General features: G+C 43.1%; 6 protein-coding genes and 1 long non-coding RNA gene across 25 annotated transcripts; 2 read left to right on the top strand and 5 right to left on the bottom strand.

Moving 5' to 3' along the window:
• Positions 1 to 10,602: 10,602 nt before the first annotated feature.
• Positions 10,603 to 12,223, bottom strand: LOC133890081 (cytosolic sulfotransferase 5-like). Its single transcript, XM_062330528.1, has one exon. The coding sequence runs from the start codon at positions 11,826 to 11,828 to the stop codon at positions 10,815 to 10,817; it is 1,014 nt and encodes a 337-aa protein (XP_062186512.1). The 5' UTR covers positions 11,829 to 12,223; the 3' UTR covers positions 10,603 to 10,814.
• A 1,057-nt stretch (positions 12,224 to 13,280) lies between these two features.
• LOC133891780 (cytosolic sulfotransferase 5-like) lies at positions 13,281 to 14,609 on the bottom strand. The gene has a single exon (XM_062332528.1). It carries the CDS (start codon positions 14,513 to 14,515, stop codon positions 13,496 to 13,498), a length of 1,020 nt encoding a protein of 339 aa, XP_062188512.1. The 5' UTR covers positions 14,516 to 14,609; the 3' UTR covers positions 13,281 to 13,495.
• A 7,881-nt stretch (positions 14,610 to 22,490) lies between these two features.
• LOC133890373 (uncharacterized) lies at positions 22,491 to 23,396 on the top strand. Its single transcript, XM_062330766.1, has 3 exons — positions 22,491 to 22,709; positions 22,831 to 22,944; positions 23,310 to 23,396. The coding sequence occupies exons 1-3, from the start codon at positions 22,548 to 22,550 to the stop codon at positions 23,394 to 23,396; spliced, it is 363 nt and encodes a 120-aa protein (XP_062186750.1). The 5' UTR covers positions 22,491 to 22,547.
• Positions 23,397 to 24,779: 1,383 nt separating this feature from the next.
• LOC133890374 (uncharacterized) lies at positions 24,780 to 27,440 on the bottom strand. The gene is made up of 4 exons (XM_062330767.1): positions 27,302 to 27,440; positions 25,478 to 25,751; positions 25,287 to 25,383; positions 24,780 to 24,783 (listed from the first exon to the last, which is right to left on the bottom strand). Exons 1-4 carry the CDS (start codon positions 27,416 to 27,418, stop codon positions 24,780 to 24,782), a joined length of 492 nt encoding a protein of 163 aa, XP_062186751.1. The 5' UTR covers positions 27,419 to 27,440.
• Positions 27,441 to 27,540: 100 nt separating this feature from the next.
• On the bottom strand, positions 27,541 to 28,298 carry LOC133890526 (uncharacterized). The gene is made up of 3 exons (XR_009904053.1): positions 28,077 to 28,298; positions 27,839 to 27,905; positions 27,541 to 27,642 (listed from the first exon to the last, which is right to left on the bottom strand). It is a non-coding gene; the product is annotated as an uncharacterized LOC133890526 (long non-coding RNA).
• A 1,282-nt stretch (positions 28,299 to 29,580) lies between these two features.
• On the bottom strand, positions 29,581 to 42,613 carry LOC133891004 (uncharacterized). Of its 15 annotated transcripts, none has more exons than XM_062331684.1 (12): positions 42,060 to 42,613; positions 40,557 to 40,717; positions 39,362 to 39,423; positions 39,022 to 39,252; positions 37,980 to 38,926; positions 37,808 to 37,879; positions 37,649 to 37,717; positions 30,950 to 37,567; positions 30,569 to 30,637; positions 30,399 to 30,485; positions 30,101 to 30,308; positions 29,581 to 30,003 (listed from the first exon to the last, which is right to left on the bottom strand). In XM_062331684.1, exons 5-8 carry the CDS (start codon positions 38,170 to 38,172, stop codon positions 36,948 to 36,950), a joined length of 954 nt encoding a protein of 317 aa, XP_062187668.1. In that variant the 5' UTR covers positions 38,173 to 38,926; positions 39,022 to 39,252; positions 39,362 to 39,423; positions 40,557 to 40,717; positions 42,060 to 42,613; the 3' UTR covers positions 29,581 to 30,003; positions 30,101 to 30,308; positions 30,399 to 30,485; positions 30,569 to 30,637; positions 30,950 to 36,947. The 15 variants fall into 15 exon arrangements, 12 of the variants coding, with proteins under 12 accessions (XP_062187668.1, XP_062187669.1, XP_062187660.1 ...); XM_062331685.1 differs by having other exon boundaries at positions 30,809 to 37,567; XM_062331676.1 differs by having other exon boundaries at positions 29,584 to 30,003; positions 30,569 to 37,567; positions 37,980 to 38,726; positions 38,822 to 38,926.
• A 139-nt stretch (positions 42,614 to 42,752) lies between these two features.
• Positions 42,753 to 52,230, top strand: LOC133890681 (uncharacterized). Of its 5 annotated transcripts, none has more exons than XM_062331173.1 (23): positions 42,754 to 43,104; positions 43,286 to 43,753; positions 43,952 to 44,020; positions 44,102 to 44,224; positions 44,310 to 44,459; positions 44,538 to 44,669; positions 44,756 to 44,835; positions 45,082 to 45,176; positions 45,445 to 45,512; positions 45,834 to 45,976; positions 46,748 to 46,855; positions 46,961 to 47,036; positions 49,338 to 49,474; positions 49,552 to 49,711; positions 49,809 to 49,988; positions 50,061 to 50,177; positions 50,443 to 50,598; positions 50,770 to 50,940; positions 51,028 to 51,094; positions 51,366 to 51,499; positions 51,697 to 51,792; positions 51,860 to 51,922; positions 51,994 to 52,230. In XM_062331173.1, exons 1-23 carry the CDS (start codon positions 42,946 to 42,948, stop codon positions 52,060 to 52,062), a joined length of 3,021 nt encoding a protein of 1,006 aa, XP_062187157.1. In that variant the 5' UTR covers positions 42,754 to 42,945; the 3' UTR covers positions 52,063 to 52,230. The 5 variants fall into 5 exon arrangements, 4 of the variants coding, with proteins under 4 accessions (XP_062187159.1, XP_062187157.1, XP_062187156.1 ...); XM_062331172.1 differs by having other exon boundaries at positions 42,755 to 43,104; positions 51,028 to 51,140; positions 51,376 to 51,499; XM_062331176.1 differs by lacking the exon at positions 42,754 to 43,104 and having other exon boundaries at positions 43,577 to 43,709; positions 51,028 to 51,140; positions 51,376 to 51,499.
• Positions 52,231 to 56,708: the final 4,478 nt, after the last annotated feature.

The raw sequence follows: 56,708 nt of genomic DNA on the forward strand, positions 1-56,708 counted from the left end.
GGCAACTTTTTTTTTGTCTGGAATACGTATTACTGCCAGTTGGAATCCCAAACCGGCACTAATGCTAATTTTCAGTACCAGTTCTATACCCAGCACTGATAGTTTGTGATTATCAGTGTCAGGTTTAAAACTGACACTTATAAAAATTTTGAACCGACATTGTTCTGTTTTGCAGTAGTAACGCATATCTCCATTTCGTTTCTCGGTGGCAAGCCAGGAAGCAAATGTTGTACTCCTGGCCATAATATGGTCAGGTATTCTACACAGTGCTCTGCAGAACACGCTAGAAAATGTGCTACCATGCACACTTGGTCGATTCAGCAACATGAGATGTGCAGCAGCGAGTCTTCTCACTGCCTTCTTTTACGGTATTGCTATATTTTACTCGGGTATTTTGAAGAATCTTGAAGAATCCCCTCACCAGAATTTCTGGCCGAAGGTTAGGGTTCCCCAACTTCTTTTAACTCTTGGTCTAAAAAAAATCTTTTAACTTCGTATAGATTCATTGGAAAAATGTTGAGTACAATGTTTTAGACATTAATTAGTTAAATACATATGATAAAAGATGGATATGGTAAGGAATTACAGGATGAGAGAGAAATACAGTGTCTTCCATAAGACATTAAGTTGACATGAAATCCAACACATATATAACACAAAGTTACATTGGAGTTTCATCATATAATTAAAAAAAATAAGACATAAGTAAAACAATGCCTTAGAGTAAAGGAGAGTGTCTATAATCTATATCTATATTTATTCATTTTGAACACCACTATTAGACATTATGTATGGTCCATAATATATATGTGTGTGTAAGTGTTGTAAAAGAGATGATAGATATAAACCATACTGTAGTTTTTTGTTCCCGGGCCGTTTCGTTTCCCGACGCGCGGCTTTCACGCCTCGTCTTCCCGAGAGACGGGAACAAATGCGCATGCAATGCAGCCATCTAGCTCTAAGCCTCCTCGAGTTCCCGAGCTGTTTCGTTTCCCGACGCGCGGCTTTGACGCCTCGTCTTCCCAAAAGACGGGAACCTGCATCTAGCTCTATACTATAAATCCCCCTCTCCTCGAACGCCATGCGTTGTCCACACCCTCCCCTCACCAGCAGTTCCATCGCTCTCCAAGAACCAACAGCTCCGCGCTCGATCTCCTGACGCTCAAGCTGGCTAGGCCATGGGCGCCGTCATCTCCATCATCACGACAGCGATCATGAAGGTGGCGTTGGCGACCCCGGCGTCGGCGGTCGTGATGATGAAGGCGCCCGGCGCCGGCGGGCTGCTCATCCCCCGCGCCGCGTTCCAGGCGAATCCGAAGCTGTACTACGCCATCCTCCGCACGGCCGGCCAGGCTGCCGCCGTCGCCAAGTTCGCTCCCTAGTAGTGAAATAGAAAATAAATAAAAGATATAGCGAGTGGCGCGGCCGACGGTACTCTCGTGCGTTTCGTTGTCGCTTGCAAGTGCAGCAGCTGCGAATTCACATCTAGCTCTATGTACGCGGACAACATCGACCGGTCTACATACTGGTTTTGTCACTAGCTGTTTGCTGCATTCTACCTAATTATCGGCCTACTACTACTAGTCTACTAGTACAATCTTCTCGTGTGTTTTATCCTCTTATGCTTATGTGTGTTCATCGATCTTGCTTCAGTGACCGATCTGGCCAGTTTTGAATTTGTTAGAGCTTCGAGACTGGTACGTTGTTGCATGCATGCGCACCGAACGGCCAGGGCGTACCCAGCATGGATGCAGGATATGCGGCTATATGATATACAGGGTTGGTCCGGACGAGGTGGAGTGGTGCGACCGAGTCCTAAAATTCGAAGATCTCATATGTATATGTATACTGTGTATATCGGTTTAAAAATAAACTGAAAAAATTTGATTTAAACTATTTATATTTAATAATAGAACTTTATTTTTAATCTCGTCTTGGACTATTAAAATGTCAGGACCGAACCTGGTGATATACATAGTTGACATGTGTGTAAATGCACAACAAATTGGGCTAAAATTATTTAACATGTTAGGAGTGATTTCATTGTACCGGTGATTTGTAGTTTTCTTAATTATTTGAGTTAGTATCTAGTATAAATAATTTCAATTATATTATGGATTCCGCATTTACGAACCTAGACTTTCCATCAAACATTTTGTGTTATCTCCTATTCCCCGCATAAAAATCCTAGATCCACCACTTCTGAACAGCACAGATCCTAAATCCCTCACTGTCGGACGGTGTGTTGACTTAGTTGGTTGAACGGTGTAGAGAGCATGGGCTAGCTACATTACATTTTATGTAGGAGCTGATTGGATAGATGATAGATCACATTGTGACGTGAAACACGATTCTTTTTCTACTTTTTCCCCAAAAAAAGTTATACGTACGGTTTTTCCCGATTGACCTTAACGTTTCTCGATTGGGTGACACAAGTAGCCAGCGTACAGGGAAATTTAGCTCTGACGATGGACACTTGGACAGTCTCGTTTACATGCTCATGTCCTATAAATTGGGCGCCCCAATCGGACCCCTGGTCTCGCGGGCGGCCTCCCTGGCCATCCCGTAGCTATACTTCCATCTGCTCCGCACGAAGGGGGTCCAGGCTGCGGTTGCCGCGTTTGCTGCTTCATCGACCACGCTGTGTGCCGATCAAAGTTTGGCCGCAGACATACGTACGTGCGGCGTTCGGGTCGGCTCTTGCATGCTAGAAGTAGCCAGGACCCAGGAGTAAGCGTGTGACTGTATGTAGTGTTAAGTGTCTGAACTACCACGTAGTTTATTTCTTAAGTATTCCACTAACGACTCTCGAAGTGTGTTGTTTGAGTTAGGCGCAGTCAATATATTTAATTTTTTACCCTTAATATTTTTTAATATTTTAATTGAGATGTGGTATAGCTAGATTTGTCATAAAATATAGTTTTAAAATATTTCAACTTTGTTAGATTTGTATATATTTTGTACTTAGTAACAATTATTAATAATTTATTAGTCATAATATTCCTAAAATCTTCAGATTTTTTTGCACCGCATCTGACACATGAAACTTAATTTAAGGTCCTCTTCCCTTAAAATTTATAATACGTCAACCAATTTCTTGAACACAATCAAGAACATACATGTGATTCTGTTTGACGTTTTTACGGATCATTTAGGTACTTGTAGATTGATGCATCTAAAAATAATACAATATGGGTTCCTTATACATAAGACACACATTTATGCCAAACTCATTGCTCAAATTATCAAAAATAGAGCAAATAATCCTTGGACGTAGGATCAAATCCACTCAAATGGATAATGTGGTTCCTTAACGTGCATTCAATTATTGTTTGATTTTGGGTACTACTACATTAAGTACCATATGTGCACATTCTAAATGGTCTAGCTAAATCTTTTCATCAAAAAATTCATATCATTTGCATGACCAACCATAGAATTGAAATTTATTAACATCTTGTTGGCGACATGCGGCTGTACACACCGCATCATTACACCAAATTCATCCAACTGCAATCATATTGCTCCCTCCATTGCAGTTACAATGTGAAAATTTGGCCTCAATCAAGGATTTCCCATCTGCGAATCGGTTACGTTCTGCACGTATCGATATCACCACCACAACATACATCAAAGGGCTTTGAGGATCTATATGAAATATAATTATCCATCAATCATATAATATCTCGAGTCCCTCACACGGGACATATTCGTTGTCTGTATGCTTATAACATTTTGAGGATAATTCCGGCATTAGGGAGAGATTAATATCACAAACAATGCTAAAAATCATAAGAGAATGTCACACACATTCATATTTAGTCCTCATATCCACATGCCCGAAAATCTGAATTCAAGTTCAGAGGATTATAAATTTGCAACATATTACAAATAATCTGCCAGATGCATTTACTGACAATAAAGGTGTCACCAAATCCTACATTTCTACTAAGAATGTGCTGAAAAGAGTGGAGACACCAAATAAAATTACTCAACTCTCAAATTATAATAAGAGGGAGAGAAGTACGATCACGAAAGATAAAGCTTCTTGCAAGCTACTACGGAAGCAGAGGAATCTCTCCTCCACAACAGTAGACGCAAATCAACATCAAGTTGATAGACAACTTATGAATATTCATTATCGAAACGCCTATGGATGTTCAGCATCCAAATTCCTAACATAAATGTGTACACAAATTCAGACGCTGGATCATGAAAACACCTTAATTCCATTGTTTTGGGAAATACACGGAGTTAAACAGGATAAAAAAAATATTTCCACAAAGTATATTGATTCTATAGAATCAATCAATACCAAAGAGTACAAATTGTCGATATATACTTCTCCTCAAAATGGTCATACACCTTCAATTGGATTCAGACTAAAAGTCTTAGGCAAAGTGCTTCAGCACTCAACATGGTCAAACCAAATGTGATAATTAAGGAGAATCTCTTTTGCTCAACACAATATCTTTCCTATGGAAGTAAAATGGATTTTATTCCATAAGGTGGTGAAATAGTAATGCTTATAGCACAAGGGTTCACACAGAGATCCATCATCAATTACGATACTACATATCTCATGATATGTGTGAAAAATATATTCTTATATTCAATATCATTGGTAGATCAAATGAATTGGATAGATTTGGACATATAAGTCCCTAATGGACTTTATATTCTGAATATAAATACAAATCGCACTATATATTATGTACAGTTTCATGTTACTCCATGCCTTTAAGTAGTTAAATTGATTATGGTACAACTGATTAAATGAGTTTCTTCCATAGAAGGTTACCCCAACTACAAAGATTGCATATGTGTGTTCATAATGAAATCCCAAATGGATTTTGTATCATCTCCAAATCACATACAACAAAGTATGTAATCATCTTAAGACAGAATTTGAGATGAATGATTTAGGTAAAACCAAATTTCGCTTAAGTCTACAACTTGAGCATATTCATTCAGTAATATTTATCCATCACTCCACCAATATCTAAATGGTATTGAAAAATCATATCTATCAAACATTTATGGTCATTCAATCCCTAAATATGAATCAAGATCTATTTATACCTTGGGTTGATGATGAAAAGATATTAAACCTAAAGTTATATATCTTAGTGCCATCAAAACACTCATATATCTTGCAAATCGCAGCAAGCCTGATGTTGCATTTGCAGATAACTTGCTAGCTTAAATAGCACAGCTCTAATAACGTCATTAGACGGGAGTCAAAGAGGATATCCATAGATATCTTTATATCACCAAAGATCTATGTTTTTCTCTCAGAAAAGTCAAGATATGATTATAGTGGGATATTTAGACATTGGCTATATAACTGATCCCCATAATACCAGATTACAAACTAATATTATGGTGATATAGCCTTCTTATAGGAGTCATCAAAATATATTCCAGTGACTACTTTCACCTATCATTCTGAAACATCATATATATGTGTATAACTTCGCAGAATGATAAACCACATACAACTATCAAGTGGTATTGATTCTATTGGATCACCCACCATTATCTACAAAGATAATGCTGCTTGTGTTGCTCAGATGCAAACATAGTACATAAAGAGCAATATCACTAAGCATATTGCTCCTAAATTGTTATATCCACATAATAGGGAGATAAAAAATTTGCAAACTAAATCATGTGATAATCTTGCTGATTTATTCACTAAATCCTTACCAACTTTCACATTCCAATATTCACAGAATTGGTATGTGATGACTCCGAAATTTGCAAGGTTCAGGGGGAATTTATCCCTAAATAATAATATGTTCATAATTATATTACACTTTTTTCCTTTATGAGTTTTTCCTATACGATTTCTCATATAAGGTTTTGATGACAACATCTTTTTCATAAGGGGTGATGTAAAAAGCGTCCAAGCCTTAAAGGAAGTGTTGCAAGAGTATAGCGACGATTCAGGCCAACGCATTAATCATCAGAAATCAGCGCTTTTCTTTCCTAATCAGTGCCTTGAACAAATCAAGCAGAGAGTAAAAGAGGGGCTGAATGTTCACAAAAAAATGCACCAATTGTCATATCTTGGTATGCCATCATGGGTGGGAAGGTCGATATCAAGCACATTTAACTTCCTACCATATCAAATATGGAAAGTGGTGAGAGGGTAGAGTGATTGCTCACTTTCAAAAGCTGGCAAAGAGGTGATGCTAAAATCTGTGGCTCAAGCTATTCCAACATATGTGATGAGTTGCTTTTGTATCCCAGCTGGAATATGTGACAAGATGAGATCAACGATCTCTAACTATTGGTGCGGCATTGAGAATGGCAAGAGGAAAATGCATTGGCGTTCTTGGGAGTGGCTAACTACACCAAAAGCAATGTGTGGATTGGATTTAAATATATGGAGCTTTTCAACCAAGCGATGTTAGGCAGGCAATGTTGGAGAATGCTTACTGTACCTAACTCTCTCTGTGCTAAGGTGCTCAAAGGGAGGTACTATCGAGCAGCTTGGGTTTACAACGGAGTTCTATCAAGCAGCTTGGCCTATCATCGGAAGGGACGTCGCCATTGCCTTATGTGCTTTCGGTCTTGGGGATCGGAGAGGGCCCAATAGCCTGAATGGTGCTCTCATCACTTTGCTCCCAAAGAAGGATGTGCCACCTGCACTATCTGAGTATCGCCCAATAAGTCTCATCCACATCATTGGGAAGCTGATCACAAAGGTGTTAGCACGACGGTTGGCTTCGTGACTTGGTTCTCTCATCTCTAGTAGCCAAAGTGCGTTCGTTGATGGCCAGTCTATACACGATAACTTCAAGGTTGTACACTCCACTGCCAAGTTACTAAAGAAGACAAGGCGGCCAAAGATTTTTTTAAAATTTGACATTTCAAAATTGTTCAACTCCGTGAACTGGCCTTTCTTCCTGGAGATCCGAGTGGCTTGGGGTTTTGGTCCTTAGTGGTGTGGCTGGATTGAGGCAGTACTCGGTTCCACCACTACCCGAATCTTGCTGAATTCTATCCCAGGGCCACCTCTCATCCATGCTAGGGGGCTTTGGCAACGGGATTCTCTTTCCCCTTTCTTATATGTGCTGGTAATGGATATTCCGACGCGACTCCTCACTTTGGCGGGTGCGAAGGGTGTTACAGACTATACTGACCATGGCTCCATTCTTCACCGTTGTTCCCTCTACGCTGATGATGTTGTGCTCTTCATGTCGCTGACTCCTCAGGACATCCAGGGTCACCTACATATAATCCAGTTCTTCGGTCTGGCTTCTAGACTTGGCACCAATTTGGACAAATGCGCAGCTGTCCCCATCTGTTGCTCTGAGGAGCATATCGCCATTATCAATGATAATCTTCCTTGCAGAACTTTTTCCTTTCCTATACAATATTTGGGAGTTCCTCTCTCGGTCACCAAGCTCCGCAGAAGTCAGTTGCAACCTTTGGTTGACAAAGTGGCTGCCAAGCTTCCTTCTTGGCTAGGGAAGTTGATCACCAAGGCTGGGCATGCGACCTTAGTGAGATCGGTTCTCTCCTCCACCCCACTGCACACACTGATCTCGATCACGGTGCCTCCCTGGGTCATCAAGAATATAGACAAGATTAGGAAGGCTTTTCTGTGGTGTGGTGATAGGGCGTTGACAGAGGTCCAGCACCATCTCTTGGCCTCGCGTGTGCCGACCGCTTGAGTATGGCGGTTTGAGTATCCCTGATCTTCGTTTGGCCGGAATTGCCCTACGCATGCGTTGGCTTTGGTGGCAACATTGTGATCCATCCAAGCCTTGGGCCAGTGTCCCCTTGCATCACGAGCCGAAGGTTGCCTCTCTTTTCATAGCTTCCACCAGTTTGAAGTTGGCAATGGCAGCCAGACCTGTGAGGATTTCCCTGCATGGTCATATACTAGAAATGGTATATATTCAGTCAGATCTGCGTATAATTTCGCAAGAATGGAAAGATTTCATAATGACTTAAGTGCAAATGGCAAAGGTGAATGTTCAGACCCGACAGAAGTTAAGAAGATGCGACAACAACTCTGGACAATCAAGGCTCATGCAAAGATGAAAATTGTTCTTTGGAGAATGGCTCATGATTGCTTACCATCGGGTATGCGGCTTAAGAAGAGGAATATTCCAGCCTCTGATACTTGTTGTTTTTGTAATCGGGAGGAAACTATTGAACACGCATTATTAATGTACCAATTCAGTACTGAGGTTTGCAGGAAGTGAAGAAAGAATACGGATTTAAACGAAATCTTAAGTCATTTACTTCCATCAAGCAATGGCTCTTTGATTTTCTGGTAGTAGCCTCAGATGAGGGTAAGACAATCTTCACTGTAACTATTTGGCACATTTGGGAAGCACGGAATGCTGTCCGAAATGGAGAAGGCTCGATACATCCCAATTGCATAGCTGAGAAGGTAAAAGCTTATGTGCAAATGGTGTTTCTGCATTCTTTTAAACCATCTACATCTCATAGGTGTGAACTTGATTCCTCTATTGCCAAATGAGTTCCACCTCCGGATGGATGGATAATGATAAATATTGATGCAGCTATTTTCAGTAATCCAGTGCGAGTTGGTATTGGTATGGTGATAAGGGGTCATTATGGATATTTTATAGCAGCTCGCTGTCAAAGAATCCATAGAGTGGCTGATGCAGAATTGGCTGAGGCTCTAGCAGTTTGGCATGCCGTTTGCTTCGCACAACAGCAAAATATTCAGCAAGCGATTGTGGCATCTGACTGCTTAAGTCTGGTGCAGAAGATACAATCTCCGCTCAGGGATAGATCCCATGTGGGAGTTATTATTAGTGACATAAAAAATCTGGTTTCTGGGACTTCTATCTCTTTTGTTCACATACGTAGATGGTGTAATCAGGCAGCACATGTAATTGCTAGAGTAGCCGATCAATGTAACCATCTAGTTTGGTTTGATGAACCTCCGAAGCCGATCCGGGCTATCCTTTGTAATGATCGGTTAAATTAATACAATGCTGTCTTTTATAAAAAAAAACACTTATTGATACCATCTTGACATGAACGTATCACCTGAACCTGCATTGGAGTTGAAGGAAAATGAAAATTATAGCAGTATGCTATCTTCAAACAACACTCATTGCTACTATTTACTCAATACTTACAATTTCTGGCAGGTCCATTTCTGGTATAGCAGCTGCAGCTGCAGGAGAGCTAATTTTCACATTTGACTGGTTGATTCTCTCAGGACTTGTAGATGAACTGTCAATGACAGGTACATCAACAACTGCACTTCATGGACAGATGCGCATCGAAAGAACTTGCAGGCAAAGTTGCTCAATCTTTGCCAGTCCCTTGAGGTCTCCAGCAGTCAATAATTCAGCTTTTTGCTGGCGTAGTAGAAATCTGAATTCTGCAGCTTCTGTGCACTGGCCGGTTGGTGAGCTACTGGCTTCCTCATCCTTGTCGTCCAATAGGCTTTCAATCTGTATCCCCAGCAGGAATGAGACTCCACCGCCTCCCCGAGAGTCATCAAGCTCGGCGGGAACACCATCGCGGGGCTCAACCTTGAGGAGGCAAGTGGCCTGGTGGACCATCTCCAGAATCCCGTGGGAAATTTCTAATTAAAAATGGGATTTTGAAAACATGGTTGGAAAAATAGTAAAATTGTTTTTGGCCCGGATTTTGAATTAAGCTTCCTGTTTTCGTCCTGTTTCCGTGTAAGTCCCAAAAATCTGAAAATAGACAGGAGAAATGTAGAAAACGGGACATGGCAGGACGGGATTTCTTCCGCCCGTCATGTGAATATGTCAGACGTCATGTGATGCTGCTAATAACGTAATAGATATCATTCAAATTCATTTTTTGCATTATCGGTAGTTGTAAGCTCGTTACAGCTCTCTACAACGTTCTGACAATTATTGAAAGTCTCATATCATTTTCATTACTATTGAAATAGTACAATATCATGCATTAGGTTACACGTCCTTGAGCCACGGTCAAGCCACACTCTGCAAATCGAAGCCCTGCCGAACGAATCAAGTTCGTCAAAACTCTATGTACTTTTGCCTTATTAATATATAATCAGTAGAGGATGATCCCTATTGTTCATAAAAAATCAAGTTCGTCGTCACTTGGACCAGCACATAGAACAAAGGTTGCGATCGACCAAAAAAATAAGGTTTAACATGTGTCGTACGTGCTGTACCATTGGCTAATTTCATGGAGGTCTGCCAGAGCTCAGGAATCATGGAAGAGACGCAAGTGAATGGGCAGGAGGGGAAGAAAGAAGACACTCAAGAATCATGGAGGAGACACCGGGATAGAGCTTGAATCGATGCCGAGCGAATCGCTGCCCAAATTGATGTCTTTGCCATCGGGATCAAGCGAATTGATGCGGAGATTGAGCTCCTCACCACGAGATCATCAACCTAGAATATACAGCTAGAGATATATTTTTGCGCCTCTTTAAACCAACTTTAGCACTGGCTATGCTCTTCATATTATGAGCACTAATCTAAAGTCTATGTTGGTTTGATTGAATTGAAGAAGTTTATATAAAAAAAACAAAATTACGTTTGGCCGTGTCAGTTGTGCGGGTCACTTTACTAGTTCTTACAATGATTTTAAAGGTTAAGGAAATCAAATTCATTTCTTTATTTGATACATGTACACATTGCTTTGTGTCTGCCACGCTTTGAAATCGAATAAAATACAAGTGTGCCAAACTTATTCCGTAATGTGGCACGGAAGCATCCATCCCGTGCAGGTACAGTTATTAAAGCACATAGCAAAAGGAGAGAATCATAAAGATTCGCTCCACAAATGTCGGCATCACGAGATGATTATGTGAAGGTGAGCCCTGTTCCACTAAACTTCTCACGCACGATCTCGTCCAGCCGCGTCGCCATCGCCGGAGTCATGTGGTTCGCCCAGTCTCCGGCGACCCCCTTCCTGAATAAGGCGTCGCGCGGCATGCCCAAGTATGCCCCCATGGTGCCAGCCTTGTTCACCTCCAACCCCTTCATCTTGTCGAAGCTGCACAGCTCCACGATGCTTGCGACGGCGCCGGCGCCCTCTTCGGCGGCCGAGAACGGCTGTCCCATAAACTTGGCCAGCCTCCGCACGTTCGCGCCCGTGTCTCGCAGCATGTCCTCGTACTTCAGGAAGAGCACTCTGTCCTGGTGCGTAACACTCGCGCGCCAGTAAGAGAGGACGTGGTCCCAGACCGGACCGACCAACACCGTGCCGTCGCAGACGGACTCGAACGTGTCGGTGAACGAGAGGTCCGGCTGGGCACGCCGAAAGAAGTGCCACAGCGAGACGACCATGTCCTTGGGGTCCCTGCAGATGTATACGAGCTTGCAGCCACCGGCAGTGACCGGCTCGGGGAGCAGGGTGTACGGCAGGTGAGTGTTCATGAGGCGCGGCGACGGGAGCATGTCAAGCTTGGTCTCCTCCCCGGCAGTAAAGATCTCGTCGATTAATGGGATGCAGTCGTGCGGGTTGAGCCGGCGGAGAGGGTGCTCTTCGCTGGCGGGCGGGTACGTGCCGCGCGCCGCGGCGGCGAAGGCCAGCGCCTTGAGCCACGTGGTGCCGCATTTGGGATAGCTGGCGAGGACCACGTCGTCGGGGCGCGGTGCAAAGCGGCGCTGAAAGACGACGATGCCAGGCACCCGGTGCGCCAGTAGCCAGAAGCCTTGGTAAAGGCGCAGCTGAAGGATGGACTGCTGCCTGCGCGGCAGCGCCGAGACGAGGTCGCCGAACTCCTCCTTGGGAGTGTGCTTCGGGACTGAGCCGTCGTCGACGTCTTTGAACGGGACAGGGCCAGACTGACCCGGCGTGGCGGAGGTGGCCATGGAATAACGAAGCACAGAGCGCGCGAGCAGAGAAGTGATCAGGGGTGTGAAGCGGTCGGTCACCGACTGTCAGTGTGATTTCCCGGCGCACGCGCGTATATATATACAGAGTTACAGACAGGCTTTGGAGGGTGTATTAAATTTGGACTAGGGTGCTGACCGTGTGGACGTGTGGTTGATAATTTTTCCTTGTTGAACAATGAGCTGCTGGCATGTGACATCTGACTTGCTGAGTGCTACATGGCTCTGGTCGTCCACGAGATCATATTCCTTGTCGTCCAATAGGCTTTCAATCTGTATCCCCAGCAGGAATGAGATTCCACCGCCTCCCCGAAAGTCCTCAAGCTCGGCGGGAACACCATCGCGGGGCTCACCCTTGAGGAGGCAAGTGGCCTGGTGGACCATTCCTGATTAAAAATGAGATTTTAAAAATATGGTTGGAAAAATAGCAAAACTGTTTTTGCCTGTTTTCGAATTAAGCTCCCTGTTTTCGTCCTGTTTTCGCGTAAGCCCCAAAAATCCGAAACTAGGGAGGAGAAACGTAGAAAACGGGATAAGGCGGGACGGGATTTCTCCCACCCGTTTTCATCTCTAGCTGTGAATATGTCAGACGTCATGTGGCTAATAGTGTAATAGATATCATTCAAGTTCATTGTTTGCGTTATTAGTAGTTGTAAGCTCGTTACAGCTTTTTAGTGTTGGAACGTTCTAACAATGATCTGAATTCTCATATCATTTTCATTCATATTGAAATAGTACAACGTCATGCATTAGGTTACACGTCCTTAGCCACGGTCAAGCCACACTACGCAAATCGAAGCTCTACCGAACAAATCAAGTTTGTCAAACCTAAATGTACTTTTGCCTTATTTTATTAATATATAATCAGTAGAGGATGATCCCTATTGTTCATAAAAAATCAAGTTCGTCGTTGTCATTTGGACCAGCACATAGAATGGAGGTTGTGATCGACAAAAAAAAATGGTTTAACATGAGTCGTATGTAATGTACCATTGGCTAATTTCATGGAGGTCTGTCGAAGCTCGGGAATTATGGAAGAGACACACGTGAATGGGCAGGAGGGGAAGAAAGAAGACACTCAAGAATCATGGAGGAGACACCGGGATAGAGCTTGAATCGATGTATTCCCGGAGGCATCGAGCAAATCGCTGCCCAAATTGATGTCTTTGCCGTCGGGATCAAGCGAATCGATGCGGAGATTGAGCTCCTCACCACGAGATCATCAACCTAGAATATACAGCTAGAGATATATTTTTGCGCCTCTTTAAACCAACTTTAGCATTGGCTATGCTCTTCATATTATGAGCACTAATCTATCAAGTCTATGTTGGTTTGATTGAATTGAAGGAGTTTACATAAAAAAAACAAAATTATGTTTCCCTGTATCAATTGTGCGGGTCACTTTACTAGTTCTTACCATGATTTTAAAGGTTAAGAAAATCAAATTCATTTCTTTATTTGATACATACAGACACATTTGCTTTGTGTCTGTCACGCTTTGAAATCGAATAAAATACAAGTGTGCAAACTTATCCCGTAACGTGGCACGGAAGCATACCATCCCGTGCAGGTACAATTATTAAAGCACATACTAAAAGGAGAGAATCATAAAGATTCGCTCCACAAACGTCGGTATCACGAGATGATTATGTGAAGGTGAGCCCTGTTCCACGAAACTTCTCACGCACGATCTCATCCAGCCGCGTCGCCATGGCCGGAGTCATGTGGTTCGCCCAGTCTCCGGCGACCCCCTTCCTGAAGAAGGCGTCGCGCGGCATGGCGCAGTATGCCCCCGCGGTGCCAGCCTTGTTCACCTCCAGCCCCTTCATCTTGTCGAAGCTGCACAGCTCCACGATGCTCGCGACGGCGCCGGCGCCCTCTTCGGCGGCCGAGAACGGCTGTCCCATAAACTTGGCCAGCCTCCGCACGTTCGCGCCCGTGTCTCGCAGCATGTCCTCGTACTTCAGGAAGAGCACTCTGTCCTGGTGCGTAACACTCGCGCGCCAGTAAGAGAGGACGTGGTCCCAGACTGGGCCGACCATCACCGTGCCGTCGCAGACGGACTCGAACGTGTCGGCGAACGAGAGGTCCGGCTGGGCACGCCGAAGGAAGTGCCACAGCGAGACGACCATGTCCTTGGGGTCCCTGCAGATGTATACGACCTTGCAGCCACCGGCAGTGACCGGCTCGGGGAGCAGGGTGTACGGCAGGTGAGTGTTCATGAGGCGCGGCGACGGGAGCATGTCAAGCTTGGTCTCCTCCCCGGCGGCAAAGATCTCGTCGATGAACGGGATGCAGTCGTGCGGGTTGAGCCGGCGGAGCGGGTGCTCTGCGCTGGCGGGCGGGTACGCGCCGCGCGCCGCGGCGGCGAAGGCCAGCGCCTTGAGCCACGTGGTGCCGCATTTGGGGTAGCTGGCGAGGACCACGTCGTCGGGGCGCGGTGCAAAGCGGCGCTGGAAGACGACGGTGCCGGGTACCCAGTGCGCCGGCAGCCAGAAGCCTTGGTAAAGGCGCAGCTGAAGGATGGACTGCTGCCTGCGCGGCAGTGCGGAGACGAGGTCGCCGAACTCCTCCTTCGGAGTGTGCTTCGAGACTGAGCCGTCATCGATGTCCTTGAACGGGACAGGGCCGGACTGACCCGGCGTGGCGGCGGCGGCAGCGGCCATGGAATAACGAAGCAGAGAGCGCGCGCGAGCAGAGAAGTGATCAGCGGTGTCAAGTGGTCGGTCACTGACTGTCAATGTGATTTCCGGCGCACGCGTGTATATATACATAATACACACACAGGCTTTGGAGGGTGTATCAAATTTGGACTTGGGTGCTGACCTGTGGCCATGTGGTTGGTAATTTTTCCTGGTTGAACAATGGAGCTGATGGCATGTGACATCTGACTTGCTGCGTGCTACCTTGGCGTGCCCGCCAAGGATCAGAGCTCCACGCCTCCCACGCTTTGAAAATGAACTGCCCAAGATATGACTTGATTCAGACCCGGTGTACGGTAAATGTGTACTCCTCGGTTTACCTGTCCCTATTTTTGCCGTAGCAAATTTAACTGTGTATTTTTTTTTTAAGGACACGACTAAATACTGGCTATGCATGCTATAAGAGGATAGCATGCACACTCTTAATTAAGAAAATATTTAATTAATTGTTTTTCTAATTAAGGAAAATTAGCATGACACACGCAGAGCACGCCCGTGATAATACCTGGGAAAAAACGAATTTGTCTATCCACAGTCAAAAATCATATGTATTGAAAAAAGTATTTTATATATTATGAAATATCATTTCAAATGCTGTGAAAAAGCATTTCATCTAACCATCTTTTCTATTTTTAGTAATCCTAACAAAGACTAACATGGCATAGCAGCAAAGAAGAGAGGCGCACCCAAGCAGTTCAGAAAATCCAGAAAGCAAATTGTTTCAATTTGAAAAACTCAAATCCGTGTAAACTCATAAAAAACATATTAGTTCCAAATTACAAGCAATTCATGTGAACCAGAAAAGCATATTACGTGAATTTGAAAAGCAAAATTAGCATAACTGGGTACAGATTTGAGAAAAATATTTTGACAAATAAGCAAGTTTTTGTATAGTCATGATAAAGTTTTCAAAAATCATAAGCAAATTATAATGCACACAGAAGCACTTTTTTTTATATGAAGTTGATGTTGGAAAAAAATATCATCAAAATATACTCAACTGGGGTCTAGTTTTGAAGCTCTTATCGTACAAAACACAATGGTGTGATCGAATTTTAATTTAGATGCTCGGTTTGAAAACTATAGTTTTTTAAAGTTTTGAAATGAATTTGCATGTGAATGACGTCAGCAATTTTGTCATATTTCTCTTCTCCATGCATGCAGCCAATGACATCCGATACTAAACGAACGGCTCATCTGAGAGTGCATGCTGCATGACGAGAGCATGCACGCTTGGAATTTAGTCTTTGGGTTTTTTTAAAGATCTATAGGTATTTAAAATTTTATATTATTAGATTTATTGTGAATTTTTTTTTGCTTGTATGGTATATTTTTAAGTACCTATAAATCCTTTTCAGAAAAAATAAATTGATAAATTTATTATAGTAAAAGGTAGTAACAAATAAACGAAAACGGATGTAATAGTATCCTACTATCAAGTTGTTGTGTGCTAATTCGCCGGGTACATGTTATTTTCTGGATGAACTTGCTTCCGCAGACGATTTAGCAACCTCATTCGCAAGCGATTTCATTTGTATCGCAAATCAAAGCAGAACAACGTACCACTAAAATAGGCTTTCAAAAAATGAAGTCACTAAAATAGTAACATCACTTGATCATTTTTTTTATTAGTTGAGTGTCCGTTCGTTGCAATAGAAATTAAAATTAAACAAGATGACCTTAAATTTATATAGGATTATCTTAGGTACGTAGTCTTATGACAAATAACAAAATCGCTTTCAGATAGAGCTTGCAACTTGAATTTCAAATACACCTGTGAATTAACTTTGAATACAAATAAATAAGTTCATAGGAATAGATTTATTTCTACAACTATCTCTTTCAAATCGTCTTGCCCACGATACGGCTAAGATATTCTCGTACACCTGCAGGTATTACATATCGACACGAATTCCTATCATACGTCAATAGGCTAATCAAAAAGTGTCTCTTTAGTACTTGGTTATCCTGCACATGCATCATATATATATAAATGTAAATATATCTCATATGTAATGTATAGTATTTTAATTTGAAAAGTACATACGACGGTGCGACAAAGTAATATGCTCACCGTGTAGATTGGCGTGTGTAGCTTTTTACCATTCCATGCGCACATGAATTGCAAAACGAAATAACCAGATAATAAATACCTACGTAGAATGAAATGTAAACTCTGTGTTAGATAAATATATTTATTGGTTATTGTTTTCAGTGACGTTCAAAACAAGTTACCCGTATATATCCGTTGGAGTATCAACTGGGAGTGTATGCTGCCATCTATAAACATCGTCGTTCCACCTAGGGCGTGCTACTCTCATAGCAAGCATATAGTACTTGGCAATATGAATAATTTTATGTGCGTACTGCTTGTATAGCATATCTTTACACCAATCTGGAATAAGATTGGAGTCAAGTACAGTCATAGTTCTGTCCTCCTGGTCGAACACAAAAAGCAAGAACATGCCATGTTGTACAAATGGCATAAGAATCTGCAAAAATGTAGGTATTAGGATGGCAAAGACAACAGCACCAATGGACAAAGGGAAGCAGCCTTACAAATTTGCAACGTGAAACATCATAGTTCATAAAGGGCTAGCTTTCTAACGATTTGGCCAACTCTCGAACATCGAGCTCTTTTCTATACTTTGGGTCTCGTCCAAAATCAGTCAACGTCTGGGAGAAAACAAAGATTTTTAAAATATGGGCAAAGAGTGCTTACGAGAATATAAAAACTCACGCAGAATTGTAGGTCCATATAGTGCTTTGAAACCATTTTCTTGGAACTTTTCAATATCTTGTATTCTGTGTATGCGAGAATCCGAACACCCATATTGAAACAAACATTGGACATGGGTTGATCCATCTTTAATGATGCTTGGAGTTGCTTGACACTTAAGGAAATCAGGTAAGGCTTCAAACTTTGTACCCATTGTGTCCTGTAAAAAGATCAATTGCGACTAAGAATATGAGCATCAAAATAAAGTATATTATATTATTAATAAAAGGAGCATAAGAAGCTTACTCCAATGTCTCAGCATCATCAATTTACATGATATAGTTGCATACGACGTCTGTCAATTCTTCTTTGCCCATCGGCATGTCCACCATGGAAAGGGCACATAATGAATACTGGTCTCTAGATTCATCGGCAAACTCATTTGCATTCATGACTTTAGACTGAATGGATTGGTGTGACCTTTTGTATAGATTAGGAGGACTTTCTAGCATCACAACATCATCTGGACTTCCACTTTCTTCATCGTTCTCTTCGACTAACGGATGTCCTTTCCTCTTATTTAGTTCTGATGATAACAAAATAGCAGCTAATTTTGTCCTAAATTGTATCATATCATCCTGCACAATAGTAATATCATTAAATTTTTTTCAGAATATATGATTAAACAGGTAGCAAACTATCATGACCCTGTATAATATACCTGAGTTACATTGTCAGACAGCACATCCCCTGTCCAGTATTCCATGTAGTTTAACATGAAAAGACCGCATGAACAGCTACAGTATCAAAATAGAATGTCATGCACATATTCATTTCAACAGTGGAAGGAAAATTTGGGTAAACAAATTTTTTGAGATGTACCCGTCTGTCTTCATCATCTTTTCGAATTGTATCTGTCTAACCGGCCATGAAGCAACCTGAAGGTTCCACCACTTGTGGTTTTTAAGCTCCTTCAGCTGTGATACAAGGTCTATTTGCCTCTGCAATCCCTTCAGCTATTTATATATATATATATATATATATATATATATATTAGCAGAGATCTGTATAGGAGCTCATGAGCTCTCATGTGCAGACAGCTAGAGTATCCGTATTGGAGTTCTCGTGTTTCTCTGTGTGACCCCTAGACAAAAATATGCTCGCACTTACGTTTATGTTCGAGACCGATTTGTATGTTTATGTTCGAGACCGCTTGGAATTTAGATGCGTCCATATAAATATTAACAGAGAAATATTACTTTAGTAACAAATACTCACAGTAGTACTGAGGTCTTCACGGTCATATACAAGACCTATCGAATCGAGCACCTGTATCTCACACTTTCTGGCGTCAATCACAGCAAGATACCAGTGGATTCCCTCGATGTTTATTGGAATAAATACCTAAATAATTTTTACACATGTAGTATTAGGCACATATATATGTTAACAAGAAAAATCGTAAATTAGAAGTTAATTTTTACCATGTCATAGTCCAAGTATCTTTCCACCCTTCGTTCGATGGTGCTATTTTCAATGGTGTCATATGCAGCATATAGATCCTCCATTTTAATGTCATTATCACCATCCCGCTTCAGAAGGGTGGAGACATAAGTAGTCTCCAGGTAGACCGTACCACCGAACCTACACTGCAGATGCTCTTGAGTCCTTAATAAGCAAATGTGCGCATTTATGACCTGTACTTGCAAGTTAACAACAACGATTAGATAACAGAAGTAAATATTTGTACATATATTTGCTTTTAATAGATGTACTTATTACCTCGTCATTCAAGAATGCACTCGGCTGAAAAAGGCATTCCAAATGCCTCCTGTCTACGAGAGCATCATCGATGAGCACAAGTACTTCTTTTCCAGGTAAAGAATGCGTGTTTTTAATGGGTAGAATAATGTCAAGATCATTTTGGGTGCAAATATAATCTGCAAAAAATCAAATGCATAAGGGACTAATGTAGCAAATAAAAAAGGACACAAAATATAGTGGAAATAAGTACCCTGCGGGATAATTCCAGTCGATAGAGCCTTCTTGGGTTTGTTATGCAGCGACATAACTCTAGTTACAGTCCCGTTTCCTGTACAAGCCCTTGACGATGAAATGCATGAAAAGACATAAGATGAGAGTTATATAGGAGAATGTCTGCATGTGACTCTCAAGTCTCAACACCTCTACAAGAAGTAAGCTAACAGAAAGTTCAGAGATAACTTCAATTTGAAAATTAGCGAGCGAAAATAGTTAACATCAAACAATAATACTATCTAAGAACAATGCACCAAACAATAGCTAACATCTATGAAAAATATACTAAAAGATAGTACACGCCGCCATGAACGCAAAAATCGCTTAAATCGGAGCTAGAACGAGAAAGTTACGCTAAAAGCAAGTTCAGGGTTAAATTTGAAAAAGAAAAATGACATAGTTTGATTAAAACAGCAAGGACAGGGTTTTTTTTCAAAAACATAGGGATCTATTTGTAAATAAACAAAAGTATAAGGGTTCAACTGTAAGAAGATAGGGACTTTTTTGTAAATACATGAAAGATCAGGGGCTAAAGTGCAAAAATACCAATTTTCCCGATTTAAAATAAATCTGAATTGACTAGGTAAAAACTCTGCTGACATGGTGTGACACGTCGACATTGTGGCTGATGTGGCGATGGTGTGGACGATGACGTGACGCTGGGTGGCGGCTGACTGGATTATGAATCCACGTGTCATATCGTGATTGGGTGGCGAAGGGGTAGTTAGATCTAATCTCGGCCACGGGTTTTAGATCCAACGGCCGGGAGAGAGAGGGCGGCCAGAGAAGGAGATGACCGGCGGCAGAGTGCTCGGGCACGACGGCGCATGGTCGAAGGCTCGGCGGATCGCCGCTCCGTCTTGCCGGCGACGACGGGAAGCGGCAGAAAAGCATCACGGAGGGGCGGCAGACCACCTAGGGCGTCGGCGACTTCGGGAAGGCGGCGGAACGTGCTGGCGATGGAAGTGGCGGCGGTGGCTTTCAGTTCCTCATCGGCAGCAGTGCTCCGGTGGCCGAGATGCGAAGAAGAGCGCACCAACGTGCTCGGAGCGTGATGGAGAAGCTCAAGGACGGCACGGCGATGGAAAAAGGTGGCTGCTTCGGCACGGCGTCGAAGCTCGGCCGAGCAACAATTGCGGCGGCTCGGTCTGGGGCGAAACAGATCGAGGGGAGGGGGCCCGGACCTATATAGGCGGGGATATCTCGTGGGGAGTTGGGATTAGGTCGGTTTTGTTAGGATTTGGGCTCGGGGAGGACGGCAATGTTCGTGGCCGGCTCGGACTCGAGGCGGCGCGGCATGCTCGGGTTGGAGATGGAGGAAGAGGACGGGCCCCACACGGCAATGACGCGCGACGCGAAGGCGGAGGGAGCTCGGGCGCCTTTGGAGTGGGCTGGCAGAGGCGGCAGCAGGCACTCGCGCGGGAGCTGGGCCTGGCCTTCGGCCGGCCCAGTCGGGGAGGTGGGATGAGAAGGGAGGAGGGAGCGAGCTCGGCCCAAGAGGAGAAAAGAAACGGGCCGTAAGGAAAAGGAAGAAAAAAAGGAAAAGCAAAGGGGATTTGACCCAAGGAAGGAAAAAGAGAATTCTCTTTTATGGAAGCATTTTCAAACTTTTCCAAAAATTCAAACGAACGTGCCTCGATATTTTCAAAATTTTATTTTACACACAATAAAACACTAATTTATTTTTCCAAAAATTAGCAAGTATTTTAGTACCTCTGTAATAAGTGAATGTTGTCTTTATATTCTCATATTAATTGAAAAAGAAACTGTAACTACGAGGATGTTGCAGGAATGATATCATCCATGCACTGTATTGATTTATATGCTTTACTCGGGCCCACTAAGCAGAAGCCCTCTTCCACTTGCTAATGATTATTTTGTTGGGGATTTAGATAGACAGAGCCCCCTCCCCCCCCCCCCCCCCCCCTCTGATTGGTTTACTCGTGTAAGTAGTTAACTTTCCCGGTAATGCTGAGAACCACCACCGAATGGTGCATGGACCGCTACCCGCCTGCTTGCTTGCCCATCCCCTTGTACCTGGCACCTAGTGTTGTACAATGTTTTGCTGTTTGCCTCGAATGCACTTTGTTGGTTTTGTGTACTGGTACTCCGGATACATATGCATCGGTAAAGAACTAAAAGATCCATACCATGCATTGAAGGTCAACTACAACTATACTGAAGCAGCATATTGTCAAAAGAATAGAACAGAAAGCACCTTGCAAGTTCTAGTAGAAATCTACAACATGTTTCAGTATTACAGTATGGATGCTGTTCTTTTAGCACTATGTTTTCGGATGGGGTTCTGTTGTATTCCAGTAGTCTGATACTGATGGTAGTATGGTACCAGAATTGGACCAGGAAATCTTCAAACATGACAGGACCTGTCATGTTGTTCCTACCATTGTAGATTGGAACAAGGGTGGGTATTAAGGCTAAACTTCTTTACCCCCATGCCAGAGTGGTTCTGCATAATGTGGTCAACTCTATTGATAAAATCCCTTGTTATTTCATCTTTTTTAGATGTACCATACTTTATGCGTAGTGAGTAGTGAGTCAGTAGAAAGGATGAGCTCTGGATAGCATCTCCAAGAATGCAGAAAACCACAAGACACACAGGCTGCCTGAGCGGCATCTTGCATTGGCATGAGAGCGTGTATATGATGAAGGATATACTTTGGATGTGAATATGCAAATATAGAAGCAGGTAACCGTTCAATGTACTTACTGAAAAAATATCAAGTACAGTAGCCAATCTTCCAAATCAGCAAACTTTGTCAGAAGCAAACTACTAAACAGACAACTGAACTCTGGTAAACAAATGCTCGAAATTCCAAACATGAATTTGTTTGTAATTTTTCATTACCGGCCAAACGTGCTGGTATGAGTTGCCATCACTCTTCCACATCAAATTGGTGACCTTCTGCAGCATACTCATCTCCTCCTCAGGGGCCACGGCGGCGCTAGCAAGCGACAGCGAGAACCCCCTGTCGGTGGCGACTGCGTGCCACCTCCTCCCCATTTGTACCACCGCGCCGCTCTACTACTCCCAAAGAGTAAAAGAATCCAAGCAAGATTCAACTTTTCCTTGGTGCGGGAGCCTCTGGAACCACAATTAAGCATGACGGAAAAAGATTATAACAACAAAAAAAATAGTTGTAGTAATAATGGTTTCTGTTAACGCATGAAATGCTTCTGTAGGTTGGGAATTGGTCCAGATGGTTGACAGATACGTTTTGCATGGACGCTGCTGAATCTGAAAATGATGGTCAAGATGCAGAAGATAATGGTGATGACAGAATAGATTCAGCTGAATCAGATTGTTTTAAGCTACTCAATGAGTTGAGTGATCTTCTGATGCTCCCAAAGGACATGCTTATCGAAAAATCCATCAGGAAAGAGGTAAGTGTTGACGCTTTCTCACAAGTCCTAATTTGTATTCTGCTACGGTGTTATTATTTTCTCTTCAATGTAACCATCAACGTGCTGTAGTTAAAATTTTGACCTTCCTGTTTTTTGTCAGGTCTGCCCTTCTATTGGCCTTCCATTAGTAACAAGAATACTCTGCAACTTCACTCCTGATGAGTTCTGCCCTGATCCTGTTCCTGGCATGGTTCTGGAGGAACTGAATTCTGAGGTATGTTTTCTCTTTGCTAAAATTGATTGTCTGAGATGTAGCGCTATAAAACACAAACATCATCTTGCTGACAGTTTGCTACATACGAAGAATCGAATATACTTATATACCAAATCAATTGATGTTGTATCTAATGTCGCGCAGAGCTTGCTGGAGCGCTCTATCATTTTTTTACTTTCTGTTAACAAATTACAGACTATTTTTGAACTGCGCACAGCCTATGGACATCCCCATTTTCTGTTGGTAAAACAGAAACAAGTCCTATAACCAATAACCATCCCCACATAAGGAGGGGACATAATCACAATTCGAAACACATCGACCCCAGATCTAACTTGGACCTGATGGTGTTTTTTGAATGTCAGATAGACAAACAAATTCCTATAGTCGAAAATGCGCTAGCAAAGATGATTAATTTTCCACTTGCAGTTAAAAAGTATAATCACTATTAGTATCAGGATTCCATCTCATACCTCTGGAAGCTGGGCCTGTGATCCCATTATTTTGTCACACTTGTAGATTCATGCCACACCATATGTATGGCATGAAATAGCTCGTCGTTGGGCTTTCTGGTCCTGTCATGTGTATGGTGTGGCATGAATCTACAATGGCCCCTGTATGGTGTAGACAGGATCTAGATTGGAACAAGGGTGGGTATTAAGGCTCTACTTCTTCACCTCCATCCAACCATTGTAGATTCATACCACACCATACACATGACAAGGCCAGAAAGCCCAGAACCAGCTTGCATTGTCAACCAACGACAAGCCATTTCAAACTTTCTCGCAAAAAGATTGATCATGAGACAATTATGTAGCATTCATTGGAAAAAGGAATAACATAGTACCATAATTCAAAACTTGACAGGAAATAGAGGTATCCAGACAAAGCAAACTCCAAACTTTGACACCCAGTTCTTAACTATAATAGAGCAAAGTGCATTAGACAACTCCCAACAAGTAGAACCCTTTACTCCTCAAACATACTAAGCTTCTACTGTATCATCAGGGGCATCAAGCATAAAACCCTTATTCTGACTCACAAGTTGCAGAGGCTCACAAGTTGCAGCTACGGGAATGAATAAAACGTTTATTCTACCTAGTGGACCCAACACTAACAATTCTGACTACTGGTTCATGATTTGAACGTGTTGGTTGATATTACCATTCTCTCTGTTCGCCAATATCACTTGAACTTGATGACGAATCTGCCTCAACACCTGCTGCTTGTTAATCAAAATCTCACATAGATCTGCAATGACACATTTACAAGAAAAATTAGAAAATAACACATTATAGATCGAGTCATGTGAATGGTAGGATTCCTCATCCTCTAGCTCCTTCGCTTGGGCAATAGTAGGCTGGAAAATGAGATGGCTCGCATAGGTGGTCGCCACGCCACCTGAGGATGGATTAAATTATATAAAATCGAAATGAATATTGATATAGATGAAACTTTTCCAATCTAATATGAATTGGAATTCTATTTTACCGATATTCCTATTTATCTTTACAAATGTGGCGGCCAAACAATGGAGCTCGGCCTCGGCCCTTCTGAAACGTGTGATATGGCGTGCAATGTGCATGTCCCATACACGCAGAAAAACAACCTCAAACCTGTTATTAATGTTTAACTGTAGCTAAGAAATACAGGATCCTGAACTTGTCTACATTTACAAATGTTTGAACCATGATAAGAAACTGGTACAAGGAATTGACAAAGCCCAAAAGTGGTGGAAACCATAAGAACACAATAAATAGAATGTTACTACATGGATAAACACAAGAATCCCTTCAACACTGACTTTATAAAAGACTATTAGATTGGCCTCGAGTCTAACTGCACCAAATCACAGAATAATCCATTAGATGAATCCAAAGTGCAGTTTTCAACTAATATTAAATCGAGGAAAGAAATGAATTAGAATTGTTATAGTCTCAAAGCGAATATAAAGGTGAATGAAACTTGAGGAAACAAGTTTCTAGTACTCACGTATGAAAGATGACCAATAGTAAGTTTTCTCAAGTTAAAGCAATTTTGGATACAATGAGTTAGGAAAAAAAGTACAAGTGCTTTTAACTCAGCTGTACGTTAGACTAATATAACGTATCCAATGTTTATCCTAAAGAGCCAATCAAAACTATTGAATGAAAAAGCAAGTAATGAATTAAAACTAAATTCATCAGAACTACTATGCACATCATTAATTATTAAAATATATCTAGCAAGAAACATGAAAATTAAAATCGGAGACAACACTTTCCCGTATGGTGAATACAGGATCTTGAACTTGTCTACATTTACAGCATTCGAAAGGCAAGAAATTTTGGAAGACAACTAACCATGTGTTCATAAGCGCCATGTCTGTAACAGGAATGTTTCTAGGGAACGACCACCGATATTGACTATCCGTCACATGAAGCACTAAACCTACAACATCTATACACACAAAAATGTAAAAAGGAATGAGTTATTTATGGATATATTGTATTATATCAGAAAAAATCAGTGCAATGTATTTATGACTTTATACCTGCTATCGTCCTGTGGGGGCGTGAGTAGACGTCGTTGAAGTCCATGAAAACACTTGGACATATTGGGAACTCTATACGCCTTGCCGGGGTGTTCACAGTAGTATGAGTGATCATAGACATGTAGTACTCAGAGTCTAGGTACCAAAAAAATCTGTACAGCGTCATAGTTGGTTCAAACCCGACGTTGGCAAAGTCATATATGTGATTATCATAGAGTCCTTGATTGAACCTTTCAGCATCAGACCCACACGCGATGGCCTCCATCCTAGTCCCCTACAAGGCATAAAAATTGATACACTATATAATATGATTCTCCTAATCAGGGATATATTTGATCAGATGTTAGATGATCTTTCATATGAAACCACTGCATATGAACTTTCAAATTACAGCATACATGATAAATAGTAAATGACACATGCAGAAGCTGATGATAAATTGTCACGTGGCCTAGCATTTCCTATATTGATCAGTATGTATAGTATTAAGGACAATAGTAGGTAAACTTATCCACAACAGAAACACCAATTTACCACAAATATAAATCAGATTCATAAGCTTCATGAAAACTAATAAGGCAAAATACATTTGCAAAGAATATCTGTCACAATTTCACCAAGCCAACAGTTTGAATTATATACTTAACTCATTCACAAAAACAAATGCCAAGTCAGCCCTCTAGTCCATTTATAAAAAATGAAACCATTTAATAACTAAAGTGAAGTCTAAACTGAGCAGCAACAATTGATTGAGAAAGCAACCACAACTGAGCAGCAACAAGTGAGCTGGGTTATGTTCCCATTGTAGCATATATCTTTCTGTATTATGCCCATTTTGTTTGTTAGGCATTGCAATAGCTAATGTAATAGGTTGTTTACAGAACACAAGAATTAGCAGATAGAAAGGAAAGGTCAACTTTGTCGAGCTACGTTCATATATATTGGAGGAATATCGGACTATTTCTTTAAGGGCTAAAAATAAAGCACTATGGACACAGCTCCATTATTTTTGCCACATAGACCAGAATTGCTCGACATATACTTTTTCCACCCCCACATCTGAATAACCAAAGATCAATTCATCCACAAGATGCCATAGTTTAATACTAACCCACATGCACATAGATACATCCAGATAGCTAAAGCTACTTGCTACTAAGACTAAATGGTTTCAGGACAGGCACTCGTGTTACAATCACTTTGTTGGTGACTTGGTGTGGCAGCAGCAATCCAAACAAGTATATGTCTCCTGCATGTTGCTATTCCCCGAGTACTCATCATGATTCAAGAACAGACACATCTGACCCCTGGAGAGAATCCAAGAATTAATCGTTGTGTGCAAAACTTCTAGAAACATCACTAAGTAAGATTACAAACATCAAGATGAAGCTGGACCAACATACTAGATAATAAAATGCACTATTTTATAGTATCAAGTTGTGAGCACAGAAAAATTAGCTATTACTTCTGAAAAAACACCGAGTTCATCAAAGCCCCTCAGTATGAGCATAATGTCTTGTTTAATATATTAATACATCTTTAGTAGTTAGTCTATATGGTTCAGGAGAAGCCAAATATTCTGAATATCAGCACCTCCAAGAATATAGATTGTAAATCCTACAAATAATCATAAGTAAGAAATAGGTATAACTCCTATAATGGAGACCTAGCACACAAATCAGTAACAAAGGGCACCAAACAGTCTAAACTAATCAGGGAACTGCAAAAGTTTAACCCCTAAAATTGCTGATCATGAATTGTTCTCCTTCAAAATTTGCAAAGCATTGTTACATGATTACAATGTCATATGAAGATTTAACTTACCAATAGATCCATTAGAATGGCCCTTAGCAGTGGACGACCATCAAAACCCTCCCGCATCGGCGCTTTCCAGATGACCTTTGCGCGCATGATCCAGCACCGCTGGTACATGTGATCCATCTACACCTCATGGAACTGCAGAGATCTATATGTGCAAAGAGAAAAGCTATTAGCTCCGGAACATAATCAAACTAATAACAAAATTCTATGCATGTGTATAGGTATGGAGGATTCTACTTGCCTACTCATGGAATAGCTTCCAGGAAATGGAGGCATGGCTTGTACCCTCCTGCTCACATGCAGACGACAGGGCACCCCATCTCGCTGCTTGGTTGGACACTTGGCTGGATGTGTGGAGATGAAAAAATGACCCAGCCGCATCAGCCATAAATAAAGACACATGTGGCGCCAAAAGACATTTTTTTTGCGGGCTAACAGGCGCCAAAATGTTGTTATAGCAATTAGTCTGTAGTCTGTTAGGGTAATTTTGGCCGATGAATCAAAAAGGAAAAAAAAAGAAGATAAATATGGATGCCTTACCTTTGGGAACGCATCGGTTATCCTCCTTTTTATGCGGATTCTGTTACCACATCGTACCTTTATTTTCCTATCCAACAGAGATTGCATCGATTATTCCTAAGAAGGAGGGGAGTTCCAAAAATTGCAAAACCCTAAGAAAATTTCCCAATTCCTGAAACCCTAATCCCCATTAACACCAAATCCCAAAACCTAGAAGTTGATCAGTGGGCACAAAAACGGATTTTCTTTTGCTTCTTACTGTTCCGGCAGTGCACGCCATCGTCGCTGCAACGCCCTCACCTTGATGTTGGCACCGATGCTCCTCAGCTCCCGCATCCACTCCACTCCACTGCTTGAGTCGCCATGCTTTTGATCGCGCGCATTTTGTGCCACGGCGGATCACCTCGACGGAGCTGCGCGCAGCATCTTCGCTGCACGCGCGCGCCGGCGAGAAGGTCCACCGTGCCGCCGTGCAACTTCAGTCGCGTGTTTTTCGGGAGTGAACGATGGTGAATGGATTAGGGTTTCATGGCAGATTGTTTTTGTTCCGTGTTGGGTGACTGTGACCATCCGATTGGATCCAACGGACCTGAGACTTTTGGCTTCGTGGGCCGCACGGAAGCGTCCGCGAGCAACACACAACGCTCCTGCATAAGTTTTGTACCACCTCGCCAATTAACAAGGGCATTAGCATACTTAAATAACAGAGCCCACACTACCTCCTCGAACTCCTGTAAGGCATCAAATTCTCCTTGCCCTAAAGCTCGACAGGCTGATTTGGCGTGGGTTGAGCTTTGGCTCCCTGCCCTTTCGGCCTGTCACTTTTTTTTTTAGAAAATGAGCATGATTGTTTTGTATAAAATTTACCTGCCTTTTATTTAGGTTTTATAGGTGGGTGAGGTTTCATTTCAAAAGGAAAGGAAAATGGTCAAGGTAGTTGAACTAATGAACGATCTAACTATTTTGACCTTTTTAAGGAATTCTTCAACAATTTGATGACCGTATGTATGCTACAGCAAGAATGTAGAGGAGGTTCTACATGCATAATTTTAATTTCAATACTTATGAAAGAAAATAGTAAATATTTACACCCATCACCCTTTAGAACTTACTAAAGTCAGAAAGGGGCTATTGCCCCCCATTTTCTCCAGCATCGAAGCATGAGAAACTCAAGTGATATTCCTTTCTTGTTCATGGACATGGAATCCTATAGTGTTTAATTTGATCAAATTGCATTTACATGTCTGATGTCTCATCTTTTAGTGTTTACACTTTACATTATGTTGCTATTGGTAAGTTGAACTGAATGATATCTTCAAGAATGATGCATTTAATGGACCATGAGAAAGTAAACAATGATCTTGCCAGGCTGATGGAAACAGAGGGTCTTGACATCCAGCTTAGCTATGATGTCTTATGCGTACAGTGGAAAGCAAGCAGTGAGGAGGCCACAAAGAGGTTTGAACACATAGTTAGAATAATGAATGAAGAGTTTGCTCGTTTCCAGGAGCAGAAAACAGCTTGATATTGGACTCGCATTCCATGAATTTGCCAAAGGTCAGGCTAAGCTAGCCAAAGATATTGCTGATGCATGGCACAGCGTCCTCCCAAAGCTTGAAGCTTATTCCACATCATAAACGCATTTGAGGGTGGTAGAGCGAAATAAAAGGAAGGGGGCGTTAAAAAGTTAAGAGCGGAAGAAAATGTTGAGGTGGGAGGAAGGATTGTTACGTTTTTTTTAAGTAGGGGAGATAACTGCAACTGAAAAGGGACAATATTCATTGTCTCATCCAGGATGATATACAGACAATATTCATTGTCGCATCCAGACAATATTCATTGTCTCATCCAGGATGATGTACAGACAATATGCATGTTCAGACAATATTCATTGTCTCATCCAGGATGATGTACAGAAGAAAGGGAGGAGTATGTACATTATTTTTTGGTGCGCTTTTTTAACACTAACTTCTATAGTTAAACTACAGTTGTGCCTTACTGGGACAGTGACAGCAGCACTATCTACTTAAGACCAAGACACCAATTACAAGACAAAGATCAATACAATTAAAGCTGGTCTGAACATTTTGCGTAGGAGTTTCTTCCAAAAGCTTCATGGCATCAGTAGAGCCTGATCTTTGTGTTATGTGCTGCTGGCATAGAGGGCAGCGTTCCATATCGCAAGTCTGCAGACACATATATGTTATCAATCTAGCATGCAGATTGCAAAACATGAAATATGTAGCGAAAACATTGTGTATAGTTGATGAAAGGTTTTTGCACCTGATGTCCACATCCAAACGCGAGGTCCTTCGATTTATATGCAAATGGGGCACAACTGCAGATAAAAAGTGTCAAGCTTCTTAGTTTGTAATCCAGAGAAAACAGAGGTTTAGCACATATTACATAGGTAAAAGGGACAGTATTTGCATGAGTATATCACGAGGCCAGCTGCTGTGCCGGCAAAAGCAACAAAGTACATCCAATCAACCTGCAGATGCGCAAAGTTTGCGTCCCTCAGATCAATTTATAAATGATTACTGCAATAAACAAATGGAGAAAGGAAGTCTTGTGTCCATACCTTCTCATGCTAAGCAAAGATACGGATTAGAACGGCCCACATGTCTGAGGTCAAGAGTGAGAGATTTAGCATGGTTGCTCCGCATATCTGGAACAGACAAAAATGGCCCTGTTTTGTAATATTTTTCAGGAAGTTCATGAGTTTGCCCACAAGAGGATAGTGGCCTCTACCTTAAGTATAATAGTTACTGTCGAGTAGAACAAGAACTTTGCCAGCGCAAATCCAATAAAGGGAAGAATCTGAATAGATATAAAAAGGACAGAGAAAAAAAGTTAATGACTGACAAGGTGAAAATCTAATCGAACATGCTTGAGCATAAATTATTTCTTGAAGTGTGTCAAGGAAAATGGAATATAGGATTATACTCTCTTGCTATTCTAAATATAGTCCGGGTGTTGATCTCAATTAACCTGTGGCTAACATGCAAATGGATGACCTTGTTCAGAGGAAGATCAAGTCATTGATGCTGAGGACGGCCTGGTCAACTTGAATGATGATGCACTTTGGAAGGAACCTAACTTACAGGCAGATCAAGGAAGTCAAAGCAGTACCTCTCTCTCTTTGCAAAATTCCTCATCTGAAGCTTCAGTTAATGGGGGACAACCAGCTTTTGACCTGAATCTTGCTACAGCCAGAACATAATGTGTATCTTCATCTTGAAGTTCATCAGGAGGACTTTGTAGATGAAGTTGGACAAGTGCAAGCTTATTTGGATGAGCAGCAAGACATGCTACCTCTAAAAGTGCTACATATAGAGTTGTAGACTAATTCAAGAAGTGCTACAAGTATGCATCATCAATACATGGGCTTCCAGCGGATGCTCTGAATCATTTTTCTTTTTTCTGTTTGCATCCGCTTGTTGTTTGTACTAAAGAAATTAGTATGAAATAAAAGATGCTAGAACACAAAACAGGGAAAAGATGCTACAGTAATTACTATTCATCAAAGTATATCGCCATGTCAATAAAAATTGCAGATCTTTCTTTCTTTCGTTTCTTTCCTGGGCTGCTTGCTGTTTCACTTGCAAGTTGCAACAGAGGGCAAGCTAGACAAATTTTCGTTTTTTACCGAATGTGTTAGGTCATTGCTACTATCACTTGCCAGTCTTGGATCCTCCAACTTATCCTCTGCAAATCTTGTTTCTAGCTTGAAACAAACACTCTGCCTCTTGCTTCAACTATAGCAGGAATTTTACTCATGTTAATTCAAACAAAAATAACAAGGACATGGTTATATTATTTTAGAACATGTTTCGGTCATCTGTATTATCTCGTGAAAATTTTTTATTCCCGTTGCAACGCACGGGCATTTAACTATGTACACTATATGAATTTATAAACCTCGCATATCCCGTAAGGACCTCTCTGTAGACGATGTTCCTCGTGTATATCTCACTTTGCTTTGAGCACTTCTTTTTTTTTGTTATCAGCAAGAACGGCAAGAATCCTGATGTTCGCCCTCGCGATGGCCCTAGATAGCGCAACATATAACTGACCGTGAGAGAACACCGGCTCGGGCAAGTAAATACCGACGTTGGGGATGGTCTGCCCCTGTGCCTTGTTGACTGTCATGGTGAAGCTGAGCCTGACAGCAAACTGCTTTCTTTTAAATTAGAAAGGGAACATCTCATCATCTGAGGGGCATAGGGGGATCCGAGGTAGAAAAACCCTCTTTCCAGCATGTTGCCCCAGCACAATCTCTGCATCGATGGCATTTCTCTGGAACCCCCTGACCACCAACCTCGTCCCATTGCAAAGTCCTTTCGTGGGGTCAATGTTCCTAAGTAATATGATAGGATAGTTCATCTTGAGCTTCAGAATGTGTGGAGGCAGCTCGTTAAGTGTCAGCGAGTTAAGAAACTCAGGGGGGTAGTAGTTATGGGGATCATTTTCTGCACGATCAAAGCTATGATACACCACCTCCTCCCCTCGGAAGAGATCGATCATCTTCATATTAACCTGGTCCACACAATCGTTTCATGTGGACAAGATGGCTCGCGAGGTGATGTAGTTTGGATCCGACATATTATCATCAAGCATTGGAAAAACGTTGTCTATCAGTTTATCAAGGTCTGTGTCCTCCCCTATATACGGCACGCATATATCGTCAGGAAGACGTACATCGCCATCACCATTGACCACCTCAGTGCCACCACCGATGCGCAGTAGGTATTCCGCAAACCACGGGTCACTTTGTGTCCTCATGTTGCGTACAAGCTTTAGGTGATGCATGCAATCCCATAGGTACGACCTACGCAGCGACGCATCAATTATCTGAGCCCTTGACCCCTTTCGGACAACAAGGAGGACCTGCCTGAAATCTCCACCAAACACAACCGTCTTCCCACCAAATGGCAATTCTGGTCGGCTCATTATGTCACGCATGTTGTTGTCCAACGCCTCCACCGCTTGTCTCTTAGTCATGGAGGCTTCGTCCCAAATAATGAGTGAAGCCGTCCGCAGAAGCTTGGCAGTCCCACTCTGTTTAGAGAAGCTACAGAACACACCATCGTCAACACTCAGTGGTACCTTGAAGCGCGAGTGTGCGGTTCTTCCACCAGGCATTATGGAAACTGCAACATCGAACGTAGTTGTTGCCACAACAATCTTCCCCTACCCTCATATCGTTGTAAGCAACGCCTTGTACAGAAAAGTCTTCCCTGTCCCTCCTGGTCCATCCACAAAAAACACAACGCCCTCGTCACTGTCAACAGCAGATAGAATCTCATCGTAGGCGGCCCTCTGCTCGGCGTTGAGGAAGTCCAACAGAGTTGCGTCCTCATGGTCAAGCTCAATAGTGGACTCCTCAAAGATCTACCTAGGCACACTGTCGATGAATCAGGAACCATGGGTCCCCGAGTCCCAAGGCCAGGCCAGCAGTTTGCCACATGGCGCCCTCCCGCGGGGATCATCTTCGCGAGGTACGAGAAGACTAAGTCCCGGGAGGGGGTGCTCGGGGCCATGAACAGTGGTCCCTGAGTACCTGAGTTCTCCGATGATCCTGGAAGACCGAGTGCCGGGAAGAAAGTGCTCGAGGCCGTGAACGGTGGCCCCCGAGCACCCAAGTCCCCCGACGACCAGATAAGCCAACTACCGAGAAGGGCGTGCTCGGGGCTACGAACAGCGGCCCCCGAGCACCCGAGTACCTCGAGGACCCAGGGGAGTTAGTTCCGGGAGAGAGTGCTTGGGGCCATGAACAGCGGCCCCCGAGCACTCGGTTCCCCGAGGACCTGAACAGCCAGTCCGGGAGAGAGTGCTCGGGGTCATGAATAGTGACCCTCGAGCACTCGGTTCCCCGAGGACCACGAGAGGGCATATCCGAGAGAGAGTACTCGGGGCTGTGAACAGTAACCCCCGAGCACTCGGTTCCCCAACGGCCGAAGAAGCCCTTCGCCGGTGGCCCCCACAGAGGTCCAGCGGTGAGGTGTCGACCAGTGAAAGGCCCGATGCCGCATTTAAGAGGGCGCGTGACCTGTCATCTTCAACTGCTCCTGCCACGCTCGGTGTCAGTCCCTACCACATTCTGGCAGGAGGGCGTGGGGTCATTTAATGCACGGGTCCCATCCCGCATCATCCGGCGCGCCTCGGGATAGCATCGCGAGGCCTAAGGCGCCCTGCCGGCCGCCTTGTTGTGTCAGGCGTACAAGACCGGGCGGGCACGCTGGGATGCTCAGTGGCTGCCCGGTGGGCCCTCTCCACGGCGCCCGTTGCAGAACGCCATCATGATGACCGAGACCTGGCGAGGGCGCGTTTTCAACCCCCCGTCACTTCGCGCAGCAGCCCATGATAGTTGCTTTTCCATTTATGGTGCCTTGGAACTTGTACCCTCCCTTTCGGGACACGCTACCGCCGACGAGTATTTAAGAGGAGCCGGTGGACACGAAAAGACACTCTCTCACTCTCTCCCCGGATTCGAACACTGAGAGCCAAGGAACGAGACAGAGGTTCAGTACAAGCACAAAAGCTGAGACCACCGAAGAACAATGAGCCCGAAGCTCTAGGATAGACAAACATTCTTATAACCAGCAACATCCCTGAGAGACATTCTCAGTGCCTTTATAGCATCCACACAGGAGTAGGGTATTACGTTCAGTGCGGCCCGAACCTATCTAAAATCCTCCAATGCATTTACTGCATTCTGCATTTGATCATTCCATTCCACCTGCCATCGCATTTACATCCATTTATTTCACCCGCAAAACAGATTCAGAATCATCCCCCCGGCCGAATCTCAAAGGGGGTCCCTCCAGATCCCTGCTTTAGGAGTTCACCCTCCGACACACACCGTTTGTCGTGTCATGTGCCTCATCGATCTCAGGAAGAGGGAATGATTGTATATCTTTACCCATTGACTGTAGCATGTTTCTGATATCTATTAAAACCATTTGTTGGGTCGCGAGTGTGCATGGATTGATGCGGCGATAGTCTTCCGACATTGCCTCAAAGTGCTTGTTCCAGAGTCCACGCACGTCGCTAGGCTCACAGAATACCAATATTGTTGCGAAGAGCCTTCGGAGCGATGGTGGCATCTGAAACAACTCGGCTTCCGTAAGACACTCATCCAATGTGTTGTCTGCCTCGATCAGGCCCCTTCTCTCTGCGGCTTCACGAAAGGTAGGTAGGATCTTGCCGTAAACCTTCCTTAGGTCATCAAAGGAGGTGGCGCCAGTCACGTGGTTTAGGAGAACCCGCAAATAGTAGCATTCCCCCTCGGCTGGATGAGCTGACACGATCCTACCAACTTGTCCACCTTCTCGTCTCCTTCGTTGCCAGAATTTTTTATTTTTGCCTTTTTGCCAAGTATACCACTCGGGAAAATCTCGGTACAAGATACCCCGAGCATGCTCATGTACTTTGTTCGCCTCGAAATACTCTGTCAGCATTGACTTATCAGCATCTTCCCGATTGAGCACTTCTTGGATATCTTGGCCCTCTTGAAACGAAACCATGTGCATATTCGGGAGATGAAGTTGTAGTTGCATCACAGGTGGTGAGTTCTTGCTTAGGTCAAAGCTATATATCCTCCACAAGGCTTCCGGGGGGGTCACTCATCTCGCGTCCCTATACTATCTGATCTCATCGATATTGTCGTTCCTGTCAGCCTTGTCAGCCTCGTTCACAGACACAGACGCTCGGTCATGGCCCTTGTATATGTACTTGAATAGGTATTTAACGGCCTTTATGCTCGAGCATACCTCAACATTGATGTGACAGTTGAACAGCCGTAGAAGGTAAGGGTTGTATGGGACAACCCACCTATTGTCTAGCTCGTGTTTTCGAACCATTGCATGCCGGCCATTATCACGTCTCCTATACACCATGTAGGAGTCCTTTCCTTGTAAGGTAGTCGCGTTGAAAGACCGTGGGTAATGATTCTTGCATGACGGACGGTCCTTCGTGCACGGGCAATCATGGTTCAGCACACCGCAAGGGCCATGCATCATATGCTTGACAACCATCTTGTATAGCTCTGGGTAGTTACGCTTGTCCAAGAACTCGGCAGAGATGATACAATCATACTGCTCTGGACATGTGAGCTTGTACCACCCCTTCATGATGAGCAGGAAGTGGGCATGCGGTAGACCCCTCTTTTGGAACTCAACCACATAGACGTAGGCCTTCACCTTGCCAAGCATGTGCTTACCAAGCAACTACTTTTTTAGTTCCTCTAGCTTCGCCCTGAAAACACGCACGACGAGATCCGGACGATCCTGGGGTATTTGGCTAGGGTAGAGCTCGTGTGTGATCTCATCCCAGTTTGGATTGCATGTCATTGTGAGGAAGACATCCAGCTTCCCATACTTTCGCACTAAAGCCATAGCATCCATGTATCGACGTCTCTTATCCCGAGGTCCACCGATAAATGATGTAGCCAGCACGGTCCATTTTCCAACCGCGTCCGCTCTACCCTCCCCGGCATGCACGCTATCCACCAAGCCTTGGTACAGGTCCGCCCTTAACTCCTTCTGATGAGCCCATATGTAGTCCAGCCGCGAGCTTTCGATCTTGATGTATGTGTCGACCGCGAACTGCTGAAAAAGACGCTTGCCAAACAGTATTGGGTTGAATATCCCTGAACGTATCTGGAATTTGTAGCAGTAGTAATCCCGCACGGACACGCATAGCCTACCTTTAGAATCTGCACAGAGCATATGACATTCAAAGTTAGTGTTGGACATCAACGAGTACTATGCCAAGAATTGATGGTGCAAACATCATCTTTTGAGAACACTAACCTGGGTCCTCATGATTATTACCACGAGCCATACGATCCGCACAAGCCGCGGTCACCGCATTGATGGACACACCGACCTTTGGGATATCGGGATGCCAGCCGAGTTCGCCTCTAGGGAAAAAGAGATGGTATGGCAGAGCATCATAGCATCCATGATACGATCGGATGCCATATATTTGCTTGTTCTTCCCTTGCAGGATAACGCTATTCTCAAAGTGCCTTCGGCGTTCGCTCCCCTCAACCCAAACAGCGGCCATCTCCGAAGTGGCTGGCTGTTATATGTTCTCTGGTCCAACCTATGATCAAGGTTCAGTGTCACACGGTAGTCATCAAGGTCCTCAACCTGTCCCATACTCCTGAGTTGTTCAGAGTACGGGTTGTCACAAAGTATGTCAACCAGCTTTCTAATAAGTTCCTTGTCTTGCTGGTACTGCTCTTCGTGGCAACAGTAGGATCATCATCGTAGAAGTAAAGCTCCAAGTGCTTGGGTTCGGTCTCGTCTATACCAAACGACCGTATGTTGTGGTACATTTGGCCGTGGGCACGAAACGTGTAAATACCACTTTTTCTCATGTCAATGGTCTCACCGTAAAGGTTACAGTATAGTGAAGTGAATGAGAAATGACCATTGAAAAACCTAATGCTTTCACGGAAGTGCCTAGCATCAACGTCTGAACTCGACCAGAGCCTCATGAGCTCAGGTGGTGTTTCTGGGGTACATAGTTTAATCTTTCCATTATGGCAGCATAACCCATTTGTCTCATGCTCGAACTTCTTCACGTTGCAATGCTTGCAGTTTTCAACAGGCTTCAACATGTGCGTGGCTTGGGGTATATTGTCATACACGTGGTCATACGGATCAGGTATGCTAGAGGTAGTAGCTGAGGCATCTTTAGCTTCATCGAATTCGATATCCTCACCATCGGTATCCCCGTCTGAAGTGATTTTTAGCATAAACGAGTTAGATAAGGACGTAGAAGATATGGATGTAAGGCGAAACAATGCCAAAAATGTACCTTGACCAGCGAACATGTAGCCCTCCTCCTCTTCAAAGTCCTCATCGAATACGACGCCATCATCATCACCTATCGCATCATACAGATTTGTATAAGTATATATGATGGCCCTGATTGTTTTTTTTTTAATTACAAAATGAATACAATCAAGGAAATTACCATCGTCGCTAACCGGTGGATGTGTTGTTGGCGCTTTGACGTTGGTAGTTTGAGGGGCTAGAGAGGTATTTTCTGTCAATAACAACACGAGTACAATACATCAGGGTATATGTTCTATTGGAATTTGAGGAAAGAGCAATACAAGTGAAAACATTACTGTTGTTAACGACACCTGACTGTGGTGGAGGATCTAAACCATTGGTATCTTCTACAGTTAAAGTTGGATTTTCTTCTATTGAGGCATAAGCTTTCTTGTCCCGTCTACTTGCAAAGTGCTCATTACGACGGGCTAGCAATGCTATCCTTTCTCCAGGTGTTACACGTTGTCTGCGCGTTATTTGATTGGCATTCTTCATGTCTGGCATCTAATCTGAAGTTGACTGGATGTAAACAGGCGTTGGTTGGACCGGAGGAATTGACCAATCATTTGTGACTCTGGATCCATGAGGATCAGATGCATCCATAGTAAGGGGAACCATCTCAGGGATATACATTGGGTTCTGCATGGCGATGGAATCTTGGCTCAAAGTGTTGCGCCGCAACTCTCTTCTTGCTTTTTCGCGATCTCTCTTTGCCTGCTTCTCCTCGGGTGTCATATTATGCACCCTCCGACGTTCACGACTTGCTTCAATCTGCTCCTCACTTAGGGTGCTGCGTCGCAATACCTCGGAGACCTTTCGACGATCACGTATCGCTTTCTTTTGTTCAGGTGTCAGATTTGCATATCGTGCACATTCTCTCACTCGTTTAGCTTCAATTTGCTCGATTGTTAACTCTCCCGTCAAATTATTAGGTGGTGGAGTGTGAGTGGCACAATCATCAATGGTTACGGTCTTGATGCTATTAGGGGTACATCGTAGCTGTATTGGCTCTTCTGGCATGCTAATAAGATGCGATGCATTGCGAACACACTTATTTCCTAAAATGGGATCACATGCTATCATCAGGAATCTAATATTGTGTGTCGCATTTGTAAGATGTGTCCACATGCAAGAACATGGCATCATCAAGAACCTGTGATAGGGCAGTTTGGAGTCATTGTGACGTCAATGATGCTTTCGTGTCTATCTGTACTTTCGACATTTGATGTATGTTCCTTGTTGCTAATGTTGACACCATCTAAAAATATAGAATATGTTTTTAGCTTCTTAAAATAACCCAACATGTACTTAGCTCGATAAATAATAATGTCTGTTGGTTACAATTCAAAGTACCTGGAAATTGAATAGAGTTCTTTGCTGTCTGAGTTTGATGCTATTCGGCATCTTTCAAATGGGCTTGTGCTTTCTTATGATGATGTTCTTCACGTTGCTTCTTTAGAATTTCATCCCTTTTCAGCGCATACCATTCCCTGTCCCGTTGCCTCTTACGTTCTTTAGGATCTACAAGGGGTGTCAGTGAACTGGATGTCTTTGGTGGATCAACAGTGCTATTGCCAACCCTATCTGAAAAGGTACAACATGTATTTAGTCGCGAAGCATCAAATTATATATATATATATATATATATATAATGAACTCGAAGTAGGAAGAAGTAGTTTTGCAATACTTGTACCGGTAGTGTTGGTTATGTTTCCGAGTGGTGTGCGCCCCCCGGACTTGCTGGATATTGAACATCTGCGAGACAGACTACCAGTGATTATACACTCAGTCATCAAAGTTTCTGAAATCAAGATGCTCTTGCTTTGTTAAGGATAATAAACCAATGTCAAGGCATCAGCTTAGCGTATGTACAATCATATTGTAAATTTTCAAGTCAACCAAACATAGCATTATCATACACTACAAATGCTTTCGTTTGTTATCATATATGCCTGTTTCCCCCCTAATTTGTCTGACTACATAATTTAATTAGTACACCCAACAGTTCTTTGGTAGTTAAAACAATGAGGACACAGGCACGGCTAACGTGAAGACTTAAAGTAACTCTTAACTTGTACTTGAAAGATTGCAAAACACAGTTAACTGTAGAGCATCTTTACAAAATAAAGGTCACACCAACCATTCTACATTAGCAAAACAAATCATAGAATAGGCTAAGCTTTAAGATAATGTACATGAAATTAAAGACTGACAATAAAGATTACGTTCCTATCTATAACAGTCAAACTCTAACAAGCTAGCTTGAGGATAAGACTAAAAAATCAACCAATTCTATAAGTTCATCACAGCTAAGAATTACATTCCTTTTTTTCTGAATTTCATGTACAATAAAGAATTAGCTTCATTGACAAAAATGTTTGCCCATTATAAATTTTTCCAAAAAGAATGGTGAAGCTCATGTGTAAATTTAATCCCTTTGCTTTTTTGTACCAGGAGGAAAGTTGCCCTCAGATTCACTGAGACCAGCAGGTCCTACTACATTTTTATAGCTAACTCACCAGCTCACACAGCTAAACCGTTTCGACAGCATTATTAGCAGCTTTGAAAACCTGGTAGTGGAAATGTGTGATGATAGCAGATGCTCATGGAACTGAACATGGACCTATTAGTCCAGGACGGAGAAGGATATGTTGCTTTTGGGTTCTTATTAACAGCCAGGACTTATCTACATTCTGGGAACTGGAGTAATCTGTCCTTAGTATGAGGTTACTGTTATTGAATTATGCACTTGTCACCATCATTGATTTGAATACGATACCAAATCAGTAATGCCTCAAATTCCAAATTCATCAAGAAAGCCAAGAGACGTTATATACGCTCTTAGCGAAAATGGGCTTCATGACAAACATTGTGAGTATTTGAACTACCTTTTGTCTGTTCCTTGTGTTTGGTACCGTCCTGCTGAAGGGTGGTAGATCTACTTTTAGTGGCTAAAATACTGAAGTCCCATATTGTACTCCAACTATCTTTGGCTGCTGAGACAATACCAATCTGTAGTCGTCGGTGATTGAATAAGCATATTCCATTCCTGCAAAACAGCAAAAGTATATTGAACTGCAAATTCGTTCCTGTAAAGAAAAAAATTACTTTTGAGTCCTTTTTGACAGAGTGCAACTTCAATAATTGAAGCCAAGATCATTGTTGGTACTTTAACAAGATAGGCTAATTAACACCAGTTCAGTGCCACCAGAACACTAAGTAATCGCAATATCCTTTGTGCTCGTTAATTATATGATAAAGAGAGGATTTTATGGTAGCAAAGGCAATTAGCCAACCAAACTGTCGCATTGACAAATTACACTTCAGTAAATAAACTAACAATATTGCTCTAGATGTCTGACTGCGACTATATATGCTAGCTTTGGAAATCTACAATGGAAGTCGAGACTTTATGCCACAGTCTTCATATGCTATAAAAGCAATATCCCATCCAGTACTCCAAGTAAAGAAGTGGCCCTACTCAAGCACTTGGTGCCAAAGTAGTCTACAAGACCCAGGTGTTTACATGCATTGTTTACATATTGCTTTTCAGCATAACAGATAATGCAGTTCAGAGGATTTGCAATGCAAATGACTAAATCTCCACAACAGAAAGGTAAAGCCAACAGAAATGGACCAATGACGATTAAATTAGAGAACTCGTAATACACAAGCAAGCAAATTCGCCTTCATTGCAGTTCCAGCAACCGCAGTTCCTTCAGCGAGATGCGAACCAGCTAAGCTCTAATTTAATCGTCAACCACCTAGCAAACAAAAAAGAAATAAATGATCAATAGGCAAACATTCAAAGTTTCAGACAGAAAAAATTACCTGTGGCGCAAGGCATAAGGGCAGTGACGCAAATCAATTGTCAGATCTAATCCTTTTTAGTGGTGTAAGTAGAACATATGCACAGAAATGGGCACCTCAGCTCCCTGCTTCTAATCAAAAGAAATCGACACCCGGCTCCAAAAGACACCACACTCATGCAAACTTAGCTATTGCGAAAGGTGCGGAGTTCAAGTGAACTGTATTCTCTAACTTTTTAAAAACAGAGGAGAAAATTCTTCTTAAGACAATCTGACACTGCTAATTTCTTTGTTCTCTTTGTAGATTGAGAAGATAGGTACCCATGGATAAGCAAATTATGAAACGGCAGTAAAACAGAGGGCAAGCGATTTATCTACAGGGGAGATCAATTTGACGAAGGACTGAGCGACACACAGTTTTCAGAAGAATAATTGTGGAAAGTAATATACTATGCACCAATGCATCACGCAAAAAAAAGGTACTACCTAGAGTTACTCAAACTAACCAGCCATCGTAATCAAGAACTTAAGAAGCAGAATCAAATGAAGGAGCTCTGGTTGTAGCAGATCAAAGGAGAATACCTTAGAAGCGGATGAAGTGGACCTTGAGAGGAGCAGGGGCGGGCGGCGGCACGGGGTGGCGAAGGTAGACCTGCGGCAGCGGCGGCGGGGAGAGGGGGAGGCTAGAGGAGCCGTCGTCCATGGCGGTGGGCGGCAGATGAGGATGGAATTGGACTGGGAGAGATGGGGAGGATTGGGGGGAGGTCGCCGCCGCGGCGCGATCGGTGCAACGCTAGGGCTAGCTGGTTTTTCATGGTGCTAGCGATCCCCTTTTGCTGTTGCGGCTCCTGCTCCTGCTGCGGCGGCCGCGAGGGGAGCGGTACCGGGACGCCGAGCGCGTTGGGGATGGGGAAGAGGAGAGGCAGCGCTTCCTTGGCGGGAGAGGCGACGACGACAAGAGGGCGGAGGCAGGGTTGGTGGTGTCAGAGCTGGGGTTAGGGATTTCGGCAGATCAAGAGGAGGGATCAAGAGGCGAATAGGTGATGCGAAGGATCCGCGAGGTATCGTGCGGTCGAGGAGATGGGCAGAGGAGGGATCGAGAGGAGATCGTGCTGGCTAGCGGTGAACGGGGTGGCGGAGGAATCGTAAAGGCATATTCTGGCAGAACAACATGCTTTACAACTTTTTTAAGTAGGGGAGAAAAAATATAAAAAAAACTCCCGGCACGGGCCCAAATCAGGCAGCGAGCCCACACCACCGAGCCCGCCTGCCATTTGCACCCGACAAGCCTGGCCGGAGCACGAGTCCTTGACGAGACGGCCGCGCAACCGCCGCCCCTTCCTCGCGCGGCGCGCGCCAAAACTAGCCACCAGCCGGGGCCCGAACCGCAACCCTACCCCGCTCGGCTGCTCCATCTCCCGGCCCGCACTTGCCGCGGCGGCGGTCTCTGGTCGCTCGCGAGGCCCCGATGGCGCGTGAGGAGAGGGAGGTCCAGGTCCGGGCCCTCGACGGGCGGTCCACGGCCGTCATGATCACCGCCGACGCCTCCGTCCGGGACCTCAAAGCCGCGCTCAGGAGCTCGTTCCCTCCCGCGCAGGTCTCCCCCAGCTTCCACCTCTTCCTCAAGGTGCCCTGCAGCAGGCTCCCTCTTGATCTCTCTGCCTCTAGCACTTCGACGTCCAATACTCCAATGGGTTTCTCTCGATTCACGGCATTGGGCCTTGTTTAGATTGTTGCAACCGCACTACACTCGCCACAATTGTATATGACTGCGGATTTCTAATGGTAACAATTTTCTGTTGATGAAGGGTGCTAAATTGCGCTTACACGTCGAGATTGGCAGCCTTGTCATCGGTGATGGAGAATTCATTGTTCTCGTTCCCTTTACAAGGACGCCACAGCAATGTTCTTCAGTCCGCGTGCCAGGTCAAGAGCAGGGCGTCAATCCATCAAAGGCACCAGAAGTGTCAGCTGCGGCTAATTCAGCATGGCAAGACATTATGGATGACCTGTCATCTATCCCAACCAGCCCACAATTTGATGCTGCATCAAAAGATTTTTACTCCTCAAGCATCCCGTGCTCTGGGAGGCTTGTAGAGGATATGCCAACATGCCAAGGCTCCTCAACTGGATCTTCAAGGAAAAGGAGAAAAAATTGCAAGGAAAATGGAAATGGCTCCCCAGAAACGCTTTCGTATGGAGCGAATGGTACATCTGAGCAGTACAATACAAGTAAGAAAAGCGGGGTGGTCAAATCTGCTGCGTTGTCGTGTCATGTACGTGTGCATTCAGTTTTTTAATCTGCCCATGTCAACTTCATCTTAACTTCCATCACCCATAGGCCAAATTCAAACCACAACTTAGTGCTCCTTGCCCAAGAAGAATACATTAGGCATGTGTTATGCACATTGGCTTGCCAGACAATTTTTTCCATAGAATCCAGGCGATTTTTTGATTATTTGGTTTGAATGCAGGATATGCAACCGTTAGAACCTGCTGGAATGGTTGAACATCTGAAACAAGGACTTGGAAAGGAGGGACAGGTTTTCACTTTAGATACCTTTCTGAAAACAGCGATGTAAACAAAACCGTAGTCTTTTCATTATTGCAACTTGTATATGCAGATGGTACATACTGAAGAGGTACCATCTAGAGAGGCATCATATGTGGAACTTCCTTGTCATCTTTCAGAAGCTATGAGAGAAGCACTAAAGAGTATTGGAATATCTGGATTGTATAGCCACCAGGTATGGCGGGATGTTTCATCTTTTGCACATATTTTTGTTGGTTGAAGATCATTTTTTCGTATGTTGACCTTTTACTTGAATGCAGTCTCAAGCCATAGAATCCTCCATTTCTGGGAAGCATGTTGTGATTGCAACTTCAACATCAAGTGGAAAGTCTTTGTGTTACAACATTCCTGTTCTTGAATCTCTCTCTCAAGACCTGATGGCATGTGCTCTGTATATATTTCCAACAAAGGTCTGGGCATAACCTACTACATTTTAGGAATGATTATTTGTAGTATTGACAGAAATTCATGTGCCTTTTGTTTCGCAGGCTTTAGCTCAAGATCAGTTGAGGACTTTACTAGAGATGAAGAATGCATTTCATATTAATATTGATGTGAAAATATATGATGGTGATACTCCTAGAGAAGATCGTTTGTGGATTAGGGATAATGCCCGACTGGTAACTATGTTCTTCTGGGCTATAGAATTATGTTTAATTTGATTTATTATTCCAACATGTCTAATCACTTATCTTTTTACTCTCAGTTAATTACCAACCCAGATATGTTGCATGTGTCAATCTTGCCATGTCATGGTCAATTCCAGAGGATTCTGTCAAATATCAGGTAAAAGTAATTGGTTCCTTAGTTTGCTCAATGATTTTATTCATCGTCCTGGGTTAATCCCTGAAAATATTACCAAATTTCAGATGGAGGTTATTGGCTTATCCTTGTTTTATTTTGTCAATGATTTTGTTTCATCATATAGGGTCTGTTTTTAAGTTTCCCAATGAATAGGTGCGCCTTTTGCTTGATGTCATTTCTTGTGCATTCCATAATGAGATACCACTGTTTTTCTCATAATTTGCTCAGGTATATTGTCATTGATGAAGCACATTCATACAAAGGGGCATTTGGCTGCCATACTTCACTTATAATTAGAAGATTGAAGCGTATTTGTTCAAATGGTATGTATACTTAGTTGAACCAAAAAAATTATTTGTTAGTTGAATTAAGGCTCATTTATGTTGTGTACCAGGACTAACTTTTCTGAGTTATGTGAATTTATTACTTGAGTTGACTTCCTAAATCCCAATCTGCTCCCTAAAAATTCCCATACAATTCCTTAGAAGTTATAACTTCTATGGTATAACTTTTCAGATCTATGGAAGTTTAGGAATTACTGATGCAGTGACACGTATAATTCTTAAAGCCCTTGTGTTTTTGTGTTTGCAGTTTATGGTAGTCATCCCACATTCGTATTTTGTACAGCTACCTCAGCAAACCCACGCGAGCATGTTATGGTAGGTTGTGCCCTCTCTTTAGTGTAGTTTTGAAAAGACATGATTGTACCTAGCAAAAATAAACCTGCTGTTCTTAATAGTTTTCTGTAAATACACTAGATCCATCTTATAGTTTTTTATTTTTCAAAGTATGTCAATTTTTTGGTGATTTGCAGATCCTTTTAATCTCTCAAAAAATATTGTTATGAAAAGTGTCTATTAGTAACTTGAGCAAGAGCTTAATGTCTTGGGTAATTTTGTTTGAGCAAGCGGCGCTCTTTTGGGAATATTGCACGGAGCTGGGTGCATTTTGTCTTTACAAAGAAATCCTATTTGTTCCAGGAACTGGCCAATTTGAATGAGGTGGAGTTGATTCAGAATGATGGAAGTCCTTGTGGTTCCAAGTACTTTCTCTTGTGGAACCCCCCACTACATATGACAAAGGAAGGAAGTTCAAAAGGTAGTTCAGTAACTAGACGCTCAAGGTATAGTGATATACACTCCCCTTTACCCTTTTATAGTTATGTTACTGGTACCTTTTCTTTTCATTATAACTTTACGTTCACATTGGGTTTTGATCTATGTATGGGTGTTTGATCACTGATGCCATATAGCTGTTTTCCTAGTTTCATTTCTCAAGTGGTTAAAAGTATAGTATTTGCTATTAAAAGTTGTACTATTGTCTATCTTTGGACAGACAACATGGCTCATGAATCATAGAATCAGAATGAAGTTTTACTTTAGTGCACCACGTTACTTGAGATTCTCATAAAACAAAAACATTGTTACTTGTGGTTTAATTTTTTAGTCAGAGGACATATTGGTTAACTGCGACACCATTATTTTCGAGTACTATGTTATGGTACTTAAGTGACATATTAAAAGTAAGGCACCTTTATTTCGTGAGGTATCGAAATTGCTTTCAGATCAAAATGTGCAATGCTTGAGGAAATAATGCAAACAGGACCTTTATTTTATTTTCCATCAATAACAGCAGAAACAGAAGAATCATCATTTATTGTTATGCCAAAAAAAAAAGTTTTACTGTGCAAACTGACGTTTGTCTACCTAGCTCTAAGATGCAAAATTTAAATGTACAATTCTCTCATAACAGTAATCAAAGGTTCATATTAGTGCTGAATGTACTCGGATTACTGCTGCATCCCAGTGAATAGGTGTTTGCCCCATCCAGATGTATCTTTTTTATAATTACTGTGATGTGAAAATGCACTAATGGCACCTATTTTCTTTGCTAGCCCAATAGTAGAGGTTTCATATCTATTTTCTGAGATGGTTCAACATGGGCTCCGCTGCATTGCATTCTGTAAAACTAGGAAGCTATGCGAGCTTGTCCTATCTTACACGTAAGATCACATTTTATTCTCTGTACTACTTTTCTCGTTTCATTGAACTTTTCGTGACATGCACTGCACATTTACTTTAGATTACCCATAACTCATTTGTTGTAGGCGTGAAATTCTTCGGGAAACTGCAAAAGAATTGGTAGATTCAATCTGTGTATATCGTGCTGGCTACATTGCAGAGGTTGTTATGTCCTTTCATATTTCACTAATGTGTTCTACCATTCCGCTTGTGATTTGAGGTTGTTTTATGATCTAGGATGACTTTTGGCCTGATAAGATATGCTCTGGTCCATAATCTCACAATTGGTTTGCAACATATATGGATTTATTAAAGTTTTAATAAACCAGTTAAGTAATTTTTCTTTCCTACGGTGCTCTGATATAGGCGCAATAGAGCATGAGATCAAGTTAGGAGATAGGTTACCTTTTTAATTAGGAGATAAGTTTGCTAAGTTTGTATTTTATTTGTTTAGAGATAAGATTAGCTAGGAGATAGAGTTGGATTTGGTTTAATAGTTAGTTGGATTAGGATTGTGACTATTAGGGCAACCACGAAATAAACAAAATAAAGATCAGAGCCTGCTAGGCGAGGCGATCTAATTATCCCAGTTACCGTCCTCAATATTTGGTATCACAAGTCATGTTCCTGCGCTTGTCTTCCACGCCGCCACCGCTACACCAACCATTGTTCCTGTGCCAACCACCACACCGCCGCCGCTGTTGTCCTTCCACCATAGCCACCGCAGCCACCACTGCCTTGCGCTGCCATCGGCGCCGCCGTTGTTCGGTTTCCACCTGCAGCAGCCGTAGATTTACTCCACGCCGCTCCACCACCACTGCTTTGTCTGGCTTGCACCCCTCATCATGGGTGACGACACCTACACCATAGAGCTTCTCGGCAAGATGATGGAGACAATTTTGGCAGAGGTTGAAGCAATCGAGGTTCGTCAACTTAAATGGGCGAAAAATTTCAGCACCAATGCATTGGACATGCTGCCACCACCTACCCTAGTGGTCACATTAGCACAAGTCGCTTCGCCGCTACCAGTGCTAACTGAAGCACTACCATCTGCTCTAGTGGCCATACATCCAAAGTCTACCATAGTGCTACCAATTCTTGCCGTCACATGCATGGAGGTAGAGGCAAAGCAGGAGGCAACACTGCTTCCATCTGTGGCATTACTGGTCAGCAAACAACCTCCTACTACTTCTGCTCCGGTGTCAATTGCATTGCCGGTGACAAATGTCTCACTCTCAATTCAGTTATCCTTAGTTGCTACAGCGGTGCCTATGCTAAGAAATAAGGATGATATCGTCTCCATCCTTCACATTGTTGGTGTGTTCAAGAACTACAAGGTACCTTCCAAGAACATCAGACTTTCATCAGCATGGGACTTCCATGGGTTGCATCCATAGCCACCACCACAGCTCGAGGGCGAGCTGTTTCATGGCAAGGAGGGAAATGATATAGGCGCAATAGAGCATGAGATCAAGTTAGGAGATAGGTTACCTTTTAATTAGCAAATATGTTTGCTAATTTAGTAGTTGATTTGTTTAGAGATAGGATCGGCTAGGAGATAGAGTTGGATTCGATTTAATAGTTAATTGGATTAGGATTGGGACTCTTTAGTTGGCTTACTATATATAGTTGGCAATAGTTGTGTATTAGGGCAAACAAGAAATAAACAAAGTAAAGATCAGAGACCGCTAGGCGGAGCGATCTAGTTATCCCAATTATCGTCCTCAATATGCTCACTGATTATTCTTCTCCGTTTATTCTTCTTGCCTGTGGTGCTCACCGACTTTTCTACTCGGCCTCCAATTTGATTCAATGAAAATGTCACAATGGGAATCTGAGGCTTGGAAAGTTCTGTCACGTGGACCAGTAGCAGACTTCTATCATGTTGATTACGTGTGCTTGAGTGCTGTGTACTTCCTTTGTGTTTTTGTGGTCTGTGGCGTGTGTTGTGTCTACTTTTTAACATTGTTTTTCCATCCTCATTAATTCAATGACACGCAATTCTCCTGCATGTTCAAGAAAAAAAGTTTTATGTACTTCCAGTTAATTACTACATTATTCAGTGAACGTGTCTAATTTTTTCTCCCCAGCCAATCTTTGTTGAATGCATTTGATCCCTTAAGCACTGTAAAAAATTCCCTAAACAACAATTTTGTAACACATTTTTTTTTAATAAGGGCAGAAAGGCCCTGAAATTGTATTAATGCTATTGCACTGCTGTCCTTGTGCGTTGGTAAATGGATGCAAATGAAGCCCTCATTTTGCTTTTCAATTTGTGATGTCCACTTTTGAGCAAAAAGCATTGAAACACTTCACACAAAGGACAGCCATGTACTAGCCTTTCTGTATGAATCCTAAGTTTGGATTGTCCTGAACGTTTCTCCAAACAGAAATGATTTTCACACATCGAATATTCATTTTATTATGCAATGTACTATGGACTCAAAAACATACTATTTGCAGGACAGAAGAAAAATTGAGGCTGGTCTTTTTGGGGGGAAACTTCGTGGCGTTGCTGCTACTAATGCTCTTGAACTAGGGATCGATGTTGGGCATATTGATGCAACATTACATCTTGGATTTCCTGGGAGTATTGCCAGGTTGGTGAGGAGTGTTCTGTTCGATGTAGTTTTATTTTATCTCTTCACCCTGCTAAGATACAGAATTTTAACTGTAGCTTGTGGCAGCAAGCTGGAAGGTCTGGAAGAAGAGCTAAACAATCATTAGCCATTTATGTTGCCTTTGAGGGTCCTTTAGATCAGTATTTCATGAAGTTCCCACATAAACTATTTGGCAAGCCAATTGAGCGTTGCCAAGTTGATTCACATAATCTAAAGGTTCGTAGATCTGTGTTTATTTTATCGATTAATTGTTAATTTCAAATACTTGGAGACCTAACTCTTCTCTGTCTCCGAAATTTGAAATTCCTTACAGGTTTTAGGACAGCACCTTGCTTGCGCTGCTTATGAACACCCCTTATGTCTGCAATATGATGAACATTACTTTGGGTATAGTCTGGATAGTGTAATGACGACCCTAAAAGACAAAGGTTATATCATTAACAACCCATCTGGACCTTTCTCTTCAAGCATGTGGAACTATATTGGACCTGAGGTTTGTTCATTATTTATTTTCTATTTCTTAATATATATTTTTAATAGCAAGATATATTTTGGTTTTCTATAGAAAAGTCCTTCACAGACAGTGAGCATACGAGCGATTGAGCATGACAAGTACAAAGTGATTGACAAGTTAAATAACCGATTACTTGAGGAAATTGAGGAAAGTAAGGCCTTTTTTCAGGTAATCTGTTCAGTCTGTTCCTGATCATCTGCTATATACTTATATGTGTAGGGCTCTTTGAATATTTCACTGCTGGCAAAACTGACAGATAAATTGATGGATTTATCTAGAGGACCCATCATACCATAAATTTTTTTAAATCACTGACACAACTTATATACGTAATTATATGCTGGACCCATATGCAAGTATTGTAGATCTGCCACTGTATGTCTTCTGGCATTAGTAGCTTACTATATCAAAGTGGCATTTTCTTCAATTTCAGGTGTATGAAGGTGCTGTTTACATGCATCAGGGTGTCAATTACTTAGTTGAGGAACTTGACTTGTCATCGAGGACAGCTTTCTGTAGGAAAGCTGATTTAAAGTATTACACGAAAACACGAGACTACACTGACATCAATGTCCTTGGAGGAGAATTTGTATGTTCTCAAGATCATAATAACTCTTTCTTCATATGCACTTTTTTTGTATTATCGGTTCATGTTTGGAATGGTTTTGAGCACTACATTTTTTGTTTAATACTTTTCTGTCTTGGTTTTCTTGACCGTATCTAGTTCACGTAATGTTGACTATTTTAATACATGCTGAAGGCTTATCTTCCAACAAGTACATGTAGAAATAACCATGTGAAGACAACTGCTCAAGCAAATGATTGCAAGGTGACTACCAAATGGTTTGGTTTTTATCGCATATGGAAATCAAGCAATAAAATATCAGATAGCCTCGAGCTCAACCTGCCCCCATATTCCTTTGATTCCCAGGTCTGTGGCTTAAATGTAACTATGTAAATCTTATTTATATCTTGACATTCATATTATTCTTACATTTTTTGTATGATGTCAAACTAGGCTGTTTGGATACGAATTCCCCACTTGGTAAAGATAACTGTGGAGGAAAGAAAACTACAGTTTCGAGGTGGCTCACATGCTGCTTCTCATGCACTCCTAAATATAGTGCCTCTGTAAGTTAAGTTTATATAATAATTATCGATAAAAAAACTGATGTGGTATATGATTTTTTAAAGAAAAATTATTTGCGTAAACCAGAATAGAGTGAGAACAATGCAGTAGTGAATATCACTTTCCCTAGCTATGCCAGGAACTTGTAATGCAACCTCTCAGATTAGTGCTATTATTGAAACTAGATTTTTGTTTTGTTCTTTTGTTTGTCTGCTGATTGTGAATAGATTTTCACAGGCATATGATGTGTAGTGCTTCTGACCTAGGAACAGAATGCGCGAATCCTCATGAAACCCGTGGCGTTCCGGATAGAATTCTGTTATATGATAGACACCCTGGTGGTATTGGCATTGCATCACAGGTAAACTGTTCACTGATGGATATTAGCTCAGAATGCATTATGCTTACACTTTGACAAATATCATACTCTTGAGGGTGCAGGTTTAAAAGAGCACCAGTTCTTGCTACCGCCTTAGAACCAGATTAACATGTGAAGGATTTAGCTGATTCAGTGAAGATTAAAATTATCAACCTTTTGTCTTTTGTTTAATAATGTAGGCTCAGATGCTCTTTGGGGAACTTCTACTAGCTGCCTTAGAACTTGTTTCCACATGCAACTGCACGAGTGCTGCTGGCTGCCCAAATTGTATCCAAGTAAGATTGAATGGCGTGCTGAACTCAACTTTGGACTCAATCTGATATGTCTCTTTCTACTTTTCAGTCATTGACATGCAGTGAATATAATGAAGTTTTGGAGAAGGAGGCAGCAATTTTGATTCTAAAGGTATACATTTTCACTCGCCCTACAGTAGACGTAAAATTGGTTTGCTCTGAGAGATTTTGTTGCTTGTGTAGGGAGTAATCGACCATGAAAGATCATATTTTGAAGCGGAAGATGCTTCTCATCGAAGAGGTGGAAGCTAATCGACGGTTCTGATGAAGTTGCTAGAAAAGATAGAACTATTGTTTGGTTATCATGTAGAGGTGCAATTTGTAACCACGGTTCTAATCTCATTGTGTGAAAGTTGATTAGCATTCTACAACAAGCAGTTCCATGCATCTAATCTCAAAAGGAAAAAAAAGTTGCATGTTTGCACATTTTAGACTGAAGGAGCAGTCCCCAGTCTAACACAGCACAGCACAGGAAGGAGGACCTTTAGCCTCCAGGAGAAAAACACACAGGGTATATTTCAAAGACTCGAAGCGCCACACCCAAGAAACACACAACGCCTGAGCTGCTGATGGCGAACATGGGTTGTACTAAACGATATCAGAGTACGCATGGTACGTGTGCACTTGTGCTTGCGAAGTTGCGATTTGCGAGCCTCAGCCACGTACGGGGCCGGCGACTCACATGCTGAAGGCTAGACGAAGCTATGAGAAAGAGCCCTAGTCACAGGAACGTCATATAGGACTAACTACATTCATACATTGGACATGAAACGGTTGTCAGTCATTAGCGGTTAGCACAGCACGGTGCTTCAGTTGAATGCTTTAAGCGTACGTCATGGCACCTGTGAGACGTCCTTCTCAGTGCCCAGGCGTCGTTGTAGGCCGGCAGAGTTGCAAGGTTTTGGTTCTAGTGCTGTGTGCACAAGCAAATTCCTTGATTTCGCACGTACGCGGCCGCGAGCGAGGCGCACTTCACCGTACATTCTTCCTCCTCTTGCGCTGCGGCCTGCGCGCGTGCCGGGGCCCGGGGTCACAAGTTGCGCGGTCTCCAGGTGGAGACCGGGGCACGCCGGCCAAAACAAGAGAGATCTCAAAGCGGGTCGCCGCTTAAACGGCACGCGCGCGCGGGGACGGTGGCCGGGCGCGTGAGGACGACGTAACGTGCCGACGTCGCACGCCCAACGACAGCCGGGCCACGCTTTGGCGTGTCGGCCGGCCACCCGCGCCCGCGTGGCTGGCTCCAAGTCGAAATGCGCATCACGTTCACATCCAGCCCAAGTCCACTCCGGACTATGGGTGTGTTTGGAGTGTGACCATGCCAACCCAAATTTTAGCCAGACTGAATAATTAAGCCTGCATTTGGTTCCTATCAAAAATTTGGCTGACTTGGAAAAAATTCGCCCAGCCCAGCTACAGTGAACTACGCACGCCGGCGACAACGCGGGCCAGAAAACGGTCGCCTGTGAAATTTTGGCTAGCCGAGAACACGTGGCAGCAGCTCAAAGGGTGGCACGGATTTCAAAATTATAGATTAACAAGTTTTAAATTGATATATCTACCAAAACGTATATCCAAATTATGATCTGTTTGCATCATTATATTCCTTACAATTAAATATACAAAACAAGATCTCACTTGAATATGTTTCATCGAAAAATAATAATAACACGTGAGTCTCACAAAATTTGCCCACAAATTAGATTAGCTACCATCCAAACACCATACTTTGTACCCATATTTGGCCCTGCCCAGATTTTGTCACCACCAAAATTTGGCTCGACATACGAGCGCTGTGAACCAAACAGTCCTTGTAGCCATCCGTTTACCTCCTTTTCACCATGTTTCGTGGACACGACGTGCGCCGCCGCACAAGCGTAGTCCAGCTTGCACGTTTATCTCCTTTTTCCCAGGGTGAGTTGACGGTGCTCCTGTGCTTCCGGTGCCCGTCGGCCACTCCATTCCGAACGCACAAGCCGAAGCACGATTTTTCGGGGCAAAGCCAGGTGGAGTAAAATCACGTCCAACTCGAAATCCGATAGTCTAAATCCGATCTAAGTCTAAAATGGTGATTGAGTGAAATCTGAGACCCGAACCTACACCCGTCTAGTTTTAGGTGCCCGTCGGGTCGGGAGCTCGCTGACCAGAGAGGCCGAGCAGGGCGGCAGTAAGGAGACTAGGTGAGGGGGTGACGGGAGGCCGGGTGACACGGCCAGGCATCAGGGTGGTCGGCCGGAGTGGCGGGAGGCTAGGCGGCGCGGTCGGACGGTGGGGAAGCCGGGAGGCTTGACGGGGTGACCCGTGGGGAGGCCGGGTAGGGTGGTGGTGTAGCTAGCTGTTAGGGAGGCTGGGCAAGGTGGCAACAGAGAGGCCAGGTCGTCGGGCATCGAGGAGGCCGCACAGGGAGATGAGAGTCGGGAGGCTAGGCATGTGACGGTGGCCCGATGGGTGAGTTGTTCAGTTGGGCCGGCTTGTGGCTTGATGGGTGCCTTGGGCTGGGATTTCAGACGACCCGTGAGTATCTGTGAGTAAAATTGAAAATTCGAACCTGATTCAGCCCGTTTCAAGTACCCGATCCGTCAGACCTGTAGGTGAAAATCTAGATCTGAACTCAGACCCATCAGATACAGAATCCGCAAGTACCCAGACCCACGACTCCAATTGTCATCACTATCCTTATTCCCTTTCTGCAATTGCGATCCACCATTGTGGATCTTGGTTTGCGTGCAAAATTGTTACAGCTTCTATGCACACTTCACTACTCCCATTTGGTGGAAGAGGAGACGCTAACCCTGTGGACCACGTGATCTTACATCCACCGAATCTCTTCCACGACGGCCTCACCGAATTCCATCACCAAACAAAATATTCAAGTTCGGTAATTTCATCCACCAATTACAAGCGCAGATGGGTGTACCCGACCATCCACTTCTGGAATGGCGATCCTACCCACGGGTACCGCACCTGTCACATGGGTCTAAGATTTGGTCCATAGACATGGCGGGTCGGGTACCCATGAAATCATAGTTGGACACGATTATTATTATCTGTCCATAAATACTCACAGCTATTAAGCATCCCAATTAGGCCCAATACTTCTAGTTCTAGCCTAGTCCATCTCAGACTCTCTGGACGCAAACTCTTCACACCAGACGCCACATCCACCCCCAGCCGCCACGCACCGCCACGCTCTCACCTCGCCCCTAGGCCCAGTTGGTCGTCGTCTCCAGGCGCTGCCCCCAACCGTGACACTGCCCCGCGCCACCACCACGACACAACACGCAGATCCATTTTTGCCCAGCCGCCCCGCGACGCTGCCCCGCGCACATCCATCTTTGCCTAATATTCAGAATCTAGCCAGTGAGAATGTAATGTTCAGAAAAGGGCTTGCATAATTTATCCCGTGTTGAAAAGAACTAGTTGGGAATGAAAACAACCTTTTGTTTTTGTTACCAAGGAGCATTTTGCTTCACCAGCACTTTATACAGCATGAAGAGAACATGTAGCTAGACAATTGTAGCACTCTCGACTTCAATGTCATCCAGAGAGCTATAAAAAGAGCATTCTAAAGATCACAAAGGATCTACTTTGTCAAAAGATTTTAAAAATATATACCCACAAGTGACCCATAGATTTCGGATACCCGTCGTGTACCGACATACTACATAGATAGAAAATTTGCCCTTCGCGGGCTTGAGAAGGTTATGACAATTCGGTACAGATCTATTACTATCCCTGCTCGTCTTTCTTGGCAAAATTGAGGTGGTCCTCCATTTCCCTGCACACACAGGAAGCCCCAGATGCTGCCAATGCAAGTAAAGCCTGTACCTGTCATCCCTGTCATCAGCCAGGGAGATCTTTACCTGGCCAATGGAATCCATGCTCACTTGCCCCCCTGCCCCAGCGGAAACTTCCACCCGATGCTCCATCGAGCTATCCATCCTTATCCCCCGCCTTCTTTTTGACTTGGCCCTCCTGCGATGAGTGAAAGCTAAGTGCAACTAACCGCTCGATGATCCATGACATGCCATGCCATGGAGGATAATAAAAACATTTGATTGTGCGTAGGCTGCATAAGCTTTTTTATACTGCAGAATAAGAGTGAGATGGTGACTGATCATAGATCAGCGATCGATTTGCTTGTCATTACTTGCGCATTAAGGATGTGACGTGGCCTCCGGATATTTTATTTTATGGTGACTGTCAAGTGCCAGCAGCACGTGTCAAGAATTGAAGTGTTCCTCGTTGGGGAAGAAGGAAGAAAATTTTATGGGATCTGACCTCACAAAAGAGCGCGAGACCTACATCTCAACCACTCATCTTATGATCCAAAGGCTCAGGTGAGAGAGAGAGGAGTGGAGAGAGAGAGTATAGACACGTTGTCGTGTAGAGAAAGCGGGTCTTTTGTGAGGTTCAACCTCATAAAATTTCCTTCCGGGAAAAAGATGCAAAAGGAGCATATGGTGGTATGGAGTATAGTCCGGTGTTTTGGATCTGTTCCAATGTTCTGTCAACAGAATATTGACTTACTCTCCAGATTAGTGCGTTGTGTTTATAGATATGATATTTTAGTTCTCAGGTTTTCTTTGCTCTTCATTTTCTTTTGCTCTTGTCAAAGTGGTAGCGGCCAGCTGGAGGAAAAACTAGCATTTGAGCGTAGAATAATATCTTTTTTTAACACATCGATACACTAATACGAAAACATCAAGACTAAACATGTTGCAAATTTGATGTAGCACTTCCAGGCAAGAAACTGCCATGTGCAAATGCCTCCCCACTTACTAAGACTTCTCAACAAAAACAAAATGCTTGCTACTATCTCGTATCCAAACGTGTAACCCAGATAAACAAAATGCTTGAACTAAAGAATGTCAGTGGATACATTTAGATTAATTAATTTG

Source organism: Phragmites australis, chromosome 14 (assembly GCF_958298935.1).
Source record: "Phragmites australis chromosome 14, lpPhrAust1.1, whole genome shotgun sequence".
Lineage (NCBI taxonomy): Eukaryota > Viridiplantae > Streptophyta > Magnoliopsida > Poales > Poaceae > Phragmites > Phragmites australis.

Coding starts and splice junctions, on each gene's coding strand:
- LOC133891780 (XM_062332528.1), bottom strand. CDS start 14,515: ATGGCCGCTGCCGCCGCCGCCACGCCGGGTCAGTCCGGCCCTGTCCCG.
- LOC133890374 (XM_062330767.1), bottom strand. CDS start 27,418: ATGGATCACATGTACCAGCGGTGCTGGATCATGCGCGCAAAGGTCATC. Junction 25,752..27,301: donor CCATTCTAATGGATCTATTG/GTAAGTTAAATC, acceptor TATGCCTTGTAG/GGGACTAGGATGGAGGCCAT. Junction 25,384..25,477: donor CCCCCACAGGACGATAGCAG/GTATAAAGTCAT, acceptor TTGTGTGTATAG/ATGTTGTAGGTTTAGTGCTT.
- LOC133890081 (XM_062330528.1), bottom strand. CDS start 11,828: ATGGCCACCTCCGCCACGCCGGGTCAGTCTGGCCCTGTCCCGTTCAAA.
- LOC133891004 (XM_062331684.1), bottom strand. CDS start 38,172: ATGCCAGACATGAAGAATGCCAATCAAATAACGCGCAGACAACGTGTA. Junction 37,880..37,979: donor AGATCCTCCACCACAGTCAG/GTGTCGTTAACA, acceptor TGTTATTGACAG/AAAATACCTCTCTAGCCCCT. Junction 37,568..37,648: donor CTACATGTTCGCTGGTCAAG/GTACATTTTTGG, acceptor AAATCACTTCAG/ACGGGGATACCGATGGTGAG.
- LOC133890373 (XM_062330766.1), top strand. CDS start 22,548: ATGGACGCTGCTGAATCTGAAAATGATGGTCAAGATGCAGAAGATAAT. Junction 22,710..22,830: donor AAAAATCCATCAGGAAAGAG/GTAAGTGTTGAC, acceptor GTTTTTTGTCAG/GTCTGCCCTTCTATTGGCCT. Junction 22,945..23,309: donor TGGAGGAACTGAATTCTGAG/GTATGTTTTCTC, acceptor TTTGAATGTCAG/ATAGACAAACAAATTCCTAT.
- LOC133890681 (XM_062331172.1), top strand. CDS start 42,946: ATGGCGCGTGAGGAGAGGGAGGTCCAGGTCCGGGCCCTCGACGGGCGG. Junction 45,977..46,747: donor TCAGTAACTAGACGCTCAAG/GTATAGTGATAT, acceptor TTTCTTTGCTAG/CCCAATAGTAGAGGTTTCAT. Junction 46,856..46,960: donor GAGCTTGTCCTATCTTACAC/GTAAGATCACAT, acceptor CATTTGTTGTAG/GCGTGAAATTCTTCGGGAAA.